General features: G+C 44.6%; 1 protein-coding gene and 1 long non-coding RNA gene across 6 annotated transcripts; one reads left to right on the top strand and one right to left on the bottom strand.

Moving 5' to 3' along the window:
• The first annotated feature begins 27,711 nt into the window (after positions 1–27,711).
• Positions 27,712–68,942, top strand: RAF1 (Raf-1 proto-oncogene, serine/threonine kinase). Of its 5 annotated transcripts, XM_071440062.1 has the most exons (19): positions 27,715–27,864; positions 38,220–38,275; positions 47,124–47,339; positions 47,988–48,100; positions 49,095–49,197; positions 50,741–50,898; positions 51,804–51,902; positions 53,332–53,485; positions 54,886–54,945; positions 56,664–56,691; positions 56,783–56,910; positions 57,815–57,932; positions 60,222–60,306; positions 61,093–61,269; positions 62,540–62,586; positions 63,902–64,020; positions 65,552–65,683; positions 66,209–66,343; positions 67,221–68,942. In XM_071440062.1, exons 3-19 carry the CDS (start codon positions 47,133–47,135, stop codon positions 67,359–67,361), a joined length of 2,004 nt encoding a protein of 667 aa, XP_071296163.1. In that variant the 5' UTR covers positions 27,715–27,864; positions 38,220–38,275; positions 47,124–47,132; the 3' UTR covers positions 67,362–68,942. The 5 variants fall into 5 exon arrangements, with proteins under 5 accessions (XP_071296164.1, XP_071296163.1, XP_071296166.1 ...); XM_071440063.1 differs by lacking the exon at positions 38,220–38,275 and having other exon boundaries at positions 27,712–27,864; XM_071440065.1 differs by lacking the exon at positions 51,804–51,902.
• On the bottom strand, positions 63,553–65,554 carry LOC139596068 (uncharacterized). The gene is made up of 2 exons (XR_011681235.1): positions 65,230–65,554; positions 63,553–64,879 (listed from the first exon to the last, which is right to left on the bottom strand). It is a non-coding gene; the product is annotated as an uncharacterized lncRNA (long non-coding RNA).
• Positions 68,943–70,532: the final 1,590 nt, after the last annotated feature.

Below are 70,532 nucleotides of genomic sequence, written 5' to 3'. Positions count from 1 at the left end.
GATGACTGGAAATGGAGGTTTTTTACAAACACAGACCTGTGCCAAACAACAGCCATCAGAACCCCTCTGGCCAGTGTCCTTTTTCTTGGCAGAGATACCTGCTTGTGCTGGACAATGGAGCACATTTTGTCCTCTCTTTTGAAAGAGGAGTTTACAAATGAAACCTAATGTCAATTCCCAATCCAAATCCCAAATAAGCTGCCATTCATCAGGCTGGGGGAGAAACAATAACAAAATGGAAGTGCATTAATTTATTTCCCCAAATGTTCTGTTGCTGCATTTCCCTTCACTGACAGCTATCCCACACTTCCTCACAAGCTGAAGGAAGAAGGTTGGGATGAGTGTTTTGGGCATTGTAAACTGGATTACTGTAGTTAATCAATGTAGTTAATTGCATTAAGTTTATTTTCCCAAATGTTCTGTTGCTACATTTCCCTTCTAAGCTCCAAGGCCACACTGAGTTTCCCTTCACTGACAGGTACCACACTTTCTCACAAGCTGAAGGAAAAAGGTTGGGATGAGTCTTTTGGGCATTGTTAGCTGGATTATTGTGGTTAATCAATGTAGTTAATTGCATTCATTTATTTCCCCAAATGTTCTGTTGCTGCATTTCCCTTCACTGACAGGTACCACACTTCCTCACTGAAGCTGAAGGAAAAAGGCTGGGATGAGTGTTTTGGGCATTGTAAACTGGATTACTGTAGTTAATCAATGTAGTTAATTGCATTAAGTTTATTTTCCCAAATGTTCTGTTGTTACATTTCCCTTCTAAGCTCCAAGGCCACACTGAGTTTCCCTTCACTGACAGGTATCCCACACTTCCTCACAAGCTGAAGGAAGAAGGTTGGGATGAGTGTTTTGGGCATTGTTAGCTGGATTACTGTGGTTAATCAATGTAGTTAATTGCATTAATTTATTTCCCCAAATGTTCTGTTGCTGCATTTCCCTTCACTGACAGGTACCACACTTCCTCACTGAAGCTGAAGGAAAAAGGCTGGGATGAGTGTTTTGGGCATTGTAAACTGGATTACTGTAGTTAATCAATGTAGTTAATTGCATTAAGTTTATTTTCCCAAATGTTCTGTTGCTACATTTCCCTTCTAAGCTCCAAGGCCACACTAAGTTTCCTTTCACTGACAGGTACCGCACTTCCTCACTGAAGCTGAAGGAAAAAGGTTGGGATGAGTGTTTTGGGCATTGTAAGCTGGATTACTGTAGTTAATCGCATTAATTTATTTCCCCAAATGTTCTGTTGCTGCATTTCCCTTCACTGACAGGTATCCCACACTTCCTCACAAGCTGAAGGGGAAAGGTTGGGATGAGTGTTTTGGGCATTGTTAGCTGGATTACTGTGGTTAATCAATGTAGTTAATTGCATTAAGTTTATTTCCCCAAATGTTCTGTTGCTACATTTCCCTTCTAAGCTCCAAGGCCACACTGAGTTTCCCTTCACTGACAGCTATCCCACACTTCCTCACTGAAGCTGAAGGGGAAAGGCTGGGATGAGTGTTTTGGGCATTGTAAGCTGGATTACTGTAGTTAATCAATGTAGTTAATTGCATTAATTTATTTCCCCAAATGTTCTGTTGCTGCATTTCCCTTCACTGACAGGTACCACACTTCCTCACTGAAGCTGAAGGGGAAAGGCTGGGATGAGTGTTTTGGGCATTGTAAGCTGGATTACTGTAGTTAATGAATGCAGTTAATTAATGCAGGCTCCCTGCCCTGCCATGGTGAAGGCAGCCCTCCCTCAGCTCCTGCTGCTCGTGCTCATTGTTGTGCTCGCTGCCTCCCTCACCTCTGCAGCCCAAAGGTGACATTTTCCCAGTTTTCCTCAGGTCCCCCTGGTTTGGATTGTGCTGGGGTGTGCTCTGTGCTCCCTCCCCAGTCTGGGGAACATGAGAATATTGCTGTGCTTCTCCTCCCAGCACTGAGCTGCCACTTCTCCCCTGCTGGGGCCAGAGAGAGCCCCAAAGAGGAGCAGAGCTGCCAGCAAAGCCCAAGGATGGAGCAGCACCCACTCCAAAATTCACTGCACTGATCCTTGCACAAAACCCTGCTGTAGTTACACAGCTCTGCCATAAAAGATGTGTTTGGGCTTATTTCATTTTTCATTAGAGTGCCCTGGAAGTTTAATTAAATCCTTGTTCATTTTGATGCCCAGGATGATATTGACTTTTGCAGTCAGTTGAGTACCAGCAGATTCAGTTTGACACTCAGGTTTAAACCTTGCTAATTTTGATCCCAAAAGGTGTCCAGGAGTCCCTGCTTGAAGAACCTCATGTCTGAGGGTCCCAAGCTTGTCCCCTCCTCTGGATATTTCCAGCCAGGAACCATCACTCTTTCTCCTTGCCTCAAATATTTGTTACCCTGGTAGCAGGTAGTGGATTGGGGGGTCAAGATAGAAACCTTTTTACTTTGGAGGCTGCAAAGAAAGAGTCCAGAATTCTGTCACAAGGTTCTATTCTTATTCTATTCTATTCTATTCTATTCTATTCTATTCTATTCTATTCTATTCTATTCTATTCCATTCCATTCCATTCCATTCCATTCCATTCCATTCCATTCCATTCCTTTTGCCCCCCTAGCAGGAAGAAAGTATGATAGCTCCATAAAGAATGTGGACTTTTATACAGAACACATCCCTCTGGTGCCCAAACCCCCTGGTATGTGAAATGATTGTTTGCTTACCAAAAGGAAAAACAAAAAATGCAAAGTTTTTGCCAGCCCTGGCTCTGCGTGCCCCACACAGCAGAGAGGCACCTGCACAAATATTGTTTGCATACAAATAAATTTGTGTACACTGAGGTGGAGAAGAAAAAGAGAATCTAAAAGCTGAACTACTCCACAGGAGCCAAGCTCTTCAATTCTTTCAGTGTGTAATTACTGAAATAATTACTGAAGGAGCTGTATTAAAGGAAAAAGAGAATAAACATTTGTAATGAATGCTGCCAGGTTCACACTCTGGGACTGCACTGGCATTTTTAACCTGCTGACTGAATTTGAAGCAGAGTATTTTTAGCTGCACCTGTAGGTTGGTTTTGCTTTTGTAAAGTGTCTGCACACCCCCTCCAGCCTCTCCACCCACTGTCTCCAGTGCTGATGGAAGCACCACACACACACAGAGTCACCCCACAGACTGGCTTGGGTTTTTTCACTTTCATTTCTTAGCACATACATGAGAATAATTGGTTTCATTTTAATTTATAATCTATTTGTCCACCAATTCACCAATACCTAAACCAGCTGGCTAAAACCTGAGTATCCTCCCAGAACTTTTGCATAGAAAATGGTTTCTTTTAAAATTGTTTTTGTTTCTGTTTTGTTTGTTTGTTTGGGGTTTTTTTTTGTTTTGTTTTTTAGGAAATCTGTAGTGGATTTGAAATGAACTTTGCAGTTTTGAGCACTGAAAGCCAGGGAAGAGTTCTGGGTACAGAAGTTCTGGGCTGTTGGGGCAGAGAAAGCAGTGCTGCTGTTTGGGTAAAGGTTATCCCAGACTTTGTTCCAAGTCCTGTCCTTCCTGTGCATTCCAAAGCCAAGCTCCAGGTGCTGGGATTGATGATTTTCCTGGTGTCACACGTGGGACAAGGCAGATGCCACAATGAAAGAGGGGCTTTGCCACCAGGATGCCAGCAGGGAGAAGAATTTCTCAAAGTGAAGGAAAGGAGTTGGTGTTTTCATATTTCAGTCCAAGCCCTTTCTTTGGTTGCCACAGACCCATTGTGCTGATCTGCATTTCATCCTGCAGCCTCCTCCCCACTTTTCCATGGCTCCTTTTGAGCAGCAAATCTTCCCAAACTGAGGCAGGGGAGGATCCATGGGAATGCCTTTGCCAACAGCAAGAATAACCCTGAGTTTGCAAAAGGCGGAACAAAAAGTGTGTCAGGCTGAAGGTGCAGAATTGCTCAGCTGCAGCAGCAGCAGTTGCTCTCTGAGGCTCTTCTTGCCTTATTAAATCAAGTCAATACTTGCTCAATGATGAGGATCTCTCCCAGTTTCCATCTTGTGCAGCAGCTCAGAGGAGGAGGAGGCTCCAGGAGGTTGTTGCTCTCCTCAGAGCCCACAAGCAGGGCAAGGATGGGAGCAGGAGCAGCTCTCCTGCCCAGGGGTATCACTGAAACCTGCCAGTGGAAATTCATTCCTCCCTGGGGATGCACCCTCCCCTCTGAAGTCACCTGCAGCAGGTGAGGAATTCCTTGGGTGCACCAGATCCTTCATTTACCTCTGGGCAGGTGGCAGAGAAATTACAGGTTAGTGAGGCAGTTCAAAAGGGAAAATACCCAGGGCAATCAGGGAGCCTCGAGGAGCAGGAGATGAATTCCTGCCAGGCTGCATTCTGGGGTGCTGGGATCAGCTCCCAGGGCCAGCAGATGACATCCAGAAGAAGTGCAAGGCTTTGATTTTGCAATGGTACACATAAATATATACACACACACATTATTTTATCTGAGGGAAGATTGTAATCGTTGTTGAATCAAAGGTGAAATTTTCAAGGTGCAGGAGGAGCTCTGCTCTCCAGATTATATATTAAAGTTGGGTATATATTTCTAAATCTTGTTTTGTTGTTTCAACACATGGACATGGCTTTACTTTTACTTGCAGTATATAATATATTGGTCAGTACAGAAATACCTGGTTGCTGTCCTGAGAAAGCCATTTAATGCATGATCAACTGGGGCTGTGTTAGCTGTGAAAAGCATTGAAATACCACAGTAAATTTTGCACGTGGACTGGAGACAGTTCAGTTCATTGTGTGGAAACACAAGGTAGGCAAGAGACCCTTGGGACAGTTTTGTGTCCCTTTTGAAGACATTCAGCTCACAGAATAAATAAATAAATAGTGCCTAATAAATAAATATTGAAGCCTATGTTGAGCAGGCAGAGCTGGGAATTGACAATGAATTCCCACACCAGGGATGTGCAGTGCCACTGGCTATTTCAGCTCTTCCTCTGCACAAATTAACTCCTTCCATCAAAGTTTCCAGCCCACACTGAGGGGTGGGTGATGCTGAGGGAGGGAATGGGCACATGGGAGGAGAGGGGATTCTTGCAGCAGTTTTATTGCTGAGAAAATGCCAGAATTGCATTACAGGAGTCAACATTCCTGTGTCCTGAGATGGAAAAAACCCCAATAGATTTGATAATCATTCCTTTCTCCTAATTCACCTGAAGGAGTCTGAAAGGCTTCGAAAACTGATCAAATTCATGATGTGCTACCTTATTATTAATTTATTATTATTAGGTTCTCACAAGAGTCAGTTCTCTCAGGGGAGTTCAGAACCAGACCAGTGCAGTGTTTTGTACGTGAGCCAATGAAGGAAAACCATCTCTCTGTTCCACCCACACAAACCTTGCTCTGAGGACACTCTAATCCCCAGGGCTCTGAGATCCCATTGGGGCAGGTTAAGGTGTCCTGCTCCTGGGATATTTCCCCAAGGCTGCTCCTTTCTCCTGTGCAGCTGCAGCCAAGGGATGCAGGAGTGCAGCTGAACCAGCTGTGACTTGAGCACCTGCTGGGGACAGAGGCTGCAATGTGAAGGAATTGTTTCCCCTGGCTAAAAAGCCAGCCTGGTAACAGCTGCCTCAGCAGATAAACAACCCTCAGCTTCTAAATCCAGTCTGGAGGGTCCTGCCTTGCTGCTCACTGCCATGGCCAGGACACAGCTCGGTGTGGAGCTGGGAGAAACAACCCCAAACCTGACTGAATTCCCCCCTCAGCCTCCCTGCCACCTTCCTGGGCTTCATCTCTCTCCCATCCTGCCAGCCAGTGCCTCCCACAGTTTTCCAGCACCTTTGTGGATCTGCTTTCTCTCACAGGCTTTGCAGTTGGGTTCCTTCAGCTGTTCCCAAAATCCTGCAGTCCTTTTCTCAAATCCTCAAAATTCCAGAAGAATGCTTTGCTTACCTTTTCCTGCTTCCTTCTTTGAGCCAATTCTAGCAGCACAGAGCTGAAGGAATGCAGTCACAGCCTCAGCTCTGCCAGGAGAATTGCACCAATTAATACTGGTTCAGGAGCTGATAGATGGATGAGCAGGTGCCACTTCAATTCAAAATTGATGTGCTAACAAGGCTTGTGGGAAATTTATTATTTATTATTTCACCAAAGAATGACTCGAAATCTTGAGTGCAGGCTAAGGAAGAACTACTGGTACACAAAGCTTTACACATTTAGGTCTTAATCAGAAACTTGTGCAATGTTGTTTATGGAATTGTCCTGATTCAGATGTGGCTGTTACACCACTTTTGTTAAGATGAAATAGATGCCAAGGAACAGAATAAACACTGATATCTGATCACTGGGAATGAAGAGATTACTGACTGAAGTGTTTATTTATGGACAAAGGTACCAGGGATGAACCATGGAGTGAGCAGGACCATCATTCTTTGATACAGCTGAAATGAACCCTTTGTGTGAAATGAATCCTTCACACCAATACTTCTTATCCAGTGCTTGCCTCTCTTCCTATTCTCCACACATTTATGTTCTCAGCTATCAATTTCTATGAAATGTCCCTTGATGTATTGTTCTGTGCCCCTTTGGCTGTGGCAAACTGCTCCAAGTGCCACCTTGGTGCATCCTGCACCTCCAAGTGTGAGTGGATGCACACTCAGCAGAGACATTCTGTCATCAGCTTTTTATTCTCCTGGTTTCAGCTACGCGCTGAAAACTGAGATTATAAAAAGATATGATCTCATTGCTGAAGTGTCTCCAGCCACCAGTGGACTGAAATTGTTTTTCCTTATTCAACAAGCAAAATGCAGCATTTCACAGCTCTTTTGAACACAGCTGTGGAACTCTTAATTCAATACTTGTAGCTTGTACACCCTGTTGTGCTGGATTTTAAAAAGGCCTCAGGGGAGATGGAAACTTATTGGCCATGTTAGCAGAGGTGTGGTGGTTCCTCTTCTCTTCTCTTCTCTTCTCTTCTCTTCTCTTCTCTTCTCTTCTCTTCTCTTCTCTTCTCTTCTCTTCTCTTCTCTTCTCTTCTCTTCTCTTCTCTTCTCTTCTCTTCTCTTCTCTTCTCTTCTCTTCTCTTCTCTTCTCCCTTCCCCTTCCCCTTCCCCTTCCCCTTCCCCTTCCCCTTCCCCTTCCCCCTTCCCTTCCCTTCCCTTCCCTTCCCTTCCCTTCCCTTCCCTTCCCTTCCCTTCCCTTCCCTTCCCTTCCCTTCATGTTCAAGTCAGGAGGGAAAATTATTGAGAAACTGGAAATTTATGGTGCTCGTTTTGTCCACAGTCACTTTTATGCAAATGGTGACCTGAGATCATCCAAACAAAATGCATTTCCCAAATCTTGGGGCCAGTACTTGTGCCCAGAGACTGAACTAAGCAGGAAATTCCATTAGCAAGAATTCTTGCACTGTTCCTTCATCACCAGCATCAAACCTCTCCAGATGCTGCAGTTTCATATGGAGGGTGTTTCAACACTCCCAGCAAAGCCTCCTTGTGTGGAGGCACCTCAGCTTTGGTCTTGTTCCATCTGGAGGTGAGGAAAACTCACTGGAGTCATCTCCAGCAGGAACACTTGGTGGTTTAGGGAACAGGTATATATTATTGTCTTGGTTTGAAAGGACAGCTGGCTGCTGAGGAAGGCAGGAGCCTCCCTGAAATAGAAAATGTCAACCCCCTCCCTCTGAATTGTTATAATTTTGAAATTAAAAGGCTCTCAGGCAGAAATATGGGAATAGGAATAACAGTTCTTGATTAGGAAAATTAAAATGAAATGCAGTGATACAAACCAGCACTGCCAGAGTGAGAGCAGTCCCTGTCCCCTGTGTGTCAGGGGGTGGCACAGCCCCATCCCATGGGGGCTCAGCCCTCCTGCAGTGCCAGCTGTGGCTCTGCTGGAGCAGGGATCCTGCACAAGGGGGGAGTTTTCCTCTGCAGCTCCAGGGCTGCTGCAGATGGGCCTGGGCTCCCTCTGGCCGTGCAGGGCAGCAGAAGCTGCTCCTCTGGCAATGCACTGGGCAAAGGCTGCTGGGCTGTGCCAAAGCTCAGATTGGATCCAGGTAGGAATGCTTGGCTCCTCCCCTGGGCGGAGCTTCTCCCCATGGGATGATGGGATTGGATCAGCCCTGCAGGGACACTCAGTGGCCATGGACAGAAAATATCTCCTGAAGGAGGATGGGTTTGTGGGAGAGATAAAGAAAACTGCCCATGAACAGCAGATACCTGCCCCACGTGGTTCTAGGAGCTGGCAATAGAACACACACCCCAGCACATCCTGCAGTGCACCCTAAGGCAGCTGCACACACTGAAGCTGCTTTCTGGGCTGACATTCATGATAAATGTTCCTTTAACTCCATCTCCCTGGGCAAAACCTGGCAGGGCCATTTTATGATCACACCTCATACAGTGGAGCAGAAATTGTGAGCATTCCACTGCAAAAAGCCTCTGCATGTATCTGGTTTGAAGTGAGCACAAAGATAATACAAAACACTCAGATTCTCTTGTGTTCCTCTAATTTCAGTGCTCAGAGTCCCATAAATTACCACTTGATGGGCCTTTAAGATTCTGCTTCAGTGGAATTTATTGGGCAATATCAAAAGCAAGCAAACAAGTGGAGAATGAAACCCAGCTTCCAGGCTCAGGGTAGAGTTCCATGCTGAATTGTCCACAGAAACTGTAATTGCTTTCTAGCAGGAAGCAGAAGATGGTAAATCTCTTTCAGAAGTAGGAATTAGTCATGCACAGATCAAAATCTATTCATATGCAAAGACCACTCATCAATAAATTGCAGCTGCCTGAAAATAGCTGCAAGCCAGTGGAGAATATTCTGTGTGTTTGTCAAGTTAATCACTTACATAAAATTGCACGTTGGATGACACTGATGGAGATCATGATTGTCAAATATTTCCTTGGCCTACAGAGTGATTACTCCAAAAGGATTTCTTCAGAAAAAGAACTCGTCAAGGACCTTTTCTGACAAAATGCTTTTTCATTGGAAAATGAGATTCACACCCAGTTTTGCATGGAAAGTTCAAAGTTTTGCATGGAAACCAATTTATTTTGGTGAAGCTTTTGGAAGGGAAGGTCTCAGAGCTCTAATTCAAAGTTTCTGGTTTAGATGAGAAGTCCCTTCATTCCAAATTATCACATAGTCCAGGCCAATTGCTCTGAACAAAGAAGCTCCAGGATTTTGCTCCTATTTTTGTGGATTTATACAAAGTAAACCAGCTCCATCAGGAGACACTTAAAGACAAAAAAAACCCCAAAACCCAAACAAAAAATAAGCAAAGCAAACCAAAACCAAACAAATCTCCCCCCAAAAAAAAAGAAAATAAAAGAAAAAAAAAACCCAAAAAAAAAAAAAAAAAAAAACAAACCAAACCAAACCCCAAAACAAAAAAAGAAATAGAAAAGAAAAAAAAAAAAAAAATTAAAACCAGCCACCAAACCCAGGGACACGTTGAGAGCTCCCAGCCCAGCCTTTCTAGGCCAGTGTCCCCAAGCCCTGTGACCTCCTTGGGCCATGTGAGGATGGGCTTGGTCCTTGGGAGGATCTGAGCAGTTCCAGCTGCCCTGGGGATTGGAGCCCAGCTCAGGACAGGACAGGACCCTGTGAAATGCTGATTTCCTCTTGCTGCAGCCTGCAAGCAGCAGCAAGGCTGGGGCAGAGCAGAAGAAATAATCCAGAGTTGTTTATATTTATTAATTTTATTATATTTATTTATTATATTTATATTTCTAAATGTATGTTAAATTTATATTATAAGAGAAGAAGAGCTCTTGAATTTCACCTGAGAGTGGTGCTCATAATCTGAGATATCCCCTTATCTTCTGGGCACAGAGCAGAATAACAAACAGGACCAAAGTGGGTTATCTATTTGTATTTTTATTTTTATTTTTATTTTTATTTTTATTTTTATTTTTATTTTTATTTTTATTTTTATTTTTATGTGACCTCACAGCTCTGGTTTGATGCTTTGGAAGCTCCAGGTGTACAATACAATCCAGGTGTACAAAACTAGCCAATTCCTGTTTTCATTCCCTGCCACTTCACACTATTTCCCAACTGATCCCCACTATCACTAACAAAGTCATTTTGCCATTCTTGGAAATCTCTTTATTGCTTTTAACTTAATCTCAGAGCCAGTAAAACATTTCAGATTGCAAATATCAATTACTCCCTTAAATGACTTGGCTAAGGAGTTTCTGGTAGAGCCACAATTTGAGCATTTCTCTGCCCTAAGTCCAAAGCCTTTGCAGCTGTTGCTCATCAGCATCTAAAATTTGCCATGATGTTGTTGTGTATATTTTTATTGTGCATTCTGGCTCAAAACCACAACATTTCCTTATTAACACACAGCTCTGTGAAGAGAATGAAGTGGCCCAAAGCATCAGACTTGAAGATTCAGGTAGTTTGGAAAGGAAATGTGGACCTGATGGGGCTGAGCAATCCCCTCAGCAGGCAGGGCTGGGAGAGGCTCCAGGCACACCTGAGCTCCTCCCTGCTGCCATGGTGGGCAAAATGCACAAGAAATGCAGGGCCTGAGATAAATTCAACATCAGGTCTGAAAGATGGACCTGGCACTGCACGTTCAGCTCACAGCAGAGCCACTTTGCTGCTTCTTGTTTCATAAAGGACATTCTAAAACTTTATTTTCCCCCCCTTTCTGGTCATATTCCATGCTGGAAGGAGCAACACTTCTCTCATGTGGTTGGAAATACCCACTTGGCCAATGATCTCATGCAGCAGGGCAATGGAATGATGCTCCCTGCTGCCATCACTGATTAACACACTGCAGCCAGCCATTAATTATCTTTAACCAGCTCAGCACTCTGCTCTTTTCCACTCTATTCCAATGGAAATCTCAAAAGTTGTTGTATTTTTAAATTATTTTTAACCAGCCACAGCTCAGCTTTCTGCTCTTTTCCAGTGTATTCTAAATTACATTATTTTAAAAATTATTTTTAACTAGTCAGAGCTCAGCACTCTGGTCTTTTCCACTGTGTTTTAATGGAAATCTCAAACTTTTTTGTATTTTTTAAAAATTATTATCTTTAACCAATCACAGCTCAGCACTCTGCTCTTTTCCACTCTATTCCAATGGAAATCTCAAAAGTTGTTGTATTTTTAAATTATTTTTAACCAGTCACAGCTCAGCACTCTAGTTTTTTCCAGTGTATTCTAATGGAAATCTCAAAAGTTGTTGTAATTTTTTTTATTATTATCTTTAACCAGTCACAGCTCAGCACACTTGTCTTTTCCAGTGTATTCTAAATTATTTTAAAATTATTTTTAACCGGTCACAGCTCAGCACTCTGGTCTTTTGCAGTGTATTTTAATGGAAATCTCAAAATTTTTTGTATTTTTTTTTAATTATTATCTTTTACCAATCACAGCTGAGCATTGTGGTCTTTTCCACTGTATTCTAATGGAAACCTCAAAAGTTGTTGTATTTTAAAATTATTTTTAATCAGTTACAGCTCAGCACTCTGGTATTTTCCAGTGAATTCTAATTAAAAAAAAAAAAATTTAACCAGTCACAGCTCAGCATTCTGGTCTTTTCCACTGTATTCTAATGGAAATATCAAAAGTTTATGTATTTTTTTTTAATTATTATCTTTTACCAATCACAGCTCAGCATTGTGGTCTTTTCCACTGTATTCTAATGGAAATCCCAAAAGTTGTTGTATTTTTAAATTATTTTCAATCAGTTACAGCTCAGCATTCTGGTCTTTTCCAGTGAATTCTAATTAAAAAAAAAAAATTATTATTATTTTTAACTAGTCATAGGTCAGCATTCTGCTCTTTTCCAGTGTATTCTAAATTATTTTAAAAATTATTTTTAACCAGTCACAGCTCAACACTCTGAGCTGTGTATTCTAGTGGAAATCCCAAAAGTTGTAGTATTTTTAAATTATTTTAACCAGTCATAGCTCAGCATTCTGATCTTTTCCAGTGTATTCTAAATTATTTTAAAATTATTTTTAACCAATCACAGCTCAGCACTCTGCTCCTTTGCAATGTATTCTAAATTTTTTTATTATTATTTTTAACCAATCACAGCTCAACACTCTGATCTTTTACAATGTATTCTAATGGAAATCTCAAAAGTTATTAAGTTGTTGTATTTTTTAAATTATTTTCTTTAACCAATCACAGCTCAGCACTCTGCTCCTTTGCAATGTATTCTAAATTTTTTTATTCTTATTTTTAACCAGTCACAGCTCAGCACTCTGCTCTTTTCCAGTGTATTCTAAATTTTTTTAATTATTATTTTTAACCAATCACAGCTCAGCACTCTGGTACTTTGCAATGTATTCTAAATTTTATTATTATTATTTTTAACCAATCACAGCTCAGCACTCTGGTACTTTGCAATGTATTCTAAATTTTTTTATTATTATTTTTAACCAGTCACAACTCAACACTCTGAGCTGTGTATTCTAATGGAAATCTCAAAAGTTATTAAGTTGTTGTATTTTTTTTAATTATTATCTTTAACCAGTCATAGCTCAGCATTCTGATCTTTTCCAGTGTATTCTAAATTATTTTAAAATTATTTTTAACCAATCCCAGCTCAGCACTCTGCTCCTTTGCAATGTATTCTAAATTTTTTTATTATTATTTTTAACCAGTCACAGCTCAACACTCTGATCTTTTACAATGTATTCTAATGGAAATCTCAAAAGTTATTAAGTTGTATTTTTTAAAATTATTTTCTTTAACCAATCACAGCTCAGCACTCTGCTCCTTTGCAGTGTATTCTAAATTTTTTTATTATTATTTTTAACCAATCACAGCTCAGCACTCTGCTCCTTTGCAATGTATTCTAAATTTTTTTATTATTATTTTTAACCAATCACAGCTCAACACTCTGATCTTTTACAATGTATTCTAATGGAAATCTCAAAAGTTATTAAGTTGTATTTTTTTAAATTATTTTCTTTAACCAATCACAGCTCAGCACTCTGGTCCTTTGCAATGTATTCTAAATTTTTTTATTATTATTTTTAACCAATCACAGCTCAGCACTCTGCTCCTTTGCAATGTATTCTAAATTTTTTTATTATTATTTTTAACCAATCACAGCTCAGCACTCTGCTCCTTTGCAATGTATTCTAAATTTTTTTATTCTTATTTTTAACCAATCACAGCTCAGCACTCTGCTCTTTTCCAGTGTATTCTAAATTATTTTAAAATTATTTTTAACCAGTCACAGCTCAGCACTCTGCTCTTTTCCAGTGTATTCTAAATTATTTTTAAATTATTTTTAACCAGTCACAGCTCAGCACTCTGCTCCTTTGCAATGTATTCTAATGGAAATCTCAAAAGTTATTAAGTTGTTGTATTTTTAAAAATTATTTTCTTTAACCAATCACAGCTCAGCACTCTGGTACTTTGCAATGTATTCTAAATTTTTTTATTATTATTTTTAACCATTCACAGCTCAACACTCTGAGCTGTGTATTCTAATGGAAATCTCAAAATTTTTTGTATTTTTTAAAATTATTTTCTTTAACCAGTCACAGCTCAGCACTCTGATCTTTTACAATGTATTCTAATGGAAATCTCAAAAGTTATTAAGTTGTTGTATTTTTTTAAATTATTTTCTTTAACCATTCACAGCTCAGCACTCTGCTCTTTTCCAGTGCATTCTAAATCTTTTTATTATTATTTTTAACCAATCACAGCTCAGCACTCTGCTCCTTTGCAATGTATTCTCAATTTTTTTATTATTATTTTTAACCAATCACAGCTCAGCACTCTGCTCCTTTGCAATGTATTCTAAATTTTTTTATTATTATTTTTAACCAGTCACAGCTCAACACTCTGAGCTGTGTATTCTAATGGAAATCTCAATTTTTTTTGTATTTTTTAAAATTATTTTCTTTAACCATTCACAGCTCAGCACTCTGCTCTTTTCCAGTGTATTCTAAATTTTTTTATTATTATTTTTAACCAGTCACAGCTCAGCACTCTGCTCTTTTCCATTCTATTCTGATGGAAGTCTCAAGTCATTGTATTTTCTTCCTGGCTCAGTCTGAAGTGGTTTAGGATGATATTTTCCATAAAGGCTCTTGGACATAATTCAGCTTTTGGGAACCCCTGTCCTGGAGCCTGCCAGGCCGCAATGCCACCCCTGCCCTGTGCTGCCTCCTGATCTCCTGTTCTCACCTCTGTTCCCACCATGAGGGAAAAGAAAACCTCCTTTGCCTTTGAGGAGGTGAATTCCTGAGGTGGACACTGCATGTCCATTCCCTCAGGAGCAGCAGGAATTCCTTGTGATCCTGCACCCCAAATCCAGGGATTCACCAATTCCATGGGGAGATTTCTGTGCTCTGCCCCGGGCACAGCTGCACTGCCCTGAGCCCTCTGCCCTCTCTGTGCTTTCTGCTTTTTCCTAGAGTTTGCCTGGATAGAAATGTTGCAGTTTAAAAAAAGCAGGGATTTATTGCACACTGACATGGCATCAGCCCATGTGACTCCTCGGGGGGTTATTTTTGTAGCCTGTGGTGATATCACTGAGTTCCTAGAATCAGGCTGATAAATTTTAGCACTGAGCATTTATTTAGTTGAGGAACTTCTGTATTTTTTTTTAACTGCAAAGTTCCTTATTTTACTTCTCTTTAAGCCTGGCTTTCTGCAAACTGTTGGGTTGAGTCTGCTGTTCTCTCTAGAAAACCTGCAGAGGAAAATGTTATTTTATTTCTCTTTCCTCACTTTCCCATCCTCTTTCTCTCTTTTTTTTTTTTTCCTTTTAAATTTTATTTATTTGTGCAAAATCTGTGATGACAACCCTTTAAACTTGGCTTTTTAAAAACATCTTGCACACATTCATGAGGCTTTGTGTTGCCAAGCTCTATATAAACAAAAACTCTGAGTTCAACATCTTTTTATATACTCTCTGCACCTTTATCCCAGAATTAACACCCCAAATGTTGCTTTAGGATTTACCTGTCAAGGATTTTCAAGTTATTTGTAGATTTTTTGTAAACACAGCACAGATTTTAACCCTTCCAATGAAACCATGTGGGTTTTCTGCTTTACTGTCAAAACAGTATTCTAAATATTGACATGACATATTGGTATTTTTTCTGTGTTGGAGAAACAACTCTGTGTTTATCCTACTTAATTAAACAAAGGTCAAGCATGGCAAAACGTGCTCTCCAGGATTGTGGGAGGGAACAGAGCATCACTAAAGCTCAGCCATAATTATTTTGAAAATCCTAGGCTGTCCTGGCTTAGCAGATGCAGATTCCAACAGCTTTGGAACATTTGGAGAACTGATCTGCATGGAAATCTTGTGTCCTAAATACTTCTCAAATTAGGAGATGTGCACAAGTAATGTGTATTAATAACACCATACTTATTTTTCAAGAATAGATTATTGATTTTTATCAATCTGTGCATTTTGAAGGAACAGCTAAAAAGATAAAATGCTTGCAGGTTGTTCAGAGACTCAACATAATATCGAGATTTTTATGAAAAAAACCCCAAAAACGAAAAGGATCTTTCCCTCCAAATCTAAACAGGATAAACAAAGAGCAAGATTAGGTGCCAAGGAGCAATTTGTCACAGTTTAAATTGTTTCTAAATGACACTTTAAAAGCTCTTGGCTCTGGTATTTCAAATATAAAATCACAGCAAGCCGCACACAAATCCTAAATGACAATTTAGAGAAATCATAAGAGAATTTCAAATGCCCAGAAATAGAAAATCAGCCTCCAATTCAGGAAAACCTTTCCTGGACTGTGACAGCACTGAGGTCACAGTGGCAGAAATGGCCTTTGGTGTTTGCCTGCAGCCCCTGCCTCTGCTTTGGGGGAGAATTTCCACAAACACCCAGCACAGCCCCTGTTCCTGAGCTTCTCCCCTTCTCAGCCACATCTTTCCAGTCCCTACAGGATGAGGCATGGCAGAGGTGCTGCTCTTATGAAAATAACTTGATTTTTTCTCTCATCCTTTTCTCTCCCCAGCTGAAGGGTCCTAATGCCTTTAGGTGCTTCTCATGCTAGTTTCTCTCTCTGCAAATCCCTGCTGCTCTTTTCTGCTCCTCTGAACTTTGTTACATATGAATGGCAGTGCAGGAACACACCTTCATGCTGTGCTCAAAATGTGGGCACATCCTTAAATTCTGCAATTGAAGTAAATCCTCTCTTCTGTTTTGTTGTCATCTCTCTCCCATCCTAAACTGCTGGTGTTGTTTCTTGTTTTAAGCATTGCTGAGCACTCAGCTGGCATTTTTAGGGAGCTCTTTCCAGTAATTCCCACCTGTCTTTGTCTGGTTGACAAGAGCTAAACCAGAACCCCTGGCTGGTCACACACACACACACACACAGAGTTTAATTTAGGTTGTCTTTTCCTAGACTGTTGCTTTGCATCCACTTCTAAAGGTGTAATCCACAATTTCATCATCTGATATTGCACTTTTGCAATGTCTGTCTTTTGGTCTCAAGTATCTTGAAAATTTTTTTATCAGCAAATTTTCTTGCCTTCCAATTTACTCCTGTTGTTATTTTTTATAACATTTTGAAGAAACCACGTGGGCTTTCTTCAAACCAGCAAATACCTGTGGCAGGTAAATGAATCATAATGTATATGGAATTTTGAACAATAGATTAAAAAATAATTAAGCTCTTCAGCTCTGACTGTATCTAATGATATTGCTGCTCATGTGAGTGTGATAAACAGCTGAGTAAGCAGGGCTGCCCTTTGAGATCCACTTTGCATATGCAAAAGCTGCTCTTTGTGGGATCGGTTTCCAGCTGCTCAGGCTGCAGGTTCCCAGCCAATAACTGCTCATGGGCTGCTGCCAAATGGGGAGATTCCAGTCCCTGCACACCTCAGCCTGCCCTGGCCTTGCTCAAGGAGAGCTGGGCTGGTGTCAGGCAGGAAAAGAAATAAAAAATAAAATCTGACTCAGTGTGAGAGAGGGGCAGGGAGGGCTGCAGGGGGAAAAGGGGCTGTGCCTTTGGCATCCTTTGGTTTTACATCCTTGCCAAGTCTGCTTTTACAAAATACTATCTTTGAAAGAGTGCCCAGCAGGTTTCTGCTGCAGAAACAATCCAATTACTCAGGATATAATTACAGCTACATGTACTGTTCATCTGCACCTCAGCCCTAAAGCACAGCACTGCTCCTACTTTTGATTCACAGAGGAAAAGATGAGGTTCAGAGAACTTAACCAAACCCTGTTTTTCTCTTTTCTTGAGCAAATCTTGGTTTTCTCACCGAAACTTGAGCCTCTGACAGAGCCATGGACTGCTGGTCTGACCTGTGCATGCTGTGAGCACATCACCTGGGAGGAGCTTCCACCCATATTGCTCCTGCTTGTGCCTGGAAATTCAGCCAAAAACCTCCGAGTTCTTTAAGGAAACGTGAAGTCTGACTCAGTTCATCTGTCTGCTCGTGTGAGTCTAGCAAGAATCACTCAGCAAACCTTTCCAGCTGAATGCTGTGGGTGCTCAGCAGGGAGGCCCCGGTGGCTCCTGGTGGGAGCCGCTGGTGGCAGCAGCCCTGGCACACTCTGCTCCAGGCTGCTGATAACAGCTGCTTGTTTACACTGCAATATCAGCGGGAAATCCCAGTCACCAGCTCGGGGCAAGCTCCAAAATCCAGCAGCTGGGGCTGTGAGAAGGTGGATGGGTGGCACAGCAACAGCTGCTTCACTGTGGAGTGAATTGTGCTTGACACCCCTGTCCTAATGGCAGTCACGGATTTGGGAATGCTAATGAACAGCAGGGCTGTTGTGCCTTGTAGTGAATAGTTGTGGTAGGAATGGTATTTACAGGGCTGATTGCTTTGAAAGTTTGCTGCTGCATGAAGCTGCTGTGGAAGGATCATTCCATATTCTTGCCTTCTGTGATGAAAGTTTTCTTGGAACTGCTGTTCCTTCAGTGAGGAACATGGTGTTGAATGGAAAACTACCAATTTTCATAAGGATAAAATTGTTAATTTCAATAGCCTGCATAAAGGATTCTTTACAATGCTGCTCAACTTTGGCTACCTAGGATTTTATATCCTTGTCCAGTCTTTTCCAAAATAGTATTTTCAATAATTCTTGTTTTTTGAAAGCCTGCCCAGCTTTCTGCTGCAGCAGAGCAATCCCATTTACTCTGGATTAGTGAATTCTACAATAGCAGCTACTTCCAGACCCAAAAGTGCAGAGTAAAGGTAATTAGGGCATCGTGGCTCCTTGCCAGATTCCAAAGCAGCCTTCCCTGGCAATTATCATCCCAACTGCTTCATAGGAGCTGCTCCACTTTCCTCTAGGAAGGGGGATTTTACAGAAAGGGAGTCAGAGCAATTCCTACCTCTTGCCCATTTTATTATTTATTGTTCCATATCACTACACAGCAGTGGCATATTTTGTGTAAATTCTTTCCATTACTCACAAAGCCACACAAACAGCTCGGAGCTTTCCTCAGAGAATTCTTAACTTCCTGCAAAAACAAGCAACAAAAAGCTACCAGGAAAAGTAACCAAAGACTTTTAATCACTTGAGTCTATTTCCTGTCCCTAAGAGAAAGTAGGATTTTCCACCTGCTTATGTTAAATACTCAAGTGAATTACATTCTATTAAACGAAATAAATCCATGATATTTTATTGTGTCAAACAGGAGAATGGATCCTATTTCTTATCCTTACTCAAAGACTCCCAAGGATTGCTTCAGAAATGGCAAATCCTCTTGAGTAAGTCTGTTTTATACAATCTCAATAATTTACTTTACTCTGATAGCACTAAAAATCTGAATTTAGGCATTTGGTTGTAATGGAAATGTCCTGAACTCTCCTGGTATAAACAAAGCAGAGGTGACCTTTTTTATATAATACATCTAATATATAATAATACATATACTGTATATTATATTTGAAATAGTATTAAATTTGCATCTAAATGCTGCAATTTTTATTTTTAATAAAACAATGGCTATAACCATCAATACTTCTTTAAGAATAAGTGCAGTTGACTGTTATCAAAAGATAAATGAAGAGGGAGAGGGAGAAAAAGAAGGCAAATAATTTTGCTTGCATTCTTGTCAGCCAAGAGCGTGATCCTGCTTGAAAACTTGATACATCAAAATCCATTTCTTCAGGAAATAATTTATTGCTTTGTACTGAATGTTTCACCCAAAACTTTAGTTTGAATAGGTAATTTTGAAGTCTAAAAGCTACAAGAAGTTAAATAATTTACCCAGAGAGTGCTGGGGCAAAGCATCTGAAGATTGCCCCAACATAAGATATTTTTGGTTCTGCTGTTCCTTATTTACAAGGCTAAGGTTTTCCCAAGAGGAGGAGAAAATCCACCTTGGTTTATTTTCAGAAGACAGCCTTGAAAGAGATGAATCTGTCAGGTGTGTCCTGGGGAGATGTCTCAGCACAGAACCTCCCAGATGGAAATAATGCCTTGGAGTTTCACCCTCCCTGCCCCAGGACAGCTTTGGCTTTGCTGCAATTGCAGAGCCAGCACAGAGCCCCAGTGCCTGTGAGCCTGCAGCAGCAGCAGCTCAGAACCCAGGTGGTGTCCATGGAATCCATGCCAGGACTGACACGGGGCCGTGCTGCAGTCATCAAAGCCCAGGCTGCAATCAGTAGTAAAGACATGATTCCATACTAGCAACAAAGCATTGCTAGTCCTTTCCATCCATTCCACTTTGGATGGGATAAGGGGGGAAAAGAACCCCTTTTTTAAATTTCCTGTCTAGAATTTAGGGTGTGAACACAGAACCACTTATTCCAAGTTACAAATACTTGCTGTATGAAAAACAAAGGCTTTAGCTTGCTCTAGATTTTGCTTTTTTGGTGTTTCTTTGGCCTCACTATGGAATCAAATGGATGTCTCAGCAATGATGTTCCAGCAGTTACTCAAGCCCTTATGTCACTGTTCCATTTCTGTGGAGGGCAGAAGAAAGCCTTGCAGAATGTGCTGCTAATGCAAAGCTTCTGTCTCCACCAGAAATAGGTTTGGAGGTGAGGAATGTCTGAATAAATGAATGTGAATACCTGTGAGTATTTGATGTGTATCTCCAAAGTATTAAAAATACTCAGGTACAAGCAGGCATGTCCACACTCATTTCTGTGCAGTTGCTGAGAGATGGAACAAATCTCCTAACGCAGCACACTGGGCTCTGCTCTGAGCTCCAGCAGGAGACTTGTATGTTTGCATTCCTTTGGCCTGATGTCTTTGCTAATTACTGCTCAAGTCATTTACTTGTTTTGCTCATAGCATTGTTTTGGGTTTTTATTATCTTGCAAAAAGAAATGAAAAAAGAAGTTCGTTCAAAAATACGACCAAAGTGAACATCATCGTTCATTTGATCAGAGTTGACTTTTCTGTTGAAGCAGAAGAATATCCTGATAAGTATAATCAACCTGATTATCACTGGCCAGTCTGAGACATGAATGTGCAACAGCAAAAAAGTCCTTAACAAATGAAACATCTGACAAAAACATCCCCCACCTTTATCATCAGACACCAAATGAGCCACACACTCATGGAAGTTTGTAAAAATTGCACAGCTACACTGGTGTGTCATGTTAGAGCTTCCCAGGGGGATCTCCTGATCCTTGTGCTGTGCCAGAGCAGTGCTGAGCCCTGTGCAGGATGGGTCCAGCAGCCCAGAGTGAAATTCCCCCTGTGCAGGATGGGTCCAGCAGCCCAGAGTGAAATTCCCCCTGTGCAGGATGGGTCCATCAGCCCAGAGATGTGTCCATGAGCCCAGAGTGAATTTCCCTGTGCAGGATGTCTCCATCAGCCCAGAGTGAATTTCCCTGTGCAGCCCTGGAATGCTGAGCCCTGTACAGGATGGGTCCAGCAGCCCAGAGTGAATTTCCCTGTGCAGCCCTGGAATGCTGAGCCCTGTACAGGATGTCTCCAGCAGCCCAGAGTGAATTTCCCTGTGCAGGATGGGTCCATCAGCCCAGAGATGTGTCCATGAGCCCAGAGAGAATTTCCCTGTGCAGCTCTGGAATACTGAGCCCTGTGCAGGATGTGTCAATGAGCCCAGAGTGAATTTCCCTGTGCAGCTCTGGAATGCTGAGCCCTGTACAGGATGGGTCCATGAGCCCAGAGTGAATTTCCCTGTGCAGCTCTGGAATGCTCCATGCTCTGTACAGGATGTCTCCATCAGCCCAGAGTGAATTTCCCTGTGCAGGATGTGTCAATGAGCCCAGAGTGAATTTCCCTGTGCAGCCCTGGAATGTTGAGCCCTGTGCAGGTTGGGTCCATCAGCCCAGAGTGAATTTCCCTGTGCAGCTCTGGAATGCTGAGCCCTGTGCAGGTTGGGTCCATCAGCCCAGAGTGAATTTCCCTGTGCAGCCCTGGAATGCTCCGTGCTCTGGGCAGGGCTGGTAAGAGCTTCCCCTTGTACAGCCACCAACCCTCAGCAGCTGCATGGCCACAATCCTGCCCTGCTGCACATCTTCAGGAGTGCCCTGCTCTGAAGGGAGGTGCTTGCAACACGATTTTGAATTGTGCTGGCCCTGGAAGCACAAATTGCTCTGTGGGACGTGGAGGACAGGAATCAAAGGCTGGCTACAGCAGGGGCGTGTTGCCAAAAGTAACACAGCCCTTTGATCACCTATCTCTGTTTATCCCAATGGTTGAGATGAACTTGAAAGACAATGGATAAATAGGCTGGAGCTGAAAGCCAGACAGGTTTTTTTTTTCTTATTTTGGACTGCTTTTTGTACCAGAATCCAGCTAAGGAGAGTTGCATTCTCTTAGTGCAGGAATGCAGGCCCATGGCTAAAATGGACTTTTGTCTTTGTGCTGCCTGCATGAACCTTTGAGTGGTGCAGGTATTTATGGCCTTATAGGCACATGGTAATTAGCTGTGTTATCTGGGAATGGCAGAGCTCAGAGCACTAGGATGGATCCACTGCCTGCTCTGGGCTCCTTGTCTCTGGAATCTGCCTTTGATGAGAGCTCAGAGTGACGGGAGCAGGGCAGGAGTGAGGCTTTCTGCACAAACACATCCCAGTGAGAGCAGCCTTCTCACCACAACTACAAAAACCACTTGGGCTTTTTGATGAAGAAACAGAACAAAAATGATTTGTGAAGAGATAGAGGAAGGTTTGTGTATTTTTCAGCTACAGTCTGAGAGGAGCCTCCTATCCTACTCTGTCACTACTCATTCCTTACTCAGGATTCCTTGCAGGAAAATGAAATGTTGCTGTCACCCTCTACCTTACTACAATGAACAGCTGCAATTCTTCTGCTTGAGGAGAACCTGAGTATTGAGTGGAGTTCAGTGGCCATGAGAAATTGTCAATGCACAGCTGAATGCCACACTGAATCAGGTGATAAATCCTTTTATGGAGCTCTCTATCAGGTGTAACTGCTCTGCTGAAGAAGAGTTTTCATTATATGTTCAGGCTGGGTTCTAAAAATGTTTGTCAGGAAAGAGCTATTTATGCTTTGTTATTTTTAAACTGTAGTATACCTAGCTCTGAAGAGATTTTGTTGTGGTTAGACTTTTTCAGAAAGTCAAAATAAACCAAATAAACCAGTTTGGTTAGGTTTCAAAAATAGAATACACGTGTAAATCAAAGTGCTGTATTTATTGTCTCTGCAATAGGAATGGCTGTTCAAATAGACACAAATTATAGCCTAGATTTTTAGTTTTTAAAAAATGTGTCCTCTTTTTGGAGCCCAAATAATGCTTATTCAGGCTGAGTTTTTATTCCCTGTGCAGGTGGTACTCATCAGTTCAGCATCTCCACATTACATTTATAAAATATTATTCTAGAATTATTTTCATGCTTTGATATTCTCAGTATCCAGTGCTACCCCAGCTGACCTGGTGCATTTGTCTTGTGCTCTTTGAAACTTCCTATGTTCTGAAAGGAGATTTACCCAGGCTCTCAGGCCTTTCCAAAATTATCTGGAATTTAACTGCTATTCCTCCAACACATTTCCAGCTACGGGGAAAAACCAGTTACAGAAATTTGTACCTGTCAGACACAACAGGGAGGGAGCACTTTGGAGCCACGTGCCTTTAGGGATATTTTCTATTTGCTTTTTCTCAGTTATCTGTGCAAACAAATGGGCACGGAGGTGTGGAACAGCAGAGGACCCAGAGGATTGGCTGGGTGGTGGCAGAATTGTCTGGGAGCAGCACCTGCACTGGGCAGCTCGGGTTTCAAAGCCACACCAGGAGAAAGTGAAATCTTGGGCAGAAGTGCTGCAAATGAGCATCCAAAGCCCAGGGAAGGCAGTGAGCTCGGTCTGTGTGGAGGAGAGCGAGAGAAGTGCCTGGGGCAGTGCAGAGCCTGGCATCTCCTAGGAGCAAATCGCACTGCATGCAATGGGAGAGGCAGCAGAGCCCGGCCGCGCTGAGCCAGGCACTGCAGAGCCTGGCATCCTCCTAGGAGCAAATCGCACTGCATGCAATGGGAGAGGCAGCAGAGCCCGGCTGCCCTGAGCCAGGCACTGCAGAGCCTGGCATGTTCCAGGAGCAAATCGCACTGCATGCAATGGGAGAGGCAGCAGAGCCCGGCTGCCCTGAGCCAGGCACTGCAGAGCCTGGCATCCTCCTAGGAGCAAATCGCACTGCATGCAATGGGAGAGGCAGCAGAGCCCGGCTGCACTGAGCCAGGCACTGCAGAGCCTGGCATCTCCTAGGAGCAAATCGCACTGCATGCAATGGGAGAGGCAGCAGAGCCCGGCCGCGCTGAGCCAGGCACTGCAGAGCCTGGCATGTTCCAGGAGCAAATCGCACTGCATGCAATGGGAGAGGCAGCAGAGCCCGGCTGCCCTGAGCCAGGCACTGCAGAGCCTGGCATGTTCCAGGAGCAAATCGCACTGCATGCAATGGGAGAGGCAGCAGAGCCCGGCTGCGCTGAGCCAGGCACTGCAGAGCCTGGCATGTTCCAGGAGCAAATCGCACTGCATGCAATGGGAGAGGCAGCAGAGCTCGGCTGCCCTGAGCCAGGCACTGCAGAGCTGGGGTCACCAACTGCCTGCAATCCTCACTCTGCATGCAGCAAATCAACGGCTGCACAATTCCCTGAGGATCCTGGCTCTTCGTGTGAAACTATCAGCGACAAAGGGCTGGTTTCACTTTGTTTTTTCAGTAGGAGATTGTTGTTTACTGTTTGTAGAGCTGCACTCTCAGAATAATTTAATTACTGCAAGGCTTAATGAAAAGCTGTTTCAATTTATACTCTGAAGTGCTCCCACACAAACTGGTATTGAAAATCTACATAATTGATATTTTCATCCAACATATTTATTGTTAATTTTATAGAAAGACACCTAAGAACCATATAAGTAGGAACATCTAATAGATTATAGAACTATAATCTCCTTACTATAATCTATTAGATGTTCCTACTTATATGGTTCTTGGGTGTTTTTCTATTTTCATATGGAAGAGAGAGATTTGGCTCCCAAGATTTGGCTGAAAAGCTGCTGGAGAAAGGGTGAGAAAAGGCAGCACTGTAACCAGCCCAACAGCAACCACCTTTGGCTGGATATGAATAAAGTAGAAAACTGATGATTTGTTCAGGACAAAGCAACAAAAATTATAGTTTTCATTTCAGCAAAACAACTTCACTGCACTGTTAAGAGCTTCATATATAATGTGTCCTGTTGTTGTAAGGTAATTTATGCAATTTAAATTCTCAATGCATGAAAAACCCAAACTAAACATTATATTTCCACTCCTCTGAACGCTTTAGTGGCACAGGGAAATAATAAAGCCTTTCAGCTGGATGATAAAATATAAATAGTTTATGCATCATCATACACATAAGAGATGCCTTATTTGGCTTTTCTTTTAGGTTGCTCATGCTTGATTTGTTCAGGCACTTTCTTCATGGGCTCTGTATGCTGGACTGCTTTAGTATCTAACTTGACTTAAACTTTTTCCTAAGCAATGTCCTCTTATTAAAACAAACAAACAAACAAACAACAAAAACAACAACAACAACAAAACTTATGGAGGAGTAAGAGGATAATTTGTAGCATAATCAAACCTTGCAGAAGGACAATGCTTGGACTGTGGCTGGATAAAATGGCAAAGTTTGTTTACAGCAATCCTTGGCTTGAGGAGGGAGGGAGGAAGATTTGATACACAAAATTCTATAATAATAAAATGTGTATATGCATTTCTTCTTTTTCCCAGCCAGCATGCCACTCCTAATTCTTGCTGCTCATTCTTCTGAGGCTTAGAGGCATTAAGGACACAATTGAGGTGATGTGGTGGCATTCAAACATTTGATATTTTTGGAGAATCCCCAAGTGAAGCCTGGGAGCACAGGAATATTGCACACAGCAAATGGAATCACCACAAATAAGGAAAGCTTTTCCATGCTCCTTTCCAGCAGGCAGGGTGCAAACTCCTCTCAAAGATGGGCATGGAGCATCCCTGCCCTGAGGGAGCTGAGGGGGCTTTGCCTGTGTGACAGACCCACAGGGGAAAGGGAATGAAGCCATCCCCAGGCAGGATAAAGGTGCTGCCTGAAGCCCAGGGGCTTTCATTCTCCTCTGATCACTGCTTTTGTACAGGTAGGAACCCTCCAGATGGGGAAAGTGCAAGAGCTGATTGTGTGCCTGGACAAATGCGAGTCCAACACCTGGACATTCACCCTTCAAACACCTCACCCCAAACACAAACCACATCAGCCTGGCAAAGAATGCTGATAATTTGCAGTTTAGTTTGGAAAGTCTGCTCAGTTTTTGTTTCCCTTCTGCTCCAGTGCTGTAATGTTTCAGTTTCCCTGGTTGCTTTTCTGTTTCTTTCTTGCAGTTATTGTCTTCCTTTGCATGTGCTGCATTGTTTAACTCTGAAATCTGCCTTGCTTTCCTCCAGATCTGTGTTTATTTGCTCCATGACTACACTCCTTCACTGTTCTGCTCTTTTAAAAGGAGTTTAAAACTTTCTTAAAGGCCTTTGGCAAAACCTCCTCTTCATGAGGTGGTTTTCCCTCCTTTCCTGCTTTTTCAAGCTCCTCATGGTGTTTATGTTTTATATTACAGTATTTAAAGATCCTTCTGCATATTCTGCTAAAATCTGTACTACCCTACCATATTACATGGACATGCTGAGTCTAAAGTCATGTGAATATTTATTGTACACACAGCTTTGAGTGTATTTTTGGATTTTTTTCCTCCTGGGCTAAGTTTTGCAGTCAGATACATGGATATGACTCCTGTTCAAGTTGTATAAATACACTGGATCTGTGCATCATGGCACTTCTTCAGTTGAAATGTGACATTGAGAAGTTACTCTGTAAGAATTTGAAAAGAATGATTTAGATTTTAAATTTTGCCCTCAGTGGATACCACCTCAGTCTGGATTTGGTTTTCTGGTAGGTTTGAGCCCATGGCAATAGGAAAGAGGACAATTAGAGAGTAAGGTCTTTTCTTAACAGCTGGAATCTCAGTGTGGTTTGTCTTGTAGAAGGTGCTATAAAAGCTTAAATATTTCCTTTAGCAATATCCTCTAAATTGAAGGCGTTGTTACACTGGAATCAGTGGTAACTTTCAGAACAGGTGGGAATCACAGAATTTTGGAGACATGGAAATTCTGTTTCAGCCCTCCAGAGCTCTTGGTTGCCATCCCCATTCCAATCCCCTATTCCTTGGCAACCACACCTCTTCCTAGGGGGCACCAGGACCTAAGAACTCTCTTGAATTTTGGGATTTTTTCGTATTTAGTGATCAGGAGAGGCAAACCCAACAGTGCTGCTTTTTCCTTGTCCTTGCTATGCCTCTCTGAGGTTAAGTGACTTTAGCTGAACTCAGGTTTTGGTTTCTATCAGAACTTTCTTCCGTAGAGAAATCCAAAATAAGACAAGAGAATTTTGCTGGAGGCTCTTTTTTAGAGTAACGCTTATTTAATTAACAATTAATGTAACTTACATGACTGTAAATGCAAACGTGAAATGCTCTTTGAAAACCCTTCTAGGAGAAATGTTTTCCTTTGCAACGGCTACCCTTAGAAGCTGGATTTTGGGGTGGTAATTTGTTTACTATTTTGATGTACCTTTCTGTATGTTTTCAAAGCTAAGTGAGTTAAGAGCGAGCAGAGCCCTTTGGTATCCCCGCTTTTCCATGGAGGCTGTGCGGAGTCACACAGGGACTGCTGCCTGACAGTTGGTCCCTGTCTCCTCCAGGAACAGAGCTTGCACGCTAGTTCTTTTTATTTATTTTTTTATTTCTCCCCAGATACCTTTCCCAGCAGCTCACACCCCACCCCTGAGCACGTACCGCCCCATGGGAATCGCTGCCTGCTCCGTGCAGAGCCGGGCTCTGCTGAGCGCAGGTAGGAGCGGGCTGGCTGAGCCCAGGTAAGGGAGCGCTGCCCGGCCACAGCTCGGGACCCCGCTCTGCTGCACCGGACCCGCACACCGGGGCTGCTTCATTGACTAATTCATTGTCAAATTACAAATTAATTGTCAAACTACCGAGGGCTCGGCCGAGGCAGGGCTAGTGCGGGTGGGCTCGGCAGCTGAGGGCGGGGGTGCCTGTATAAGCGGTCAGCGCTGCGCTACCCTGAGGGGAGCCGGCTCTGCCGCCCACCGGCGCGGCGGCAGCGCTCATGCCGCTCTCCCAGGCCGGGTGCCGGGCAGGGCTGAAGGCGCGGCGGCGGCGGGATCCCCTCGGGATCGCCTCCTTCCTTCATTCCTTCTTTCCCTCCCTCCTCCCGCCGCCAAACCCGCGGCGCCTCAGCCGCTCCCAAATGGCGGCGGGGCGGAGCGGCCGATCCAGGGCTCGGCGCTCCCGCGCCAGGCGGGGAGGCGGGAGCGGCCGGGCAGGCGGGCGCAGGGACGGCGTCGAGCGCCGAGCGGGCGATGGGCGGGGATAAATGTCTGCCTGGGCGCGGGGCCGCCATTTTCTCTGAGGCGCGGAACGAGCGGCGCCGGGCGGCACCGGGGCGCGGGGGACCCGCCGGGGGCCCGGGACACAGGTACGGGTGGCCGGGGAGCGCCAAGGGCGAGCGGGAGAACTGTTCCCCGTATTTCCTCTCTTTGCGGCGCTGCGTTCCGCGCTGGCGCCGCTCCGGGCTCGGCCCCGGGCGCGCTGACCCGGCCGCCGCCTCGGCCGCTCGGCCCCGGCGGACACTGGGGAGGAGGAGGAGAACCGGGCGGCTTCGGGCCCGCGAGCTTCGCGGCCGGATTGCCCGGGCCCGGCCGAGGGGATCGGTGCCGAGAGAGCCGGGGCGGGGCGAGGGTGCCCGAGGGTCGGGGGGAGCGGGGCTGGGTCGTGGCCGCCGCCTGTCAGCGCCAGCGCGGAGCCGCGAGGGTGGGCCTGCAGCGCCCGGGGGAGCATCCCGCATTGCTGGGGCCGTGCCCTGTGCAGGGACAGTGAACAGCGGGCATCCCGCATTGCTGGGGCCGTGCCCTGTGCAGGAGGGTAACAGCGGGCATCCCGCATTGCTGGGGCCGTGCCCTGTGCAGGGACAGTGAACAGCGGGCATCCCGCATTGCTGGGGCCGTGCCCTGTGCGGGGACAGCGAACAGCGGGCATCCCGCATTGCTGGGGCCGTGCCCTGTGCAGGAGAGTGCGAGTGAGCATCCCGCATAGGATGAGCAGTGGGATGAGCATCTTGCACAGCTGGAGCCGTGCCCTGTGCAGGGAGGATGAGGAGGATGAGCATCCCGCACAGCTGGAGCCGTGCCCTGTGCAGGGAGGATGAGGAGGATGAGGATGAGCATCCCGCACAGCTGGAGCCGTGCCCTGCCCACAGCCGGGGCTGGGCTGTCCCGCTCTCCCCGGGTCCCCGCTGTGATGCTGTGGCTTTGTCCCTCCTGTGCTTCCAGCGAGGCTGCCTGACCCTCCTGTTAGTTCATCCATAGTCTGCTGAACTGGGAGTAGAAAACGCCTTTAGGTGTATCAGCACAACTGAATTCTTTCTACTTGGGCACTCTTTGGTCTGAATTGCTCGCTTGATTATTTTTTGCAAGTTAAAATCCGTTGGACATTTGCAGTCAGGGGTAAGATTGAGTCCTTATCAGCTGCTCAGCCCTGCCTGTAGCAGTGGTGCTCTGCAGGAGCAGCCCCAGCCCTGTCCTGTTTCTGCCTCTCTTTCTCTGCAGCCTGCCTGTCCCACTCACCTGTGACAGCCCAAATGACTCGTGCAGAATTGCTTTCCTTCTTAGCCTTGGAGTGACATGCAGAGGTGCAGGGACTGCAGAGCCAGGTGCAGTGGGATTCTGCAGCACAATTTGTGTTCCAGCTGCAGCTTGTAGGTGTGCAGAAGCAGAAGGATCTGCAGTGGTGTAAAACTCAGAGTATTTCCTAAACTGAAGCCAGCTTGAAATACCTGGAGATGTTTTTCATTTTAATCCTTCAGAAAAGCTCAGCTGCAGCTATTGCCTGAAGGATCACTGCATTGTGCCAAACTGGAATGAGCATGCTTATTCTTCAGGATGTGTCTGCAGTGTTGGTGCAGAAGCAGAGATTGAGTTGATGAATGTGAGAGTTAATTCCAGGCAATTCTCTTAAATCTCTTCTGGGGACACCCACTCAGAATGGAAGTGGCTTTAGTTTGGTTTGTCTTAATGAGAATTTTCTGCAGGCAAACCTTGAGGCTGCAATTAATCATGAAAGATGTAGGGATCTCTGTGTGTGCTCATGAAATGAATATGGTGACTGATTAATGTAGTAAGCAATTTAATCTTAGATTATTAAATCAGAAGTGAAGTAGCATTGTTGGGTTGGGGCAGTGATGCTTTCAGAGTCCTGGAATATGTTTTTCATATGGTTTGTTGCTATTCTTAATATTTTCAGGACTGGACAACATTGTGCAACATTGTAGATTAACCTGCTTTGAAGGAAAAGCTGAAAATGGCAGGAAAAAAGCCTATTTTTTTTTTTCCGAAGAAGATCTAAACCTTATTTTTTTCAGTTTAATTCCTTTTCCATTTTTTATTCTTAACCAACAGTGCATTCTGTTCAAATGACGTATGAAGTCACTGCTGTCTCAGGGCTGGCCTTACTCTATCTTATTAAAAGAGCTCATTTTCTGAACCACAACCATGACCCACGGAAATCATTGCTCAGCACTTCTTGGTACGCTACATCAGCAGTAATTTCTTCTGGGACATCTCCTCCCCTCCTCCCTCCAGATTATTTATGTGCCTTTTTGTGCTGTTGGAAAAGCAGGAGTTGAGAAGAAAATCACGTTTTCCTTGTTGGAAAAACATTAAATTCAGAGCTGTTGGTTTCCAAGCTCCTATAGGAGATGGGAAGCAAAAGCTGTTAGGTGGAATTATTTTCTATCAAAGAGCCTTCAGTCAAGATTCAGTGCAGGAGTTGAATTGATGTTTAAATGGTTTTTATTTTGCTCATTAAGTTGGTAGAGCAGTGAACTCGGGCAGTTGAGTGCAGGCTGGTGTTTGGGTCTCTGCTCACAGCCCAGTTCATTTGTGCTGCCAGAGTGGGTCCCTTTGCCACGCCTGTGTCACACCTGCAGCTCCCCTCTGCTGTGCTCTCCTTCAACACCCCGAGCTTCTGCTCCTCCCCTTCCCGTGCTGGCTCTGCTCCTGCCTCCCGGGGCTGCCCCTGGCCGGAGGGACAGACGGACACACGGAGGGAGGGAGGGATTTCCGTGGCTTTGGGCTCCTCCTGGGGATGTGCTCCTGCTGGGATGCCCTGGCTGATGGAGATCAGGGAATTCCCCCACGCCTCGGCTTCCTATTCCTATATCCTGTAGGAATGTCCTGTTCTTTGTGCATCTGCCTAACTTTAAAAATGGGAAATACCCAGGAATTGCTGCAGGAGAGGCAGGACAATTGGTGCCACCAGTTAATGGGATTTGTGCAGCTGCATTTCCAAAACTTTCATGGCAGTTCAGGAAACAAATGAGTGTTTGGCCTCTGTGTGCAAATGGGTGGTTGAGCAGGATGATTGTGCTGTAAAAAATCTTCTAAATTAGAAACACAGAAATCTAAAGAGTGTGCAATGAAAAATAGTATTTAGAGTTCTGTTTATAATAAAATCATTAAATTGCATAAGTTAGTGATCTTTATTTGGGGAAGCAACAAAAGTCATCAAAACAAGATGAAAACTTGAGATTTACCAAGCACTGTGATTGAAGCATGATTTCAGTAAGTTTCACATAAGTTTAATTTGTAAGCAGACATGTTTACATCTGCATTGTACCGGTTCTGATTGATTTTGTGTAATTGCTTTGCAAAACCCTTTGGTGTTTTCTGGTATGAAATATATCCACTATATTGAATAAGGTTGTGGAAACATTTGTTCAGCTTTACAAATTAATTGAAAGAGGAGTTGATGTAACAGTAGAGACTTGGCTAAGAATTCTGAATTTATGACAAATTACCAAGGTATTTTAGCCATGAGCATGCATTAGCTCATGGCTTTTGAGACAGCATGAAGCAGATGCAATTTATTCTGTATGGGTAACCCATGTTTAGTGATGTTCTTATTTTTTTCTGAAGAGAAAGTCTCTTTTGGCCCAAGTTCTGTGAAAAATTCTCCGAGCTCTGCTGGCTCTTGCTGTGTGTGCTGTTTTTTTGTAAACAACGCTTTTGCTTTGAAAAGCAGCTGGCTCACGTTTATTCCTTTAGTGACTTGAATATTGTGTTTGTACTATAAATGTCATCTGTTTTACACAAAGTTGATTTTATTGCAGCACTGTGTACTGACCTTTTACAGTTTAATAGAATATGGTCATTTGTGTACTGAAATGCTGCAGTGCACACAGCAGATGAGGGTAAACAAAGTGCTGGTCTGGAGTCATTTGTAAATGAGAAAGGCATTTTCAGAGCTAGGAATTAGAGCTGATCATTAATAAATAGCATGTTTATAAGTATCCTATTGTCAGGCTTTGAAGTGATGTAGTCCATGTGATTGAAATGAGATATTTTAGCAGCAGAGCCCTGGGTTTGTGTGGCACAGCAGGGTGGCCATTGCGGGGTTTGTGTGCAGGTGCAGGTGTCATTTCTCTGTGCTGCTCCTGGAGGCAGCAAGGGAGCAGAGCACGGTTAAATCAGAGCTCTTCACTTGAGGCAGAATCGCCTTCAAATCCCGAGTGCAGGTGGTGAGCGTGACACCCGTGCCGTGTTTGCCTCAGGAGCTGTGCAGTGGGACCTTGTCTCCAGCTCCGCCCTCTGAGCCTCTCCCTCTGTGTGTGCTGTGCCTGGATCAGCGGGCGCTGCAGTTTTTGATTCATCTCAGGTTCGGCTCAGTTTGTACCTGCCGTGCTTTCCCCTCCTGTGTGGCTCTCAGCCTCTCCCTCTGTGCCTGGATCACCGGGCACTGCAGTTTTTTCCCTTTTAGGTTTAGCTCAGTTTGTACCTGCCGTGGTTTCCCCTCACAGCTGTGGGCTCTCAGCCTGTGCGCTGCAGTTTTCCCTTTTAGGGTTAGCTCAGTTTGTACCTGCTGTGCTTTCCCTCACAGCTGTGGGCTCTCAGCCTCTCCCTCTGTGCTGTGCCTGGGTCACCGGGTGCTGCAGTTTTCCCTTTTAGGTTTAGTTCAGTTTGTACCTGCCATGATTTCCCTCACGGCTGTGGGCTCTCAGCCTCTCCCTCTGTGCTGTGCCTGGGTCACCGGGCGGTGCAGTTTTCCCTCTCAGGTTCAGCTCGGTTTGTATCTGCCATGATTTCCCTCACAGCTGTGGGCTCTCAGCCCGTGTTGTGCCTGTGCCTGCATCACTGGGTGCTGCAGTAACCTGAACCTCCTCACTTATCCTCCTCCTTACCCTAGGACTAGTATACGAATGAATTCAAGGCGGATTAGAATGAGCAGATTAACAGGAAGTTAGTCGAACTAAGACGGTTGATTTCAACTCAACAAATTATAGCTCCCACCCTATAACTTTCTTTATGTCCTACCTCCACCTAAGCTTCTACTCAGCCTTCACCCTAAGCAGCCTAGGCCTAGCCTTCCACCAAACCCACCTCATCTCAGCCCTACTATGTTTAAAGAGCATAATACTGTTTTCCCTGGTGCTTGATCACCGGCTCCTCCTCAGTTTGTACCTGCCGTGGTTTCCCCTCCCATGTGGCTCTCAGGCTCTCCCCCTGTGCTGTGCCTGGACCAGCGGGTGCTGCAGTTTTCCCTCAGGTTCAGCTCCGTTTGTACCTGCCATCGTTTCCCCTTGCAGTTGTGGCTCTCAGCCTCTCCCTCTGTGTTGTGCCTGTGCCTGGGTCACCGGGCGCTGCAGTTTTCCCTCAGGTTCAGCTCCGTTTGTACCTGCCATGGTTTCCCCTTGCAGTTGTGGCTCTCAGCCTCTCCCTCTGTGCTGTGCCTGGATCAGCGGGCGCTGCAGTTTTCCCTCAGGTTCAGCTCGGTTTGTACCTGCCGTGGGTTCCCCCCTTGCAGTTGTGGCTCTCAGCCTCTCCCTCTGTGCTGTGCCTGTGCCTGGATCACCGGGCGCTGCAGTTTTCCCTCTCAGGGTTAGCTCAGTTTGTACCTGCCATGGTTTCCCCTCCTGTGTGGGTCCTCAGCCTCTCCCCCTGTGCTGTGCCTGTCCCTGGGTCACAGTTTTCCCTCAGGTTCAGCTCGGTTTGTACCTGCCGTGCTTTCCCTCGGTTGTGGAGCAGCTGCCACGGGGGTTTTGGAGGCCGGGCCGTTCCCAGGGGCAGCCAGGATCGCTGTGCCAATGAGCCATTGGGTATTTTTAGTTCAGAGACAGGAGCTTGCTTCCCCAGCTCGCCCCTGGGTGTGCCGTGGGTTAACTGCACTAATTAAAGCTGCCTCAGAGGTTCAGGCGCTAAGAAATGGCTCTGGGCCCCCAGCAGAGTTTTCTGTTACATAAATGTCACCGTAGAACCAGCTGGAGTTCTGAAAGTGGGGATTTTTGGAACTCTGAGTTGACAGATTACCAAGAGGGGGATGCAGGATAGTGCAGAACTAGAAGAAAGATGTCTCCAATGCTTTCATAAGGGAAAACATTTAAGATATTCTATTGAAATAATTTAACCATTATTCTTTTAATATTTTAAATATTATAATTTATTGAAATAGTTCATATTTTAAATATGGCCAATTTTCCTTTTTCTCTAATGTCTTTTAGTCTGCTTCCAGTGTATGTCCCTGTCAGCTCCAGCAGTAATTTCTGCTGGTTTTTGCATATTCCTTTTTCTTGTTCTCAGCCATTTAAGTGTGTTTGCTCAAAGTCTGGTCATACTTTCAGTATTTTATAGTGGTGTTTCAGTCTATTAGCACACCACATTAGCACTGTTCTCTTTACTCACTTGCTACCTGTGGCAGAGATGACTAAATAATCATTGTTTTTTCTTTATTCAGATGTTATTTGTGTATAATAAACTTGAGATTTTATGTAAGAGTTTTTTGGTGAAACTGAAGGAGTGTGGTGGGGAGGTGCAGATGTGTGTACTCCCTTTTGTTTGTGTGGAATTGTTGCAGAAATGGAGCACAGAGAGAGAATCCTGCAAAGCAGAGCAGTTGTAGGGAAGACCATTAGACTGGAAGTGTTGCTGGGAAGAAAAAATACTGGTTAATCATACTTTAATTTTTTTTTAAATTCCTAATTTATTGCTACCCAAAAAATGCTATTTATATTGTTTCCAAATCATTACCATAGAAAGTACACTATTAAAAATTTCTTGTAAAAGAGAAAGTAAAGTGGATTTTAATTCTGCTTAATGTGGAGGTAAGAGTGCCTGTAATTGCCTGTGCAGCTTTCACTTGGAAAGGTGAATTTTGATACATGGGAACTTAGGGTTGTTTAAACTTTACTTAGAAACTTTGTTCTAAAGTTTCTCTGAAAGTTGGCACAGGATGTGACTCCACCTTCACAGGCAAGAAGACATTTTCTTTCAATTCTTGAAGTTCAGAATTTACCTGGTAATTGTTAATTCTAAGGCTGCTGTTGGGTTAATATTTTCCTTATTTTGATGATTTCTGATAGCAATTGAATTCCTTCAGGTCCAATCTATTGCATAACCCCATTAAAATATTTTTCATTTCTTGTGTATTTGTGTTGTAATTTGATGTGTTTGAGTTTTTTTTTTTTTGGTGAAACTTGCACTATAAAATTCATGCATTCAAAGTATGGCAGAAATGTCTAAACTCTCTTTACTCTTGATTTTGCACGAGGCTGATGCTTAGTTTTTAAAACAAGGACACAGTGCTGGGGCTACTGTGTGCAAACAACAAACATCTCTGATTATTCCAGGGCTTGCAGGTTTCAGGAGAGGTGAATTTACTGATGATCAGTCAGTTTTTCTTTAATTGAGGCAGAAAAGTGTGAGAGCACCCGTGCCAGCTCAGTGACTCCCTGCTTTTCCCAGGCTTTGCTCTCGCTGTGCCTCCAGTGGCTCTGGGGAGCTGTGTCCAATCAATCGTGCTGTGGAGGAGGAGCAGGCAGGAACCTGTTTGTGGTGCTGAGATGGGAGGGTGCAGCTCTCCCTGGTGCCTAATTAGAAAGCTAAGCACTTTTGGTCACCTGCAAGCCAAGCTGCTGGCTAGGGAGCAGAGTCTGTGCTGGTAAAACAGCATTTCAGCCTTTGTTTGATCCCTGGCCTCACAGCTGCAGTGCTCAGCTTGGGCTGCTTGTTATCTCTGTGTGGAAACGTGGCAAAAACCCACGGAGGGTTCAGGGCTGGGGAGGGCTTGTGCCAGGCTGCAGAAATGGGATAACAGGAGTTCTGCAGGGGGTGGGTCTGGGGCTGCCAGAGAATGCAGTAAATTAGGGAGCTTCCAGTGTGCTGCAGCCTAAAGGAGCACCAGAGCGTGCCAGGCTCTAATTTGATGCTGACATTTGACAAGGAATGCACTGAATTGTGAGTGACATCAGCCCTAGGTGTGTGCTGGGTGCTTTGGAGCAGGTGGAAAGCTGCCACAGGCAGGAGCAGTGCTGCAGCAGAGCCGTGGGCTCCCGCTGGTGCAGGGCATTGATTGCAGCCCAGAAACAGCCCCAGCTTCCTCTGGGATTTCTGCAGCCTTTTGGGTTGCCTGTGTGACCGGCTCACTGCAATGGTGAGGTTATAAAAAGAGAGCCAGCTGATGTTGCAATGTAAGCACTGCCCCTGTAGTGGAAAGACTGTCCTTTGGCATGCTCCCTGCTGCTATTTTTACCTATTCCAGTAAGATCTGCCCTTGTGATGTTGAATTACAGGACACTACCTGGAATCGTTTTCTGTTACAAAGTGAAGAAAATGTTCAGTAAAATTGGGCAGATTGACATAAAAACTGTCTTACACTGAAAAATATTTTTCTTTTCTCAGCACAAAACTGTGACTACAAGAGATTCTTTCAGGGTTTTTTGCATATTTTATGTCTGGCAGAGTTTTTCTTTAAATTTTGGGTTCCTTTGTATATTGATTATTTTCTCTTTCTCAATTTCTCATGTGGAGACTTTGAACAGGCAGTGTGAGTTTTAAAGATGGGGATTAACAGTGTAGCCCAGGAATCAGTGGAGTATGAGGTTTTTGTCTTAATTTCTAAAAGGCCAGGCTGATGTTGACTAAATTTTATTCTGTATTCTTGCACACTATAGGAAATTAACATTTCTTTTTTCTGGGAGTAAATTACCAGCACTTCCAGTGACAAAATGCTGTAATATTGTGGTGGAAAGAGGAGCAAACAGCAAGAATGCCCTGACAGTGAGCCAGGGGGGTCCAGTGGCACAGGTATCCAGTGGAGATGTGTGCTTGCTGAAATGTCTGACATTTGGGATTTCCTTACCCCAAATACAAGGTGTATTTTCTAAAACCATCAATCCATACTTCAGGAGTGACTGACACCACTGAAACCCAAACCTTTTGTGCTTGAGGCTCTTTGTGCCTTTAGGAGTAGGTTTGGGGCAGAGTCTTTCCAAGGCAAGGGTTTGAGTGATGAATTTGTGTGCTGGCCTTGCTCCTCAGAGCAGCTCAGGTGGAAATCCTGCAGGACACAGGGGTTGTCCTCTCCCTCTGCTCTGCCTTTGTCTCATTGAACAATTCCAGCCAGGTTCCATTGACTCTCACATCTGCAGTAAACTGGGCTTTTTGGCAACTCTCATTCCTTAAACCCTCGTGTTTGCCAGTTCTGCTAGCAGATGTTCTTACTGATTGTTTTGTCATGTGTCTCTTTATCTGTCATGAAAAAAAAAGTAATTTTTCCTGTCTTCTTGCTGTGGTGGCAGATAGAAATACTGCACCTGCTTCTTCAGCCTATCACACTTGATTTATGCTGTGCTGTCTCTTCTTGATTTATGCATGAGATTTCTTTTTCTTCTTACAGATTTTACTGTAAAAATGCTTTGGGTTTTCATTCTCTAAATGAAATTTCCCCATCAGTTTTCTCTCCTTTTTTTTTTCATGTAACGTTATCCATTTTAGTGATTCACTGCCATCTCTTGTATTTGGTTATAACTAAAGATCTCATCTTTTCCTCTGGTGTGAGAAAACCTGAATTCCTTCCTTGTCCCCAGTCTCCCTGCTTATCTTTTTCCATGATGGAAAGCATATTTACAGTATTTTATGTGCCACATTCCTTAATGTTTGTTGGAGACAGCTGTGCTAGGTGGAAGCAGGGTCAATCCACAGTTCAGGGTGTCAGTAGATTCCACTTTGAAAATGACTGAACATGGCTCAAGGTGGAGGTCCCAGAGCATTGATCTGGTTTCTTGTTAATCTTTGAGTGTTTGCTGGTTTGGTAAAGTCATTGCAGCTTCTTTTTATTTATCCATTTGAGTTTTTCCCCATCTGCTCTGTCCAGAAGAGAGGATACCTGTAACCAGAAGTGAGCTGCCAATATAAAATCTCTTGTTCATTTTTTTATTGCATTTTTTTAGAAAGACATGAGGAGTCTTGGTCTGGAGAAGAGAAACCTTGGTGTGGGGATGATCCCATCAAGATTTCTTCAGCTTCCCTAGGAATTCTCCCTTTTACAGTTGCTGCTTTATGCAAGATACAGAGAGCCTTCAGAGGCTTGGCTGCTTATTACTGTTTGTTTGTTTTGTCTCCAAGATTTGTCAACATCTGTGAGTCAGCAAGGTGTTTGTCTGAGTGAGGAGCTGACTTCTGAGAAGGGACTGTTCAATCCTGTTTAATTTTTACTTCAGCGAGTTTTTAGCTGAAGATTTTTTAGCTAAAAGATTTTTTTCTGATGTTCTGGAAGAAGAATGAAATGCTTTTGAGCTGGGTAACATTTGGTGGTTGTGCACTCTGTGTCTCCTTACACTGAAATGCTGCATGAAATAAAGGCTGGCAGACCCTGAAAACTCTGAAAGCAGAAGGATGATCATTTATCATTGCTGTCATTTTTTTGTTATTTATTTGGTATGTAGTGCATGTATATGTTTGTCTTTTAAAATGGAAATATCTTCTGGTTTTTTGTCTTCCACAGATGATGTGCTTCATCCTTTTGTCATAGGACTTCATTTGCTGACAGGAAAACTAAAGGTACAAATAACTTTCTCTTGTCATCTTTCCCTTCCTCCTTCTCCTGCCCCTTCCTTTCTTTGGAGATTCCTGAACCTTCCCTTCAGGGGGGGAAACTCAGCTCAGCCCCTCTGTGCTTGGATTCTTGCACTGCTGCTCAAATCCACTTTTTGTTTTTTGAAAAATGCCCCAGAATCCATCTGGAGCTGCAGTTGTTACAGGATTTGCTTTATCAGAAGTGTGTATTTAACTTAGCTCTTGCTTGAGTCAGTCTCCCTGGATATTTACTTTGCAGGGGAAAAGCCCTTCCTCAGTTTAGAACTTCAGCTCTTGATATTTGCCTGTCTTTTCCAAACAGCATTTGCCTTTCCACACAAGTGCAGGTCTGTTGGGACTAATCCAGCCCTAATGTAAATCTGTCTGTGGCATTATCTTCAAACTCTATCTCTGAAACAAAAAGGCTGCTATGGCACTTTGTTAAGTAAATAAAAACCCACCCAAACCAGAACTGTAATTTCATGGGTGTATTTAATAAGATAATGTTAAAATGGAGTATAATTTCTTTTGGAGGCTCTCAGGACAGTAGATGTTTGACATAGTCTTAAGTATTTTTTCTTGTATACAGTCTTAAATTTTAAAGTACATTCTGTTGTTATTTGCCATTTCATTCAGGTTTCTTGGCAAGTACAGGTGCATGCAAACCATGAAAATAAAGAAGGAGAAGTCCAGCTGTTCCCAGTTGCCTCTTGCTCTAAAATATGAGGGAGAGCCCTTTGTTCATCTCCAGAGGATCTCTCCAGGTGCTGTGTCCCTGTGCCCTGCCCTGTGCCCGTCTGGGTGATGTTTCCAAGCTCTTGGAATGCCATTATTGACCTCCACGTGGCACTGCAGGGCTGGCACAGAGCCCACATTTCATCACATCCATTTACTGGCTGCAGTGAAAGCAGGGAGCACCTGGCCAGGCTGGATGTACAGATTTTAATTCATGTCATGAATTCAGCCTTGCCTGTGCTGTGCAGGGCTGGTGAACAGCACCTTGCAGGTCTCTGTGCAGTGAGATGTGAGCTCCCTGCACCTTCTTTAATAATCCTCAGGCTCTCAGGCTGGGCTGTTCTCAGTGCTGCTGCATTTCCTCCATGTGGCTGAGGGAGGACAGAGCCAGGCATTCTTTGTGCTGAGGTTCTCAGTCACTTTTTTGTTTAATCCTTGAGAACTCGTGTGGGAAGGGCATTTGGTGGATTGCTGACATTTGAGTAACTTTTTTTCATCCTTGCTGTAAAGTGGATGAGTTCCAGGCAACTGCAAACACAGTTTGGGGCTTTCAGACTGGGAACAATTGGCATGAGCAAGTGCAGAATGCAAATGGGCACATGGCTGGGAAGGTATGTGCACTTGATTGAGAGATTTGGGGAGAAAAAAGGCTTCTCCAGGGTTTGACCATGTAAAGAAAGACAGAGCACTTGGAGTCCCACTTCTGTCTGCAGAAGAGATCTCTCTGTGGATCTCCCTTTGGAGAATTTGACAGAATTCAACATTATGGCACAGAAAGAAGAATGTGAGTGGCAGGACTGTCACATAATGTGATTTTGGTACCAGCAGCTATAAAGAGCAGTGTTCAGTGCTTCTTGTTTCTGGTAATGAGTTTGAGTTTACTGAATTCAAAAAGGAGCACGACTTAAATATCACTTCAGCTTTAATAGTAATAAAGCAGATGAGATGAAAGATTATGGAACATTATACTAGAAAGAAAAGTGGAAATTTTATTTGATGACAGAGTTCTGGTGCTTTGTAAGGAAAACTTGTACAAAATCTATGAGCACTTTGCTTGCTTTTTCCTTTCCTACTGTTTCAATAGCAATTCCATCAACTGATTTGTGAATCTATATAAACTCTGCAGCTGTACTTAAATCCAATTTCAAAACACTCTGACTGATTAGAAACACCTGCTGCATTTAACTTTTTACCTGGGATTGCTTTTTTGCTTTGGGAAAGACAAAGCTTTGGATTCTGTATCCCTCTTTTAGATGCAGGGTCTTCAGTGCTCCTGTTTCTCTAATGTAGGAATTGTGGTTTTGTAGGAAAAATCAGAGCTCCACGTTTGAATTTCATAGAAATAATCATGTGGAAAAAAAAGGGTGACTAACATGGGAATGCTCTGTGTGAAAAGGACCAACCAAACAGATCTTCTGGGGTCTGCCTGGGAAAAGTGGCCCTGAGCTGTTAGAGCCAACAGAGAGCAGGCACAGGGTGGCCAAAGGTGCAGATTGTTCTGGTGAGCAACTCCTGCTCAGCAGAGCCCAAAGTACAGGTGCTGCAGCCAGGCAGTCTCACTGGGGCTGTGCTTACTAGCCAGAGTTTTTATCTGACAGCAGCTTTTAAATCCAAAAAGATACTGATCTCGAATGAATAATAAATGAATAAATCTGAAAGCAGGTTGAGAGTTGTACTGCTTGTGTCCTCCTTACTCTAGGGCCCCCTTGTTGGAAAACCAGTGTTATTTTTTTTTTCCTGAAGGCTGAAGTAGTGACTAAAAGCAGAATATTTCTAATAAATAAAGAGCAGAAAAGATACTTCCAAGATCAGAACAGCAGAGGCAGAAATTGTATGTGTTTCTGTTGGTTTTTGTTCTGTTTGGTTTTTTTTCCCTGAACACTGACATTTCCTTCTGTTAATTTTTAATTTCTGTCAGTTGTCTAAGGGAGGAATTTGTTTTTTGGCATTGATCTCTTAAAATGAAGGGCACATGAAGGAAAAGCACCAACCTTGTAGATGTGAGAGGGATCTGGCCTGGGTTGTTGCACTGATCCCAGCTCATTCCCTGCATTCATATTTCCATAGATCACAGCTTTTTTTATTCATATAGGAATGGGTCCATATTTATCCTCTACTGCTCTGAAAAGCTGCTTTTAAAAAATGCTGCTATAGATCACAACAGAGATTTGTCTGGTTTGAATTTCTGCTTTTCTCCCAGATAATTGGTCACCCAAGCAATATTAGATCAATTAATTACTGTATGGGAGAAGAAAAAGCCACAGTTCAATGGATCATTGATCTTTTTGTGCCAGAGATGAAAACTTTGTTTCTAAGCAGCTTTTCAAGCTTCTATTTACTGATAAAAGTGTTCAGTTTGAAGTGGATTCTGGACTTTGTTCTGTGCTGGTCTGTGTTTGTAGGTGTATTCCATGAAACACAAAATTCCAGGAATTTGTGGGGATAAAAATGGCAGTGCCTGTGTGCTGGCAGGGGGAACTGTTTTGACTTGTTTTCAAAAACAACTTTGGGTGCTTGTTCCAGAAAAAAGCAAGGACAAAGTAGCTAAACTTTGGAGTGAGAGCTCAGCTTGGTAACTTGTGAACTTTCAGCCTAACCCAGTGCCAGTTCTGGCATTTCCTAGGGAGGGAGGGTGAAACTTTTAACAGCTCACACCAGCAATTTGTCCTGCTGATGGAAAAGTCAGAGCAGCTTCCAATACCTTCTGAGCTGGAATGAATGACATGAATGTATTGATTGTGTATGAGTGACTGATCTCCAGGAATCTGGTGCTGTCAGATGTGCACATTCCAGAGCTTTTGGGTTAATACTTGTTCCAGTGATTCATGAGCAGAATCTGTAATGTGTGCAAAAAGCCCTGATGAAAAGTGCACTCTTGGTCACAGTGTGCAGAAGTCCTGGGGGACTTGCAGCAGTAAATGACATTGGTTTCATATTAAATGTTCAGCCTAAGCAGAAAAATCATCAGGATCAGTTTCCCAGCAGTCCTGGATCTACAAGGAGACTGTGTCAGGTCCGTCTGTCTGTCTGTGCCCCGACACGGGCAGGGCGGTTCTTGGGTGGACGCGTTTCAAAGGACGAGTCTGGACTCTTCAGCTTTTCCATCTTCAGATTGTTTATTGTTCCTTATCTACAGAATTTTCTGTCTGCCCAACAGAGGTCTGACCTGCAAGGCAGCCAAGGGCACTCTGCCCACCCACGGGGCGGTCATGTCTTTTTATACTAAAATCTACGTACACAATATTTACCTTTATTTCCCAATGCTTTTCACCCATGTTGGCAAGTGCACCTTCACCATGAACCAATCCCCAAGTGCCAACATCACCATGGGAGATGGAAGACAAGAAGAAGAAAGAAGAAGGACGAGACACGCCCTGATCCCTCCATCTTGTCTCCCTGTACCAAAAACCTTAAAGTTTGTATTTCACCCTATAAATGTGTCCCTTTCACACCCTTCACTCTAAAGTGATTCTCATGTCCTCAAACTGCTGTCACTTCTGTGGATGGATCAAAATCAAGCCACCAAACACTCCTGGCAACATTCCAGGATTTCTGAGACCCCCAAGGGTTCTCCTGGCATCTCCGGACATCGGGAACGATGTGCTGAGTTCCCACAAGACTGATGTTCTTTAATATCTTCAAATATTCTTTGAATGCTGCTGTTGCAGTTTGTCAGTTGGAGAAAGGCTGTTTGAAGTCATTTTCATGGAAGTGATGAGCTGCAGGAAGAAAAGATTTAAAGAAAATTTTTAGAAATATACATGAAAACATCCAGCTGGCAGTGGATTATTTGAGCATGGCATAAACATAAATCCAGTATCTGGTAATGATTATGTGTCAGAAATATGCTTGTAATTAATTGAAAGAGAGAGAAAAGCAATTTTTTTTCTGGAAGAGACAAACCTAAGAAGAACCATAGTTATGAAGGCATCATTGTAAAATCTTTCCTCCTTTATTTTAAATTAAATTTCTCTTTAGAACAGAGTTTCAAACATCTTTTCACTGGAGTGAATTGGTGTGGATGCTGGGGAAGCTGAGTGTAGTGAGTAAAAATGCCTTTAATGAATTTACTGCTTGGAGCAAACTACCCAAAGGGAGTAAATCTGCTGGAGTGAATTGGTGTGGATGCTGGGGGAGCTGAGTGTGGTGACTAAAAATGCCTTTAATGAATTTACTGCTTGGAGCAAACTACCCAAAGGGAGTAAAGCTGCTGCCAGGGCCCTGCAGGGTGGGCTGTGCTTCACTTACCTGCTCAGGTGGGCTCACACCTGTGGCCTGGGCTGTTCTCCCTGTGCCCATCCAGGGTTCTGAGGGAGGCAGATGAGTGTGGATGTGCAGGGCTGGGCTGTCATTTAATGTCACTGCTGTCAGCCCCAAGCTGGTCACTTGGTGCCATGGGAATGCTCTCTGTGCCTGCAGGAGCTGCTGCACTTCCAAGGGGATGGGTTTGTATAGATATTTATACATTTCTTTGCACTGGAGGGCAGCAGAAAGGTGGAAGTCATTCAGAGTCACCTCCTAAGCAGCAGCTTTCTGTCTGTCTGTCCTTCCATGAGAATACTCTGGAACAAGGCCTGAGAAGTGAACCTGGCTGCCCATGCTCTGCCAGAATTGCAGTGTTCTCAACCAGACTGTTCATGGCCTGGCTCAGGAGGTGTCTGGGGGGCCCTGGAACCTCTGGCACCCTCAGGGGCTGGCTCTCAATAGTTTGGGTTTCTCAGGTTGGGTTTCTCCAAGGAGCTCCACCTTTCCAGCTGCCAGCCCTCGTTCAGTGGGTGCCAGAGCAGGTTTAGCAGCTTTCCAGCAGGGATTCCCTGTCTCTCCCCAGGAGACTGTGAGGATCTGTTAAACTTCCCTTCCTCTCCCCTGGCCCTCCACCCTCAGGCCTCTTGGCAGGTTTTTGCCAGCTTCAGGCCAGCTCTGACCTCTGTTCTCATCCTGCTGCTGGCTCTTCCTGAGTGCCCCAGCAGCACCCTGAGGTTGGGGAGGAGGAGAGCTGAGCATGGTGTGTGTGGTACATCCATTTCCTAGGGAAAGAACTCAGCACCTGGGGATGTGCAGGGCTGGGCTGTCATTTAATGTCACCGCTGTCAGCCCCAAGCTGGTCACTTGGTGCCATGGGAATGCTCTCTGTGCCTGCAGGGAGCTGCTGCACTTCCAAGGGGATGGTTTGGGAGCAAACCCAGCCTGGCAGGCACTGAACCCTCAGCCAAAAGAGGTGGCAAACCCCAGTGATGGCAGGAGAGAGCAGGGCAGGGGGGACTGTGCAAGGCATGGCCAGTTCTGACACTGTGCAGCACTTGTGAGGCAAAGACCCTGGGAGAGAAGGATGCAAATGCCTAATTAAAGGTAGAACTGACATTTGGGTCTACAGAGGCTGAGAGCAGTTGCTGTCTGTGTTTTCCTGTGTGTGCAACAACCTTGAAATACATTGCTGGGATCTTCCATGGTAGCTGTGCCTCAGTGTGCAGGGTTTGGGGGAGACAATGCCCTGAGAGCAGGGAAGTCACTTTTTGGCTATTTTTATCTTTTGTCAAAATGCAAGTTTGAATTCTTTGTCGTTTCCTGCTTTCTCTGGATTTTTTCAGGAACTGTTGGCAGCATATCAAAATATTAAATAGAAGGGCTGGAGTGTTGGGGTGTTGTCAACTTCTGTCAGCAGGGACAAGGAGATTTTGGTGGCTGTCCTGCAATTCCTTAGCTCAGCTCAGCAGAAAAATCAAGCTGGGCTCTTCTTTTTGTTTAGTTTCATCTGTTAGCTGGAAGGGTGAAACAAAGGAGTTTGCCATAGGGGTTAAGTTAAGAGAAGCTCTCTGGGTTTCATCTTTCTCCTCTTATCTAAGAGTTTATCTCAGTTTTTATTGCTGCCATCTCAGTAGTTACTCTTTCAGCTGCCATGTGCATTATGTGGGTGTTGTAACTGAACATAACTTGTTTTTCACCTTTCTGGTGCCTAGGAATTGTGAGATGTGTGGTGAACTTGGTTGTATTCCTCAGTTTTATCTCTCATTTTTCAGAATGTTTCTGTGTCTTCCTATTCCTTATTCCCTTTTTTACATCAAATATAAAACTCTTGTCATTTATGTGCCATGGATTGAAAAAGAAAAAAAAATCCAAGTATCTCAATCCTGTTAGATGACTGGGCATGGAGTTTAAATCTTACTGACATTTAAACATTTGGAACTTTTGGACAACTGGACCTTCAGAGCTGATGGATTGAGGAGTGGCAGGGGTTGGCAGGAGGAGATATTCAGGAACTGGCTGAAAGTTCCCTTTGAGGCTGAGGTTCTGCTGCTCTGGGCTTTGCCTGTGGTGGTAATGACTTCACCTAAACCAAACCTTTCTCTGGAACTTTGTTGTTGTTGTTACATTTCCTTTCTGGCTGCTGGGCAGATCTGGCTTGAGGTCTGCACCAAAGGTACTTGCAAATGTGCTGTGAAGGAAAACACTCTGAAATTCAGCTTATCCTTCTGGGCACCCCAGAATGGACACTTAACATTAGTGGAGATCTTTTTTATCCAAGAATTCCATTGTTTTAACTCTGCAACTGAAACAAACACTGCTGCCTTTTCCCTGGCATAAACATGAGGAAATGTATTGGAGGGCTCAAATAATTTGCAGCAAAGGAGGTGCAGGACCACACATGAGATGAGACTTGAGCAGCTGCTGCCAGGTGCTCAGTCAGTGTTGGGTGTTCTCAATCAGGTTGTTTGATTTCAGCTTTGCTTTTGCCTAATTTTGAATCAGATGTTTGAGTATAATTTGGAGTTCAAGCTGCATTGCAGTTGGGATATCTGGGGCAGAAATCCAGTGATGCCTTTACCTTTGTCCCTGCACGTGCAGAAATGAGTGCTGCCTTGGAACTGTGCAGAGGGAGAGGGTTGTTGGTGTCCTTGCACTGGGAGATGTTTGTAAAATCATAAAATGGTTTAGGTTGAAAGGGACCTCAAAGCTCATCCAGTGCCACCCCTGCCATGGCAGGGACACCTCCCACTGTCCCCAGGTGCTCCCAGCCCTGTCCATCCTGGCCTTGGGCACTGCCAGGGATGCAGGGGCAGCCACAGCTGCTCTGGGCACCTGTGCCAGGGCCTGCCCACCCTCCCAGGCAACAATTCCTAATGCCCAATATCCCATCTAAACCTACTCCCTGCCAGTTTGAAGCCATTTCTTGTGTCCTATTAATTGTAAATAATCCCTCTCCATCTTTCTTGTTGGCTCCCTTCAGGTACTGCAGGGTTTCAGCTGGGTCACCCTGGAGCCTTTTCTTTCTCAGGCTGAACAATCCCAGTTGTCCCAGGTTTATTTGTGCTAAAACACAACTGAGCATAGTGGGTGTGAAGGTTGAGAAATATTTTTTTGCTGTTTCACACTATGTAAATTGTGATAGTATTTAAAAAAACCTAAATAACCAAAGCCTGAAAATCAGTGATAAAAATAGATTCCTTAATTAATTCTTTTCATTGTAATTCCTCTTGAGTCTCTTTTCTTAACAGGCTGGGCTAATGCCTGTGTGGCATATCTGGTTTTCAGGACTGTTGTGCTGGCCTCCTCCAGAGCTCTTTATTCTGGTGACCAGGGAGGGTTAGGGTGCAGATCAGGGAAAGGTTCTGGCCCAGAGGGTGCTGGGCACTGCCCAGGGAATGGGCACAGCCCCGAGGCTGCCAGGGGTGGGATTTAATTATACTATTAAATCCCAGGGTGGGATTGTTGGAGTGGCTGTGCAGGGCCAGGAGCTGGGCTGGGTGATCCTGTGGGTCCCTTCCAGCTCAGGATATTCTGATTCCATATTCTGGGCACCTCTCTGAACGCCCCCCAGGCACTGATGATGTAGATTCCCCTGCTGGTGAAGTGCTGTCCCTGAGGTGTTACACATCTCTTGCTGCTTGTCTGTGTGTATAAAGTGAAATGCTTTCAGGGGCAGGCTGATTGTGCAGCTGTGGGTGAGCTGGACCTGCAGTGTAGCTTGATCACCTCACCAGGCAGGGCAGCTCCAGATGCTTCCAGAAAAGGCTGAGATTTGCTGTGTGAGGAGGAGGAGGCAGCCCCGCTCCAGAGGGAAGGACGTGGCCGTTTCCCTGACTCTCCCAATGTTCCTTAGGCTGCACCAATGGAGCACATCCAGGGAGCTTGGAAGACCATCAGCAATGGCTTTGGGCTGAAGGATTCTGTCTTTGATGGCCCCAACTGCATCTCCCCCACCCTGGTGCAGCAGTTTGGGTACCAGCGCCGCGCGTCCGACGACGGCAAAATCTCGGATACGTCCAAAACCTGCAACACCATCCGCGTCTTCCTGCCCAACAAGCAGCGCACCGTGGTGAGTGGGGGCTGCCTGCAGCTCAGCACTGCTCTCCTGCTCCCACTCCCTGCTCCTGCCACCAGAAATGCCCTCCTGAAGGGTCTCACTGGGGTTGAGTGATGCTCAGCAGTTGGTTGCTTTAGAGGATGTGGTTTCTTTTGGATCTGTATTTTGAGAAGCTCTACTGCTCTGTCTCAATGCTGTGAATTTTCTAAAGCACATGAGCATATTGCACAGGGAAAGGTCATTGTTGGATGACCTAAACAATGGTGCCTGCATGACACTTCTGTCATTTTCCTCACTTGAAATGTGGGGGTTAAAGCTGAAGTGAAACTTGTTGAGGGAACACTTCTGTTCAGTTTCTTGGAGCTGAGTGTCCCTAATAATAGTCTTACTCAAAGTTTCTTGAAATCTAAATTAAACCTTTTTCTGTACTGGGGGTAGCTCCATTTGCCTGCATTTCTCTTCCTTCTGTAGGCTGCCTACTTGTGTAAAATCCTGTTTCATAGAAACTCAGAAGTCATAAAATGCCTTTAGAATGTCCTTTGCAGGAGTGCACTTTGTGCAGCTTTCCTGGAATTTCTTAAAATGACAAAATGGTCTTGGAAAAGCCTAAAGGAACTGCAGCAGTGTGTAAATGCTTTGTTGTTCTCCCCTTGCTGCCAGGTGAACGTGAGGAATGGGATGACCCTGCATGACTGTCTGATGAAGGCTCTGAAGGTCAGGGGGCTGCAGCCAGAGTGCTGTGCAGTGTTTCGACTTCTTGCTGAACCGAAGGGGTAAGAGGGAGATTTCCTCCCAGGGAGTGTAAAAATCTTGGGTTTGGAATAGCAGCAGTAAGGTTTTCTTCCCCTCTGGCTGATTTCTTTTAAAGCAGTTTGGTTGTGAGCACTTTGTGTTGCTTTCTTTGCCTTTTTCTAGGGTAACTCTGTCAGCTTTCTGTGTATTGGTAATTTTATTTTTGTTTGAAAGCTAAATATTGAAAATATTTAAAATGGAGGGGTTCCCTCAAGTGCTTGCAGCCCCTTAGTGAGGGTTTTGCCATGCTCTAGATGAAGTGATGCCTTCCTTCATGTTTGAGGTGCATTTCTGTGCTGCCTTTATAGATGGTAAATTCAGTGCCAGTGATTCTTAGCCCACTTCCCTGAACAGTTCTGTGTACTCAGTTTTAAGGCTCTGCATTCCTCTACAACTTCCCAATATTTGGATTTCAGTCTCACTTCAGATACTCCTTATTTATTTGTAGGACTGAGGGGATGCTACTATTAAATACCAAATGATTGTCCTGCAAGCTGAGGGAGTGAAGGTATCTCATGGAGTTAATGCACTTCACACCTCTCAGGCTTGGCCTTAAAGCTCCCTGCAGCCTCAGGCATTTGTGGGGTTACATCTCTGAGCAGCTGAGGCCATTCTGGGGTCACCAGTCCCTGCCCAAGCACCTAAGAATGGATTTTGTGTCACTCATGATTTCTGTTACATTTATAAGGGTATTTCTGTGACTCCATTAAAGCTTCCAGGTGCTTTATGTCAAATATTTTATAAAGAAATACCATGTTAAAAATGAGCAGAAAAAAAGTGACTTGCAATATATTCCAAGTTGCCTCTGATTTTTTGAGTGGAAGACACTGAAATCTGTCCAGCTCACTGTAAGAGGTTAGCTATGCTTTTTTGGCTATTTGTTCTCAGTTTACTCAAGAAAACTCACAAAACATAGTGTGGATGAGGCCAGACCTCTCTCCAAGGTGGTTTTGTTGTCCCCATTTTCTCTTTCAGGAAGAAAGTGCGTTTGGATTGGAACACAGATGCTGCCTCCCTGATTGGAGAGGAGCTGCGAGTGGACTTCCTTGACCATGTCCCACTCACCACTCACAATTTTGTAAGATTTTCTTTATTCTGCTGGGAATTTCATCAGTTGAGCCACAGATTTGGCCAAAGAATGTTTTGGCCATTAGAAAGCTTTTGGCTTTCTGGACACAGGGATTTTCAGAAGTTGGGGTTGATTCCTTCAGCCCTGTTCCCCACCAATTCCATTCCCTAAATATCAATTTGCAGTGAAATGCCAGAATTGTGATGATTCCCCTGGGGATCCCCAGGTGTCACAGCCTTTCCAAGCTCACACTGTGCATGTTCTTCACAGGTCTGATGAGTGCCATTTTTATTTTACATAAATACCTGTGTCTGTAACTGTTGTGGTAAGATACCCATGTCTTTAAAGTCTAGAAAAGGCAGAAAATTTGCATTTTCTCTGTGTCATCAGTCAAAAAAGGCTGGATAAGTTCAGCAGCTTTACTGGACTGATGGTCCAATGTTTATTTGTGCTGTTCATTCTGCAGGTAATGACATTATTTTGTGAGCTAATGCTGCTTTGTAATTTGACAGAGTGTTCTGTGGGGGAATGAAAGGCTTTACTTTGTAGTCCCTTCTCAAAAATGGATTATTTATTCCACACAAAACAAATAAGTAGAAGGTGGTTTTGTGCTTTGTAGGTTTTTTAAGAATTTTTAAAAATTATTTTTTTTTTTTTTATGAAGAGATAATGCCCAACTCCTAACAGTTTTACCTTGTATTATTGTCTTCTCCTTGGGAAGGAACTCTCTTCCCATATTTTAGCTTTTTTCTTGTTTTGTTCTAGAAATCCATTGTGGTAATCCTAAGTCCTAAAGGATTGCCATTTACATCCATTAGAAGGGTTAGGATTGATTTGCAAAACCTGAGAGTCACTTTACTGCTGCATTACATGTAAAAAAAAATACAGAAAATGTCATCTGCAGTTGGTCAGCAGAAAATGAATATTTTTCTCCAGGTCTGGAAGAAGCTAAAATTTGGAACCCTCCTCTCCAGTAGGTTCTGGAGGAAGAAACCCCTTGGTTCATTTTAATCTTTTCATACTCCAGAAGCTTTTATAAAACCAAAGTGGGCTGCCATTTAAATAAGTACAAATTCCTTCTATTATTTTGATTACTAAGAAATGTATTTCTCATGCAAGGGATATTGGTTAGTTGTAACCACCAAGAGTTTTGGCTAACAAAAAAAAATGAGCTGGGCCTTCCAGTCTGATCCTCTTTCACCTCTTTGGTGCTACTGGAAACAAACACAAACCTCAGCTCTTGGCTCACACAGCTCTGTCACCTTGCTGAGCAAAAACATCATTTTTGCATTTGAAAGAACCCTTATTCTTTTCTTTTTCTTTCTTTGTTTGTTCTGTAAATAAAGCCTTCAGTGTTTCTGGACTGCCCAGGTGTCCAACCAACCTGGAAATCCACTCTAGAATATTTGAGTGTGGTTTTAAGCTCAGTAGCAACCTGGGGGCTCTGACAGCATTTTACCATGGTTATTTATTTCTTTTGGGCTCTGACTGTCCAAATGTCAGTTGATGAAGAGGTAATTAGCTGGGATTAATCCCTGGCTGTGTTTTCCAGGCCAGGAAGACATTTCTGAAGCTTGCCTTCTGTGACATCTGCCAGAAGTTCCTGCTCAATGGCTTCCGCTGTCAGACGTGCGGCTACAAATTCCACGAGCACTGCAGCACCAAGGTGCCAACCATGTGTGTGGACTGGAGCAACATCAGGCAGCTCTTGTAAGGACTGCTCCTTTCTATGGCAGCAGCAAGTCTGGCTGACACTTGGTGTTGTGTCTCTGATCACAGAGATCCTTCTGGGTTGTAGGGAAGGCAGTCCCTGTGAGCAGAACTGTGGGTTGAGCTCATGAAACAGCCAGCAATGAGTGTCTGTTCCCAGGGAAAGGCCGTGCACATCAGCTGCAGTTTGTTCTTGCTCTGGATTTTAATGCTCTGGGACAAGCAAACAAACACCTTGAATGGCCAGGCAGTTCCTCCAGTGCCCTCTGTTTGAGCAGGGGACAGCAATTCCTCCCACACAACACATGTTAGGAATCAGCCAGGCCATGATTCAGTGGATTTTAGCTGTTTAGTGTTCACCTGTTCTACACATCAGCTTCTGACACTGGTGAAAATGGTGAGAAAACAGATGGAGGGTAATACTTTCCTAATACCAGTTACAAAAAGTTGAAAATGATTATGTTAGAAGTCCTTTTATGCAAAAGTGTTAAAGCCTGTAATTGTTCTAATGTTTCTTAGTGGTTGTAATTTTTTATAACTAAACTTGGTCATGTGGTTCTGCATTTTCCCAAACTAAGAGAGGGCAGGATGACTTGTGCCACTTGGTGCTACCTGGTTTGAATAGAACTTCACTGGGTCAAGTACCCTTTCAGGAAAATCTCAAGTCTGATATAAAAAGATTTTGTCTCTCAAGTTTGGAAAGAACACGTGGAACTTTTCTTTGGGAGTCTGAAGGCAGAGATTTTAGTGGTACACAGAGGAAAAACACGATGTAAAGATAGGAATGTGTTCATGAAGTTAATCATGCTGCAAAGAAACAGCCCTTTAAAATTTCAGCTTTCAAGAGCATTGTACAGGAGGTAGTGTAGCAGTTGAAGTTGTAATTGTTTTTGTTGATATTTCAGATTGTTCCCAAATTCAAATATCAGTGACAGTGGTGTCCCTGCACTACCTCCCTTGACAATGAGACGGATGCGGGAGTCTGTCTCCCGGATACCTGTTAGGTAAGCTTGTATTTCCTGTCATTTCTCTTTTGGGAAATACACTTCTCTCAAAGCAATCCATCCCAAGCAGCCAGAGACCCCCAGCTCCTCCAAAGCAGAGCAATCTGATCCAGGGTTGGGATGAATGTGCAAGGCAGCAGCACCACTTCATCACAGACAACTCTTTCTTGTTCTTAGATCCACCAAAGCATTGATTTCAGATTTCATAGTTTCAAGTTTTAGCCTTTTCAATTTTAGAGTATTAAAGGCTTTTTGGAGACCTTTGTTTTCCTGCCTAAGAAAATCCAAGGCTCCCTTTTGGTATTTCTGTGAATTCATTTTATTTTATCTGATCAGGTAGTGTGCATCAAGAGTTTGTGTCTCGTGGTGGATGATTCACATCATAACTAAAATAATGCTCTGATATTCTGATGACAGATAGGAGTTTAAGGAGACAACAGTGGGAACTGAAAATATGCTCCTCTTAAAGAAAATTCTCATACCTAAAGAGAACATGCCTGTAGTTTTAATTCATGCTGAAATGAAACTTGTGTCCCTTCCCAAGGGGCCTCTCCCCTGACCCTAACACGTGCCTGTATTCTTTCCCTTGAAATTCTAGAGGCTGAAGAGAGCAGGCCAGCTTTTGTTTTTTCTGCACCCATTTGAACAGTCTGGTCAGGAATGAGGCACAGAGCACGTAGCTGACTTGTAAATGGTTCTATGTCTTTATTTCTTTGTTTTAATGGGAACTGCATCAGGAATTGATCTTTGCCATCTTACTCTTATTTCCAGTGTTGTTGAACAGTGAGTTACTAACTTTATAGATCTTTTGTGAAGGCTGGCCCATTTCAACTAAGATACATTTGTGTTTTGGGATCCTAATGGTCTGAGTGGCCTTAGCTGTGATTTAGAACTCTTTGTTGAGCTGGATTTTAGCCTTGGCCTCCTTTTAACTGGTGTTGGGTTTCATGACTTCCTTGCTGGCTGTTCTGTGCAAACCATTGAACAGTCTTGCAAAGCTTTACAAATTCAGGGTTTAGCTCTTAAGCTGTGCATTTAACAGGCTTGAAACGAGCAGTTTGTTTAGTTTCACAGTCCTGAATTCATCTCTCAGAGCCAGTATTTTGTCAGTGTATTAAATGTGATTTGATGGGGATTGAGGTGAACTGTGGCAAAGTTCCTAACAGCAAAACCAGACCTCAGCTAAACACACTAATTAAATATGTGAGCTGACAAGATCTTCAAGTTTTTCAAATTTATTTCTTAGATTAAACTGGGACTGATTCAGCTGACCAAGTAGTTTAGTTGATGTGTAAATCCCAGCTTTTTCTCTGCTTGGAATTGTGTGTATATTGCTTTTGGACAGGTTACATTGAACGGTGTTTTTCACTTGCCAGAGGGGGAAATAAAAATAACCACAAGTCTCCCTTTGTCTCTGTTTCCTTCTCAGCTCCCAGCACAGGTATTCTACACCTCATGCCTTCACTTTCAACCCATCCAACCCTTCCTCTGAGGGCTCTCTGTCCCAAAGGCAGCGCTCCACATCCACCCCCAACGTGCACATGGTCAGCACCACCATGCCCGTGGACAGCAGGATCATCGAGGTAACAGCAGGGCTGCCCTGGGGCTGCACTGCCCTGCCACAGCCTCTGTGGCCTTGCCTTCCTGCCTTCCTCCCCTCTGCTCACTGCCTGCCTCAGCTGCCTCACTGGGGAGGAGATCAGGAGACACCTTTGCATAGGAAGTTCATTATTAATTCTTGCAGTCTATCAACTTTGCTGCAGGAATTGGGGAATTCTAGGGGTGTGTCAAGAGGTTTAACAGTTAAGCTCGGTTTTGTGAAGAAATGCTTTTTAGATGTGTCTAAAAATGTTTTTCCAAATGTAAAAGTCTGGGTTTGTGAGGGGGGCTGGTGTTAATTTTCAGTCAGACTAAAGGTGCCCTGAGTCTGGTGTAGTTCTTGGGCTGGGAATGCTCAGGTCAGAGCTTCCTGGGGATCTGTTTTGTGTTACACCTGAATGGAATTAATGACAATTCTGGGCCTGTGGGCTGAAGCCAGTCTGTCTGAGACTATTCCTGCTGTTCTTCCCTTCAAACACCTTTTTTTTGTATTTTCCTACCTTAGACTGGCAGTGAGGGACAACTCTGGGAAATCAGGCCTAAAGTGGTTGGGTTTCTTTAATTTTGATTTGTGCTAACCTTAACAAACTGGTGTGCAGGAAATGCTGAACTGCAGGACTTGGGAGAGAGAGCAAGCACTGTTTGCTGCTTTTGCCTCTGGAATAGTTTAAAAACTCTGGAGGCCAAGCAAAAGCCTTTCACTGCTGAGCTCACCTGCATCTTCAGCTGCTGATTTATGGACTTGTGTGAAACCTGAAGATCCTCTGAAGGGACTGAGAGAGTTCCTCTGGCCCTTGGAGCAGAGCAGGAGTGCCCTGCAGCCCCAGGAAGCATTTTTGGTCAGAGGCTCTGTGTCAGCTGCCTTTGTGTCCTCCCTTTCTCTTTGGCTTCTTTGGCTCCCAGCCCTTTTTGCTGGTTCAGAGGCCAGGCTGACCATCTCTGGTGGCACAAACCACAATGGAGCACTCAAGAAAATCTGAATTATTGATCTGGGTAGAGTGATGAGTCTTTAGGGAGACATTTTTTTTCTTTATGCAGAGCAGTAAAGATAGAAACACTTTCTATTCTGGATCTTCACATTACCATAAAAATAGCTGTTACATTCTAAAAGCTTTTCAAAGGCCCCAAAGCAATGCAGAAAGAAAGTAGCAGAGACTTTCTAGTAAACCAGGAGAAAAACTATAATAAAAAAATGCTTTACCCAAGGATAGATCCTGGTGAACCTCTGGGTTTGAGCAGGAATACTTAAAAATTTTATTGCACTTAATTAGCATTTATCAAGCAAATTAGGTTTTTCTTTCATTTAGCCTAATATTGAATTTTTAGAAATACTTTTTTATACTTCCTCTGTTCTTTTCTTTTATCTCTTACTGTGTTGGCCTAGAATAACAGCCTGAATGCTTCTCCCAGCTCCTGGTGCAGACGCTTTTGTTTGAGGGGAAGAGTAGGTATTTCCTTGGTGCCTTCTGTTTTCTTGTCATTAACAGCATTGCTGTAACTTGTAAGCCATGGCAGTGTCCACCTGAGGTGTTGAATCTGGACCTGATCTGATGAGAATCTTGCCAGCATGTTTATACTCAAATATTGGGGCTGTTAATTGGAAGGGGCAAATTGATAAAGAGCTTCATGTTCAGTTGATCTGGCTGAATTCATCCTCCTCTGGATGGGAATAGGCTTGGATTAGAATGCATTGGGTCTCACAGCCTTTAAACAAAACCCTCTCAAAACACATGCATTGTGTGGCTTTTCCCTCTGGAAGTGGTTTTTATTGGCTGTACCATCCAAAGCCCTGAGATGAAGAACAGCTTGGACTGTTTTTATTTCCCATCAAAGGAAAGCTGACAGACTACAGCACTGGGGATGGTGTTACTTGTGTTGTAAGAACAGGGGTTTGGTTTGTTTGCTGTTGAAATCAGAAGCAAATAAACAAATATTCACATCAGGATTGAAGCTCCAAAATACTTTTTCAAAGTAAGAACTCCACATAGATAAGTATGAGAAACAATTGGAATTCTTTAGTCATCCTTTGCCAGCTTCCTGGAAAGCAGTTACATTCTCAGGCTGATGTACAAAACCAATCACTTGTGATTTGGGTTCTGAAAGGTTTTATTATCCTTAAACAAAATTAGTAAATGGAGGAGTTCTTCATTGGTTGTTCATGCAGATTTTAATCCACTCAGGTGTGGAGCAGTGGCAATCTGCAAGAATGCTGTACCTAGTCCAGCCTGGGTGAATGCAACTAATTAGCTAAAACAATGTATTTTATAACTGAACCTTTGCTAAGGATAATCTTAATTTGAAACTGTGGAGTGCAATGTGGGCTTGTTCTGTCCTCCTATGAAGTCTTACATTTATTATTCTACTAATTAGTTAGAGAATTTGCATTGACTTCTGTTAACTTTGACAGTGTTTAATCTCTCTGTAGTGCATGTTCTTGCTTTGTACTCACACAGTCCCTGGATATTTTCCCTTTCCTGTTTGTACTTTGGGATAATGCAAAAGGCAGGTGAGAAAAGCTGTGCAGTGCTGTTTGTCAGAGCTTAGTTCTCTCTTGTGCATGGCTGTAGAGTTGTGTTGTGCCCGTGGCATGAGGTGACACTTGTGGCACTGTCCTGGTGACCTGTGGGAACACTGCTCAAATGCCAGATTCCCTGTGGGAATGTGCTTGGAAAAGGAGAGGGCTTTGTGTAGGGGCACTTGTGTAGCCTGTTTTGGGGGTTGAGGTGCTGTGTGCAGCCATTTCACACTGGGTGTTGAGGTGGAATATTTGGGGGGGTTCAAAGTCCTGCTGTACCCCAGGAGCTGTTTGGGGGTTGTGCCCTGGGGCCGTGCCAGGAGCTCTGTCCACACCTGGAACACGAGCATGAAGTGCAGGGGGAGCGCAGACGGTGTTGCTGCTGCTGGGTCTTGTGTTGTGCCCCTTTCCTTTTTGGTAGCAGTCCTTTCAGTATGCTCTGAGCCTCTTCCCTGTGTTGGCAGAACTCACCAGTTGCATGGGTTTCCTGCAGGATTGGTGTGATGAGCAGATCCCCAATCCTGGAGCTGCTGGCCAGTGCTCTATTGCACCAAAACTGGCCCAGCAATTTCCACACCAGCCCTGCTTGTTCCTTTGTGTGCTTCTTGTTCCTTTATTAACTTTATTCCCCATTTCTTCTGTTGCAGGATGCAATTCGAAGCCATAGTGAATCAGGTATGCTTTCAAGAATGAAACATTTTCTAATATGGTTTGATTTGCTTGTTCTCTTGTTCATCAACTGTTTTCTTGTATTTCTGTCTTAAAGCCTCACCCTCTGCTCTGTCTGGAAGTCCTAACAATATGAGCCCAACTGGCTGGTCTCAGCCTAAAACCCCAGTCCCAGCCCAAAGAGAGAGAGCCCCTGCATCTAACACACAAGAAAAAAACAAAATTGTGAGTATGGTGATGTTTGCTTGAATTCACAAATGAGTTTGCACTGTGCTGGGATGAATTTCTGCACTGAAGGGTGCAGGTGATCTTGGCTTGCTCTGCACTGTGTGTACAGGAACAATTTATTGTCATTAATTGGGGAATGATGGCACTGATGCCTTGGATTATAAATGCTCAGAACAAAGTGTTCTGGGTTGCAAATGAATTTCAGCCAGTGGTGTGACATTGTCAGTGCAGGCCCAAGGATTGCCTTTTAAATCTTTAGAGGTTGCATCCTTTTGATCCAGTTTTAATTTATTTCAAATTGGCTTCATTAGCACTGTTTGAACTGTGTTGTTTCCATAGAAAGGGGATATTGCCAATGCCTTCATTTCCCTTGGACAGTCAAATATCTCAGGGAAAACCAGATTTTACAAAATGCAGCTTTTCCCTCAAAGGTTTGATTTAAACTTAGGGGTGGGGGCAAGAAAGAAAAGAAAGAAAGATTCACAGTTTTTCCTCACTTAGACATTTGGGAATTTTGCTCTCATCTGTTTGGCTTATTCCATTTAAGAGTTCCAGAATTTTAGCATTGTGCCTTTGAAGAAAGCACTTTCTTAAATATTTCAGATGTTTTAAAATAATTGACCATAAAATATATGTTCCTTTTAGGATCTCAGATTAGGGTTTAATTTTCTAGTGCAGACCTTCATGATAAACAGTTCAAGACACCCAAGAAAAATGGGGTGATTTTTTTTATTTGGGTTTTTTGCTGAAAACTCCCACCACCCTCCCAAAGTGAGGAGAAAAACAAAAATCCAAACTGCAGGACCAACCCCTCGAGGTTTCAGGGGGAAATTATTGAATTGATTTGTGTGTGTATGATACAGGTGATTAAAAATGACCTTTCTGTGAATTGTTGTTGCAGAGGCCTCGTGGCCAGAGAGACTCCAGTTATTACTGGGAAATAGAAGCCAGTGAAGTGATGCTGTCCACCAGGATAGGCTCAGGCTCTTTTGGCACAGTTTACAAGGGCAAGTGGCACGGTGAGTCTGGAGCTGGGCAACATGGAGCTTGGGGTGCTGGGTGCCCTGCTGCCTCCAAAGGGAAAAGGGATTTAGGGGTGCTGGCTGCTCAGCTGCCACCAAAGGCACAGGGGAAATGGATCTTGGGGTGCTGGGTGCTCATCCTTCACCAAAGGGAGAATGGATTTAGGAGTGCTGGGTGCTCATTCTTCACCAGAGGCACAGGGAAAATGGATTTAGGGGTGCTGGATGCTCATCTGCCACCAAAGGGAAAAGGGATTTAGGGGTGCTGGCTGCTCAGCTGCCTCCAAAGGGAAGAGGGATTTAGGGGTGCTGGGTGCTCATCCTTCACCCAAGGGAGAATGGATTTAGGGGTGCTGGGTGCTCATCCTTCACCCAAGGGAGAATGGATTTAGGGGTGCTGGGTGCTCATTCTTCACCAGAGGCACAGGGAAAATGGATTTAGGGGTGCTGGATGCTCATCTGCCACCAAAGGCACAGGGAGAATGGATTTACTCCTGCTGGGTGCTCATCCTTCACCAGAGGCACAGGGAGGATGGATTTAGGGGTGCTGGGCACCAGAGGCACAGGGAGAATGGATTTAGGGGTACTGGGTGCTCATCCTTCTCCAAAGGGAGAATGGATTTAGGGGTGCTGGGTGCTCATCCTTCACCAAAGGCACAGGGAGAATGGATTTACTCCTGCTGGGTGCTCATTCTTCACCAAAGGCACAGGGAGAAGGGATTTAGGGGTGCTGGGTGCTCATCCTTCACCAAAGGGAAAAGGATTTAGGGGTGCTGGGTGCTCATTCTTCACCAAAGGGAAAAGGGATTTAGGGGTGCTGGGTGCTCATCCTTCACCAAAGGGAAAAGGGATTTAGGGGTGCTGGGTGCTCATCCTTCACCAAAGGCACAATGGCTTTAGGGGTGCTGGGTGCTCATCCTTGACCAGAGGCACAATGGATTTAGGGGTGCTGGGTGCTCATCCTTCACCAAAGGCACAGGGAGGATGGATTTAGGGGTGCTGGGTGCTCATCCTTCACCAAAGGCACAGGGATGATGGATTTAGGGGTGCTGGGTGCTCATCCTTCACCAGAGGCACAATGGATTTAGGGGTGCTGGGTGCTCATCCTTCACCAGAGGCACAATGGATTTAGGGGTGCTGGGTGCTCATCCTTCACCAAGGCCCAGGCAGAATCAGATCTGCTGTGTGAGAGCAGCCCTGGGGTTCAAGCCAAGCACAGACCCCAAACCTCAGTCTCACAAGTGCCTCTCCATTCTCACTGCTCTGATCTCTTCACTCCCATGCTCCACACCAGTTTGCTTTCTAAAAGGGTTTGTTTTCTGTTAGCTGGGCAATTCCACAGCCTGCTGTTCAGTTATATTTAGCTTCTCTTCAAACCTTTGTGGTTTAATTAGCATGCTTCATTTCAAGGTGGGATGGAAAGGAAATCAGCATAAATAAATTGTGGAGTTTTTTCAATGAAAAAATGATGAATGTGAGAGTTTGATCTGTAGTGGGGATATTTTGAAAACAGGCACCCTGCAAAGCTGCAGAATTTGTTTCCAAATTCATGGCTTGTGATTTTGAACAGAAACACACAGAAACCTTTCCATGCTCTAATTTAAATGGCATTATTGTTAGAAAAAAAACCTCACAAAACAAATCTGGAAACTCACCTGCTGCCCTCTGTTTTTAATGAGTAAATACTTGCATGTCTCAAGGCCCAGATGCTGTCAGCAGCAAGGGAAGCACTATTGTTACACTAAAAGTCATGAGCAGTTTCTGATTTTCATTATGGAACTGAATGGGACACAGAAATCAAGAGGAAAATTAGTTCAGTCAGATTTTGTAATAAAACATAAATTCATATTACAATTTATTTTAGTAGAACATTCACACCTCTTCAAGTACCAAGAATTAAAGAAGTAAAGAAATTCTGCATGAAGGAGAGCTGTTGGGTTTTCTAATGTGCTCAAATGGAATTTATATATAAAACACTTCAATATTTACATTTGCTAATAAAACCACAAAGGTGTGTATACATATGTCCTGCAAAATGGATTCTACCCCAACATAGCCCTAAAAGATAGAAGGGAGGTGTGGGAATAATTAATTAATGGCTTTTTCCATTAGACTGAAATTCAACTCAATTAATTGCTTGACACCACAGGAATTTGTCTGCAGGGAAATCTTGACCCTTCAGTAGAGGTTCAGATGAGGAATTTGAATTCCATTGTTTATTTTTGTTACTTTGAGGAGGAGAGGAAAGCTGCATCTTCAGTAACTTTGTTGTAATTTTATTTCCAGGGGATGTAGCAGTGAAGATCCTAAAGGTTGTAGACCCAACCCCAGAACAGTTCCAGGCTTTCAGGAATGAAGTGGCTGTCCTGAGGTGAGTTGGAGTTCCACTGCTAAATTCTGATATTCCAGCTGCTGCATTTCCCTCCCTGCAGCCTTCTGGCCCCATGTTCTGTGTGTGATAGGCACAAAAGCAGATTTCCAGAGAAGAATGAAAAAGACAGTCCTAGTTCAGAGTGTTTTTGTGGTCTCTTAACATTGCTCAGCCCACACTGGGCAGTGAAGGTGGGGATTAATGAATTCTGCCCTAATTGTCACCACCAGACAACACTTGAACTGTTCCTCTTCAAATGGCACCATAATAATTTTTTTCCTTAAACACATGCACTGATCAGTGTAATTGTTCTCTGCTTTCAGATCCTCAGGTGTTTTAGTGTCTGTGATGTTACTCCTGAAAATGAACCAAGTAGATACATAACAAACCATCTCCTCATCTGATAATTCCTTTAGGGTTTGCAGCTATCTTGGCATTCAGCCTTCCACCTAGAGCTGGGATTTTTCCCAGCTTCCAGGGTGCTTTCTGCCATTCCAGTAACTTCTAACCCCACTTGCAAGTGTGACTGTTGCTTGTTGATGTCATATTCTTAAATGTTGATTTCAAATAACTAAAAGGGAATATTGTAACTAAAGAGCAAAAGAGCAGCTGAAAACCAGAAAATGGCAACTGTGGTGTATTTTAATGATGTGTGAGGCCAAATTTCACTGCCACACTGGCCTGGGATTGCAGAGATGAGATGCATTCAGCCAGGAGTGCCTTTGGAGCAGCCCTGGGGAGCACTTTGGGTGCAGCCCCTGATTGCTCTTGGTGCTCCTCTGTCAGGAAGACCCGGCACGTGAACATCCTGCTCTTCATGGGCTACATGACCAAGGACAACCTGGCCATTGTCACCCAGTGGTGTGAGGGCAGCAGCCTCTACAAACACCTGCACGTGCAGGAGACCAAGTTCCAGATGTTCCAGCTCATCGACATCGCCCGCCAGACCGCCCAGGGCATGGAGTGAGTGCCTTCCCTCTTCCTGCCCCTTTCCTGCCCCTTTCCTGCCCCTTTCCTGCCCCTTTCCTGCCCCTCTCCCTGCCCCTCTCCCTGCCCCTCTCCCTGCCCCTCTCCCTGCCCCTTCCCTGCCCCATTTTATCAGCTATTTTATCAGCTTCTCCAGCCTGAGCTCTGCTGTAGTGCAGCAGATGCAATGCTGTTGTAAATTCAGGATGAGGGGGCTTTTCCTCCCCTGTGTCAGTGTAACCCTGCAGTGTCTGACACACACTGATTGATGCTCTGTGGGATCAGGGGTGGCTGCTCTGTTCCCCAGGACTCACCCAGATGGTTCTGGAAGCATTTCCAGCTCCCTGCTCTCAGCCCTGGTTCTGATGCTGGGAGCACAGGAGCAGCTGCTGCTGCTACTGCTCCTTCCTTGGAGCTCAGAGCCCAGGTTTGCAGCCACTCTCCAGGAGCTGGCCAGGGTGAAATGTCCATTTGGAGCAGATCCAGGAGCTGGCCAGGGTGAAATGTCCATTTGGAGCAGATCCAGGAGCTGGCCAGGGTGAAATGTCCATTTGGAACAGATCCAGGAGCTGGCCAGGGTGAAATGTCCATTTGGAGCAGATCCAGGAGCTGGCCAGGGTGAAATGTCCATTTGGAACAGCCACAATCCAGGAGCTGGCCAGGGTGAAATGTCCATTTGGAGCAGGCAGCCCCAGCACAGGGCACAGAGCTCATGGCTGTGAGGACAGCCCCAGGTTTCCAGGGTTAATCCATCCTCCCTGTGCCTCTGGTGAAGGATGAGCACCCAGCACCCCTAAATCCATCCCCCCTGTGCTTCTGGTGAAGGATGAGCACCCAGCACCCCTAAATCCATCCCCCCTGTGCTTCTGGTGAAGGATGAGCACCCAGCACCCCTAAATCCATTCTCCCTGTGCCTCTGGTGAAGGATGAGCACTCAGCACCCCTAAATCCATCCTCCCTGTGCTTCTGGTGAAGGATGAGCACCCAGCCTCCCTAAATCCATCCCCCCTGTGCTTCTGGTGAAGGATGAGCACCCAGCACCCCTAAATCCATTCTCCCTTTGGTGAAGGGTTAATGGAATTTGTGCCACTCCTTCCTGGCATTTCTTCCCTGCACTGAGCACAGCTCCATTTCTTTGTTCCCAAAGTGGACTTGTGGAAAGCCAGCAGGGGTTGGGTGTGTAATAAACTGAATAAAGTGTCTGGGGGGATGAAAATGCTGATTGTGAGCAGCCCTGCTAATGGCTGCTGTGCTTTTCCCTTCACAGCTATTTACATGCCAAGAACATCATCCACAGAGACATGAAATCCAACAGTATCCTTCCTGAGCTCCATCCTCTGCTGGGAGGGATTTCTTGGGCATGGGGAGCTTGCTTTCTGTGGGGCTTGCACCACCTATTTAAAATAGATTGATATATATAACTACTAATGGGCAATCCCTGTTGATGAGCTAGCAGGGATTTCCACAGGGCATCTGTGCTTGTTTGCCACACTTGGCATAAAGATGTGCAGCAGTTGTGCTCCAGGAGTCTCTTATTTTACTGAAATGAGGTTTATTCAGTGCTCTGGGACCCACATGCTGCTCTCCTCCTTGGTGGGAGCTGTGTGTGCACACATGGGTTTGTTTCTGTCTCTTGGGTATTTTTAGTACATTTAGAACTCCTCACATAACTGGCAGAAAGGAAGCCAAAAGTCTTACTTTAAACTCAAGGAAAAGCAGCCTTTTACTATTCTATGTCGTGCAAAAATATAGATTCAGTAACACATCTGGAGTGAAAATGGTGGGAGCTGATTTCTTGCACCTTTGAAATGCCTGATTTTGCAATTACCAGAACATCCTTGGAGATGAGAACTGGGGCTTCCTTCCATCACATGTGACCAGGATGTTTTGGCAAATGCCATCATAAAAAATCTCCCAAGTTCAGTAGTTCCAGAACGTCAGTGGATTCCCTTTCCAGTTAAACAAAAATAAAACCAATTATTTCATTGTATAGGAGGTCAGAAATTTGTGATTCCTAGTAATGATGATCATTTTTGTGAATTAAGTTAGCTCTGCTCCTGACATACAAACATGACTGACTCTTTCTCATTTCTATTTCTGAATTATCTTCTTGAATTTGCAGCATTCCTAAGTCAAATCAATAAATGATCACTTCTTAAAATAACCCAGCAAAGAAGGTGCTGATACCAGTGACAGATCCATGAAGGAGATAATGATAAATAGTGTGGGTGTATTTGCAGTTAAAATCATAGTTAAACCTCAGGAGATCTGCCAGAGAACTTCATGGAAATAGATTTTATTTTTACATTTACTTCTCCTTGTAATTGTTTTTTTTCTTAATTTTCTTTTCTGAGTTGTGAGATCTCTGGGCTCTTTCCTTTTCTCAGTTATTTAAGGAGCTGCAGCCATGGGTGGTAATGAACTGTTGATTTCTGTCCTGGCTCACCATAAAGATAAATCTACAAATGCTGCTGAACATCTGCTCTGGTTTAGTGTTAAATGTTAATTTCAAAGCCCTTTTCCTTTGTTTCCCATACAGGTTTCAGTAAAACAGGCAGCACTTGACACTCAGGTCAGAAGATACAGAACTGTTGACTCAGTTTGTGCAGTTTCTTTAACAAACCCACAGATATATTTCTTCATGAAGGCCTGACAGTGAAAATAGGAGACTTTGGGCTGGCAACTGTCAAGTCCAGGTGGAGTGGATCCCAGCAGGTGGAGCAGCCCACGGGCTCCATCCTGTGGATGGTGAGCACAGCATCCCTGCTTTGCAGAGCTCCCTCTGCACTGCCCCCTCAGCACTCACCCACTGCTGCCAGGCCTCTGGGGCTTTTGTTCACCTCTAGGACAGGTTAAAATTGGGCATGAATTGTGCAAAATGGGCACCAGGCACCCGTGGACTCTCCACTGGGGCTTGGGAGTTATTTTAAATATTTAGGGCTGCCAGTAAATCTGGGAATGGGTATTAAAAATGTCAGGGTGCTTGGCTAAGGCTGCTTTGTGCTCTGGAAAATACACACATCACCTGAAACAGAGTTCCAGAAGCAGAAATGTTCTTTTCTGTAAAAAAATGATACAAAAAGTCACATTTTGAAAAACTTTCCGTAAAAGGGTTTAAAACTAACTTACCTAATGGCATGCAATGTATTTGTGTACATGAAACAGACCTTGGGAAAAAAAAACCTGCATATTTGCTCATTGCAGGCTTTTCAAAACCATTTTATTTATTTTAGTCATGTGTAGCCCATCCTTGCTGAGCTGTCACAGGAGGGGAGGTTGGTTCTGTTGCCTTGGAAGCTCCTGTGGTCCCTTTTTGTGCTTTTTATGCTGTTGCACTTTAGTGCTTTGCTTAATAATTCTGAGGGAATTCTTCAGGAGGGAGAAAAGATCTCAGCCAATGGAAAAGTTCTTCTGGTGGGTCACACCTTGTTGTGCTCAGCCATCTGACAGTGTTTGTTTTTCATAATTTGCAAATATCTTCAAATGTTCCTGCATTTCTTCCCTGATCTGTTCAATATGTGCTGGTTTGTGTTTGGCTTTCACATTTCCTGACCAAATTTTGGTATCAATTTACAAGAGATGAGAGTTTTGTATTTTCCCTTTTAACCTTGCTACCAAGGTTGCAAATATCCAAATGTTGCAAATATCCAAATATTAATATTTTTTCCAATGGCAACATGCTTGTCCAAGTAAAGCATTGATTTTTTTTGTGTGTTCTGAACTGTATTGATATTTTTAATAAGATAGGAGTAGCCTGAACTTCTCCAGAGCCTTAGGTAAACTCATCAAGCTTTGGGGGTATGTTAAACCAGGAAATATGAAAAATGTTACAATGTTCTTGCATTTCTTCCCTGATCTGTTCAATATGTGCTGGGTTGTGTTTGGCTTTCACATTTCCTGACCATGTTTTGGTATCAGTTTACAAGAAATTAAGAATTTTGTATTTTCTCTTTTAACCTTGATACCAGTTTAAGAACTGCTGGTGAAACTCAGGCTCAGTTCTGTGTAAGGTGTAACAGGAGTCAGGAAATGTTGCAAATCCAAATATTAATATTTTTTCCAATGGCAACATGCTTGTCCAAGTAAAGCATTGATTTTTTTTGTGTGCTGTATTGATATTTTTAATAAGATAGGAGTAGCCTGAACTCCTCCAGAGCCTTAGGCAAACCCATGCAAGCTTTGGGGTGCCTTTGCTGACTGATTGCCAGCTGAGCTCACTGTCTGTGCTCCCAAATCCTGTCTCTTCCTTGGTGCTGTTGTGGCTGCTTTGTTCCTGCAGGCCCCCGAGGTGATCCGCATGCAGGACAGCAACCCCTTCAGCTTCCAGTCAGATGTCTACTCCTATGGAATAGTGCTGTATGAGCTGATGACAGGGGAGCTGCCCTACTCCCACATCAACAACAGAGACCAGGTAGGAGCCCTCTGGGGCAGCCCAGCTCATTCTGCCCATGGCACATGCCCTGGCCTGGGGAATGCAGGGGAAATACAAATGCAGCCCAGCTGAGCTGGTGCTGCCAGCCTGCCTGGTGTCAGCAGTGAGTGTGGAGCTGAGAGATCCCTCAATATTGACAGTGCAGGCACTCAAAGGAAAAAATTCCTTGTTTATAAACATTTGAAGTGCCCTGTTAATTTATTCCCAGCTGCCCAGTAAAATACTGGTTTATACATTTGCAGTTATGGGAAATTCCCATTTTGGTGTGCAATATGCTGCTGCTACATCAGGAAGATTGGATTTGGTGTTTTTTACCAAGGGAAAAACCCCAGTGACAATTGTCCAACCTTGGAGTATTGACTCCTCGTGTTTGGTGTGTGCTGTTGGGCAGCCCAGCCTGCAGGGCAGTGTTGGTGGGACTGGGGTTCCTCACCTTGGGGGCACCACAGCTGCCCAGCAGTGAGCCCCCTGTGTAACCTGCTTGTGTGGGTGGCTGTTTTGCAGATCATTTTCATGGTTGGCAGGGGCTATGCTTCCCCAGACCTCAGCAAGCTGTACAAGAACTGCCCCAAGGCCATGAAGAGGCTGGTAGCAGATTGTCTGAAGAAAGTCAGGGAAGAACGACCTCTGTTCCCACAGGTGAGTGGGGTGTGCTGCCAGGGCCCTGAGGGCTTTGTGAGCACCATTGGGGCACACAGGACCTGCCCAGATGGAAATTCTGGCTAACAGCAAGTGCAGCCTTGCCCTGGTCCTGTGTGTGTTGGTAATGCAGCTCTGGGCAGTGCTGTGGTTGTACCTGACAGTAACTGGAGTCCATGGAACACAGCCTGAGGCTGTGCTGGGCTGTCAGCACCTGAGACAAACCAAACCCCTCTCACTCCAGAAAAGTGAAATCTATCTCTGGGTATCCATTTCATTTTAGGGTTGAGGGAAATGAGGGGCCACTGCTCCTTTCCTTCCTCACAACTCTGAACAAGGAAACAAAATCCACTGGGGGATGTAAACTCATGGAGCAATTTTTGGTATTTCTACAAGGGATGCTTTGCCTTTTCCTGTCACTATGGGGATGGAGAAGGTACTTTCTTATACTCATTAATTATGAGTAATTAATTAATTAAACATCAGCAATTTTGGAAAAATAACTTCTTGATGTTGCAGTCAAGCATTGTTTAGGAAGTTCTTTTGAACTGTCAGGCAGAAGATGCAGTTCCTTCCCTGTTACTCTGCTGGAGGGTGGTTTAGACGCTCATTAATTGCTCCTAATTATCTGTGAACTGATGAAAAGCACCCTCCAGCCTCTGGCACCCCCTGAGGCCCTCACAGCACTGACAGTGCACCGTGGGCAGAGTTGGCTTCCTCCAGCTCTGATCTCGGTGCCCCACGGAGCATTAACATAAAACTTGAACTGGGTAAGGACTGAGTGAACGAATGGATAAATGAATGGATGAATGAAGGTTTGAATGGAAGCAGAGGGGGCTGCAGGCCCCACAGCCTCTCAGAGCTGCTCTTTCCCCAGATCCTGTCCTCCATCGAGCTGCTGCAGCACTCTCTGCCCAAGATCAACCGCAGCGCCTCGGAGCCGTCCCTGCACCGCGCCGCCCACACCGAGGACATCAACTCGTGCACGCTGACCTCCAGCAGGCTGCCCGTGTTCTGAGTGCTCTGAGTGCTCTGCCCTGGCTCCAGCAGGCTGCTCTGAGTGCTCTGAGTGCTCTGCCCTGGCTCCAGCAGGCTGCTCTGAGTGCTCTGAGTGCTCTGCCCTGGCTCCAGCAGGCTGCTCTGAGTGCTCTGCCCTGGCTCCAGCAGGCTGCTCTGAGTGCTCTGAGTGCTCTGCCCTGGCTCCAGCAGGCTGCTCTGAGTGCTCTGAGTGCTCTGCCCTGGCTCCAGCAGGCTGCTCTGAGTGCTCTGAGTGCTCTGCCCTGGCTCCAGCAGGCTGCTCTGAGTGCTCTGAGTGCTCTGCCCTGGCTCCAGCAGGCTGTTCTGAGTGCTCTGAGTGCTCTGCCCTGGCTCCAGCAGGCTGCCTGTGTTCTGAGTGCTCTGCCCTGCTCCTGGCTGGAGCTGCAGGGGGAACTCGAGCTCTGCCTCCCTGCCTGGTGTCCAGGCTCCTCCAGCAGGACCCTCTGTGTCCCACCCCACCAAGAAGCTGCTCTGGATTCGTGCAGTTCTCAGCCTGCAGGGACACAGCTCCTCATTGCCTTTGCTACCATCTCTTGTTCTGGGAGAGGTAACAGACTACAAATCAAGAGATCTATTACTATTTTTTTAATAGATGCACTTGAGCCTTATTTTCCCCTTCCCAGAAGCGATGGCTGTTAGTTTGGCAGTGGCTCTGGCTGGGTTTGCTCTGGGCTCAGTGAGTGAGGGGGCTCTGAGGACAGCTGATGTTCTGGTGCTCTGACTGCCCCGTGCCAAGTGTCACCTCACCCTGGGGAGTTGTGCCTGGAGTGGGAAGAGGAAATAACTCTGGAAATCAGCTCCTGCCTAAGAGCTTCACCAAGCCAATGAAATAAGTTCAAATGCTAATTCAACACAAAATAGTTTTGCAATAGTTTTGCACATAGAAGAAAAACTCTTGCAAAAGGATGGAATCTGTCGTGAATTGTCCTGCTCAGAGAAGGAGGTGAGCCAGTCCTGCTTTGGTCATCTTGAGAAGCCTCCCAGCTGCCTTTGGTACTATGGACCTGCTGTGCTGCAGCCCAGGCAGGGTGGGTGAGGAGGGCTGGGCTGCCAGAGGCTGGGGGTGTCCCCCCTCCTGCAGAGGCTGAGGATTGGGGGTGTCCCCCCTCTTGCAGAGGATTGGGGATGTTCCCTCTCCTGCAGAGGATTGGGGATGTTCCCCCTCCTGCAGAGGATTGGGGATGTTCCCCCTCCTGCAGAGGATTGGGGATGTTCCCCCCTCCTGCAGAGGATGAGGATTGGGGATGTTCCCCCTCCTGCAGAGGATTAGGGATGTTCCCCCTCCTGCAGAGGACTGAGGATTGGGGATGTTCCCCCTCCTGCAGAGGATTGGGGGTGTCCCCCCTCCTGCAGAGGATTGGGGATGTTCCCCCTCCTGCAGAGGCTGCATCCAGCAGGAGCTGTTGTCCAAGAGATGCACTAGCAAGAGGAAACTGAGCATATACAGTTTTTCTTGTTGATTTGGGTTTTAATTTTGTTTTTATTGCTCCTGAGAAAATGCATTTATTGTAAGCCAAGGTTCCTCTGATTATCTTATTTTAATAAAATAAATTAAATTTTAGGTTTAAGATTCAATGTCATCATTTTAATGTAGTCAGCCACAGTTCTGAGTGGGACATTTGGAAAACTCAAGAAATGACATTCTGAATAGTTTTTAAAAAGTAACTGATAAATAACAGCAGTGCAAGTAAAACCACACTTGATAAAACACCCTCTACATTTCCAGTCACATGCCAAGGCAGTTTCTGTACTGTAGTGATCTTTGAGCAGCAGCAGCTCTGGACACCCCCTGCCCTGCCCCACTTGGGCTCCATTTTCTCTTTACTGAGGTGCAAGGGAGGTTTTTGTGTGGGCTGAACTCCATGGAGGACAGCAACAGGTGGGTGAATCTAAAAATGGATTTTTTCCAGGAGCAGTTGGTGAAATGTGGTTATTAGGGCACAAATGGGAGCCCAATTGGGATTTTGCCTTACTGGGGGTCAGGGAGGGGGGTCAGGGCTGCTGTGCCCTCTGCACCCCAAAGCTCTGGGCAGAGCTGCTGCCTTTGCTGGGGACTGGGACAGTCCCTGGAATGCCCCAGGAGCCCCTGCAGCCTCTGCTCTGCAGCAGCAGCACCCACAGAGCTCCTGAAAGGGAGAGCCAAGGCCAGGCACCAGCTCCAGCTCATCCTCAGAATGTTCTGGAACAGGCCAAGGGCAGGATGTGAGTCCCTGGCTGATGATAACTGAGAGTGCCTGTGAGCTTTGCTTCCTGAACAGCAAACTGAGACTTGAAGTCTCCAGATAGTTCTGCATGGTTTTTAACAATATGATTGGATTTGGACTGCAACTCTCTCTAAACATTATTTCTCTCTAATTGTCACTTCATTATAATAAGCTTAAAACATGGAAGGAAAACACCCACAAGAGGTAAGCTGCTTTTACTTTAACTCTGATTTCCCAAAAGAAACCATTAAGCTGTGATTTTTAAACCAGATCATGTGTCTCTTGAAAAAATTAAAGATTTTGGATAAATAGGTTTATTTTAACCAGCACTGATGTCCAGTTCAATGAAAGGTGCTGAGTGAAGAACTTAGAAACTCACATGTGGCAAGTCCCTGGTAGCTTGGAAAAACAAGTCATGGTTTTAATTTCAGACTATCCCTCATGGCTTCTTGGGGCAAAGTAAATCAGGAATGTCCTGTTTAGGGTAAAGAACATCCTCTCCATTGATTTTTTTTTTAGTGTATTCCTGACTAATTCTTTCTGGGGGGAAAAAATACATGGGCAGGAGCAGATGGAAATGAGCTTGAGTGGGAGGGTGAGGGCTGGGGAAGGATTCTGGGGTACAAGGGGTGTTTGCGTGTCCTTGACCCATTGCTGTGGGTGTGTGACATCTCCTCTCAGGGATAATTCATCTTCTGCTTTGTAATTAGTGCTGCCCAATTGCACTGATTGGACTTCAGCCCCTTGCTGGGCCAGTTTTCCCAAGGGAGGGAATTGATGTTACAGCCACTGCAAGGGCAGACCTGGCTGTGCAGTGAGCACTGCCCAAAATCACCTGCAGGGGGAAATGATGGGGGGTTCAATTCCCAGCTGAGAGCAGAGGGGAGGAGCTGCTGGGCCAGCAATGCCAACAGCAGCTGAAAGGATCATCCTGGATCACTGCTCTG

Source organism: Agelaius tricolor, unplaced genomic scaffold (assembly GCF_023055355.1).
Source record: "Agelaius tricolor isolate 1412-34295 unplaced genomic scaffold, bAgeTri1.0.p SCAF_14, whole genome shotgun sequence".
In the NCBI taxonomy this organism is placed as follows: Eukaryota; Metazoa; Chordata; class Aves; order Passeriformes; family Icteridae; genus Agelaius; species Agelaius tricolor.
The sequence above is the reverse complement of the archived record's forward strand: the minus strand, read 5'-3'. Positions and strand labels throughout refer to the sequence as shown.

What these genes read in the sequence shown, in the direction of transcription:
- RAF1 (XM_071440063.1), top strand. Translation starts at nt 47,133, where the DNA reads ATGGAGCACATCCAGGGAGCTTGGAAGACCATCAGCAATGGCTTTGGG. An exon ending in CTTCTTGCTGAACCGAAGGG is followed by an intron (nt 48,101 to 49,094) that starts GTAAGAGGGAGA and finishes TTTCTCTTTCAG; the next exon opens with GAAGAAAGTGCGTTTGGATT. An exon ending in AACGACCTCTGTTCCCACAG is followed by an intron (nt 66,344 to 67,220) that starts GTGAGTGGGGTG and finishes CTCTTTCCCCAG; the next exon opens with ATCCTGTCCTCCATCGAGCT.